General features: G+C 36.7%; 4 protein-coding genes and 2 long non-coding RNA genes across 43 annotated transcripts in view; 3 read left to right on the forward strand and 3 right to left on the reverse strand.

Annotated features, from left to right (window-relative positions):
• Positions 1–12,588: 12,588 nt before the first annotated feature.
• Positions 12,589–14,726, reverse strand: LOC125788899 (uncharacterized). The gene is made up of 3 exons (XR_007429871.1): positions 14,667–14,726; positions 13,765–13,805; positions 12,589–13,723 (listed from the first exon to the last, which is right to left on the reverse strand). It is a non-coding gene; the product is annotated as an uncharacterized LOC125788899 (long non-coding RNA).
• A 10,062-nt stretch (positions 14,727–24,788) lies between these two features.
• On the reverse strand, positions 24,789–33,961 carry LOC125788853 (H-2 class I histocompatibility antigen, alpha chain-like). The gene is made up of 7 exons (XM_049472730.1): positions 33,943–33,961; positions 32,774–33,010; positions 30,556–30,831; positions 28,517–28,801; positions 27,540–27,659; positions 25,100–25,156; positions 24,789–24,853 (listed from the first exon to the last, which is right to left on the reverse strand). The coding sequence occupies exons 1-7, from the start codon at positions 33,959–33,961 to the stop codon at positions 24,789–24,791; spliced, it is 1,059 nt and encodes a 352-aa protein (XP_049328687.1).
• Positions 33,962–45,595: 11,634 nt separating this feature from the next.
• Positions 45,596–47,871, forward strand: LOC125788878 (uncharacterized). 37 transcript variants are annotated; one of them, XR_007429821.1, is made up of 8 exons: positions 45,928–45,965; positions 46,009–46,096; positions 46,183–46,253; positions 46,415–46,923; positions 47,023–47,207; positions 47,251–47,422; positions 47,496–47,626; positions 47,670–47,871. It is a non-coding gene; the product is annotated as an uncharacterized LOC125788878 (long non-coding RNA). The 37 variants fall into 37 exon arrangements; XR_007429802.1 differs by having other exon boundaries at positions 46,226–46,923; positions 47,496–47,553; positions 47,597–47,626; XR_007429805.1 differs by having other exon boundaries at positions 46,226–46,923; positions 47,496–47,510; positions 47,597–47,626.
• Positions 47,872–49,061: 1,190 nt separating this feature from the next.
• LOC111190848 (zinc-alpha-2-glycoprotein) lies at positions 49,062–56,281 on the forward strand. The gene is made up of 7 exons (XM_049472731.1): positions 49,062–49,095; positions 51,120–51,446; positions 51,535–51,822; positions 52,455–52,739; positions 53,152–53,265; positions 55,399–55,455; positions 56,271–56,281. The coding sequence occupies exons 1-7, from the start codon at positions 49,062–49,064 to the stop codon at positions 56,279–56,281; spliced, it is 1,116 nt and encodes a 371-aa protein (XP_049328688.1).
• A 7,431-nt stretch (positions 56,282–63,712) lies between these two features.
• LOC125788872 (uncharacterized) overlaps positions 63,713–72,089 on the reverse strand; it is a 144,069-nt gene continuing 135,692 nt past the window's right edge. For both annotated transcript variants that reach the window (XM_049472820.1, XM_049472819.1), the window contains exon 2: positions 63,713–65,086. In XM_049472820.1, coding sequence (XP_049328777.1) covers positions 63,773–64,792 — 1,020 coding nt within the window. In that variant the 5' untranslated portion in view covers positions 64,793–65,086 and the 3' untranslated portion in view covers positions 63,713–63,772. The remainder of the gene's footprint in view (positions 65,087–72,089) is intronic.
• Positions 69,848–72,089, forward strand: part of LOC111190568 (uncharacterized) — a 285,381-nt gene continuing 283,139 nt past the window's right edge. The window contains exon 1 of the mRNA XM_049472742.1: positions 69,848–69,972. Within this exon, the coding sequence (XP_049328699.1) occupies positions 69,909–69,972 (64 nt within the window). The 5' untranslated portion in view covers positions 69,848–69,908. The remainder of the gene's footprint in view (positions 69,973–72,089) is intronic.

Here is a 72,089-nt window from a genome sequence, read left to right on the forward strand (position 1 = left end):
AAGCACAAAATAAAAGAAATCTTATGCTTCTTTTTGACGGAATACATAGAAAAATAGAAAAAAAAAATAGAAATCTTGCTCATTAGCCCCCAGCTTATATTAATCCAGTGTAAAAAGTTAGTAAAAGTTTTGTCTTTGGAGACGTTGTAGGAAACGAATTGTCCATTATATAAATGTTGCTGATTAAAGTAATGCAATTATTAAGAAATGAGTTTATCCCCATCTGCTGGTTATCTCAAGCATTACAATCAATCTCAGCAGCTATCCTGCCTGTGCTTTTCTGATTTTCTACATGTAGAGTTTAGGCCTAGAGTCTCTTTATTTAGGTTAAACTACAGTATATTTCATTTTATGTGTCTTTAATACGCAAACATATGTAAACTCTGGTACATTAACCGCTGGTGGTACAAAGTATTTCAGGGAGGTGCACCAGATGACCTCAGAAAATTAATGCAAGCCTAAACATTTAAGGTCAACTAAACTCCCAGATTTTTTCCTTGACTCCAGCCTCAGCTCAGGTTAAAAACAATGCTAAAAAGAGGGAGGGGTAGTTTGGGAGGGGCACTGATGTATGGGTTTAGGGGCAGGGGGTGATTGGCTGATTCAACAATTATTCTCATGTGCAGTTGCAGGTGCACCTAATAGTGGCCAGTGGGTGTATTTATTGTACTTTATTTTTTTAACATAATTGTTTTCCTTGATTTCCACAGAGAAACACACTCTTTATTTCCTCCACACGTCCCAGTTTAAACACACTGATTCTATCTATGAGTTCACTGCTCTGATGCTGCTGGACGATGTACAGATCGACTTCTACAACAGTACAGACGGAGTCAGAACTGCTAAACAGAACTGGCTGAAGGAGATAAATGGGAAAGACTGGGAAAGAGGCTCTGCTGAGCTGAGAAACAACCAGCAATATCTCACCAACCTCCTCAACATGCAGATGAAGGCATTCAGACACTCTGAGACCAGTGAGGAAAATACATGTTTATTATTATCTTTATCTTATCAATTACCATGTCTATTGTACATAAATCTACATATTTAACACATGATAGTACATTGTACAATGCCAATGCACACATTAAATATGTAGTGTTTTTCGCCAAGCAGTGCGAATGCCCAACCTGCCCTTCTTGATCCTGCCAATGCACAAGACAAATAACACTTATTATGCTAGCGGCGGACCTAAACCAAAGGCTATGCTTTCCAGTGGAGATTGCCAGTACGTGTCTCAGACCAGACCTCGTGCTCTGGTCCACATCACTGCGTAAGGTTTACATTATTGAGCTTACTGTGCCCTGGGAGGATTCTGTTGAGGAGGCCTACGAAAGAAAGAGCCTTAAGTACGCTGAACTGGCAGCTGATTCTGAGCAACGTGGCTGGAAAGCCAAGGTTTGTCCAGTGGAAGTTGGCTGCAGAGGCTTCGTTGGAAAAACGACTACCAGGCTTCTTGGGGAACTGGGAATTCGAGGCCATACTCAGCGCCAAACCATCAGAGCCCTCTCGAGCACAGCGGAGCAGGCAAGCGGGTGGCTCTGGCTAAAGAGGAAAGATGCCACCTGGGCCCCAAAATAGCACCTGTGATGCAGGAGGGCTAAGAGCTGAGGGGGGCACATCTGGGACGCCAGGTGTTGCCGATGAGCTCTCTGGAGGTGTAGTGGGCTTGTCATCGAAACACCAGTGAAGGAGGGTGCCCACCTGATGACTCCAATGAAGCTCCAAACCCTATTGTTACACAGACAGCACCTTATTTCTTATCCTCCTACAGGTTACTGCATCAAACCACCTCAAATCTCAGGGGTGCAATCAATAAGGGATTGTGCAATCTAGTCCTATGTTAGAACTATCACATAGTTCCAACCCTGCAATGTGATTGGCTGAGAGGTGTTCTAGGAGTGCCATTATCAGCCAGTAATGCACTGTAACTGAAGCTCTCCATGTATTACTCCAGCGTTTCTCAACCTTTTTTCTATCACGTCACCCTTTAAATATATGCGAGCTGTCAAGGCACCCCAGTTTACTGCTGTACTTCAGGTGAGAACGGGGGGGGGGATGGGGTTCTGGCGCAGTACTTCAGGGGAGAACGGGGGGGGGGGGGTGCAGGCGCAGTACTTCAGGTGAGAACGAGGGGTGTTGCTGGCGGAATATGAAATAAAATAGCCGCGGCACCCTGGTTGAGAAACGCTGTATTACTCCACCACATACAGGTAACCTAGCAACCATTGTAGTGTTTTGAGCCGTGCATGGTGTACTTTTCCCGTCGTTACGATAGCAAAGACACACTGACATGCCCTAAATCATGCTGCATGGTTGACAACTGGCCTACAGATGCTAAAATAGAAGAAATCGGTTCCTCTACCATGGCTGCCGATCAGAGAATAATATATACAGCAAATATTCTAGTGCTAAATTAACACTGCTAGTTCTAAAGTGTATAGAGTTATCTGAAGGTCTTTTGGTTTCTGTTGCCTTTAGATGGATATGATTAAAAATCTAACTTGGTAAACCTCTCTGACGTTTCTTTCCTCTGATTGTATTTCAGGAGATCATATCCTTCACTGGAAGTATGGATGTGAAGCTGTAGAGCATCAGAACGGCTCCATGACAGTTTTTTCCTTCACTAATGAATACAGCTATGATGGAGAGAATTTCATCTCCTATGACTGGAATTTACAGCTGTGGTCTGCTTCAGTAAAACAGGCGTATGAAACAGAGAAGAAGTGGAATACTGAACACCATCAAAACAGGGTCCTTCAGACCTGTGTGGACTGGCTGAAGATTTATTTAAAGAAAAGCCCTGAGATCCAAAAAAAGTGAGTAAATTTAAATAGATACACTGTTTTATCATCAACCATTCTATTACCGTAATGTAGATTATATAGACAAATGTGATTAAATTCATATCATACAATTATTTCTGTAATTACTTCCTTATAAAAGACAAATAAAATCAGTGGCCGGTGCCTAACATTAGCGTAGTTGAAAATCGGTTGCTTCTGTCTTTTGTCAGCAGTTGACCAATCCTGCTTTAGGGCGAGGATAGGACCGCCTACCTAATTACCATACAAATGCATAAATATAGAAATAAATAAATAAAGAAATGTGGAAATAAATACATGAAAAAATGTGGAAATTAATAAATAAAGAAAGAAATGTAGAAATAATAAAATGAATAAAAAATAAATGTTGAAATAAATAAATATATGAATGAATAATTTAATGAATTAACACAGAAATAAATAAAGAAAGAAATATGGAAACGAATAAATTATTACATGAAAAAATTAATTAATGTGAAAATGTATTATTTAATTCCTAATATAATTTTTGTATTACGTATGAATTTTTGATACATATTTATTCATTAATTTATTTATTCATCTATACAATTATGTGTGCATGTCTTATTTATATGTGCATTTATTTATCTATACTTATGCTATTTTTCATCCTCTATGCATCCTCACAGGTTTTCTCTCTGCCTCTGGGTTCGATTCATGTTTTATTTTGTGACACTGTGACAAATTCTACATCTTAAGAGAAAAGTAAATTATAATATTCAGATTTTAGGGCTACAGTGGCACCGTGGACAGTAGAGAAGTAATGGGTGCGAATGCAGCCAATAGACAAGATTTATATTGAATTGAATTTATATTGTAAATAACTTTTTTTCAACCGTTTTAAGCCTTTTCCAACAAAAAATACATGATACTGTAAAAGCTGCTGGATTGATTTTATTTGAATTGAGCTTTATATGTTTTTTCTCTGTTTTTTCCTGAAGGTTTGCACTGGATTGTTTGGTTGCTGCTCGGTGTAGGTTTGCTGTTGGGGATCGTTTTCTTCTTGTTTTTACGTGCTGGAAACATCGAAGGCGCCGCTGCTATCTGTCGGATTTTTACATGATTTTTTTTGTTCCTCTTCAAATGTTCTGTGATCACTATGATTGTTGTGTTAATAGTGCTGCAGATTAGTGAAACAATTGTTCACTTTGTGATACAAGCATCATATCTGGCACAAGTCCTCTTCAACACCTACTTATTCCAAAAAGCCTGTTAGCCATGCAAAGAAAAAAACAATATGGCCGCCAATTTCCATGTTTTTGTTTTCGCTGAGTGTGATTGGATGATCATTTTTTTATGATCTTGGTGTCTAAATATAAGTTTGTGAGTATGCAAAATTCAGTTCTGCATTTGAAGTACTAAATTGTAGAATGTTATGAAGATATAAGCCATTAATTGTATAAATACTGTTGTTTTGGCATTAAATTTGTTTTTAAAGTAATTTTATAACTTTTATTGAGAAAGATCATTGGAGAGACAATCGTTAGTGGAAGAGAGAGAGAGAGATTGGAAAATTACCACAGGCCTGAATTGAGTCCGGGGTCACCATGTTTGGAGTGGTTACTAGAGGTTTTTTGAAGGTGTTGCTATGGTATCTTTAGCATGGGTAAAAATGAATGGGAGTCAATAGGAGGAAGGAAGGATGGAAATTAAACGGCAAATAAATGAGTATCGATCAAAAGAACAGTGAATTTGTGCTCAGGGGCCTGAACTAAGATCTGAACATCTGAAACGATGTGATTGGGTAAAGCAGAAGTGCAGTAGAGGGGTGTGAACTTTTGCTCCCCATTCATTCTTAAAGGACATAAAATAACATTGTTTTTGATAATGTAGATTCAGGTCATTATTTATGCCAAATTCACAAAGTGTACTAATCTTCTGGAATATAATCTTAATCTGCAGCTCTATAAAAACTAAAAGTTTTCTGTTATTTACTTTGATCCCATTTTACTGTTTTCAATGTCCTGAAGTGTTTTGTGTTATTCATTGTAATTTAGTTTTTGTTTTGTTCTGTCTTCGTATAAATACTTTGACATAATGTTTTTATCTGATATTATTTGGTTTTAATCTAATCAGTAAATTGTTTTCTGATTGCAATTTGATTTGCTGTGTTTTTTTGCTCATTAACGCATAATTTTATATTTTTATGTAATCCAGTAGAAATAGCTATAGAAATAGTTTTTAAAGTAATTTTATAACTTTTATTGAGAAAGAACATTGGAGAGAGACAATCGTAAGTGGAAGAGAGAAAGGGATTGGAAAATTACCAAAGGCCTGAATTGAGTCTGAGGTCACCATGTATGGAGTGGTTGCTAGGTGGTTGCGAAGGTGTTGCTATGATATCTGTAGTGCTCGCTATGGTGTTGCCAAGTAGTTGCTATGTTATCAGTGTTGATTCCTATGTTGTCAAGTGGTTGCAAAAGTGTTGCTATGTGATTTGTGATGGTTGTTATGTTGTTGTCAAATGGTTGCTAGGTGGTTGCTAAGGTGTTGCTAAAAAAAGAAAACGCCATTGTTTCAGATATTTTAGATTCAGGTCATTATTTATGCCAAATTCACAAAGTGAACAAATCTTCTGGAATATGATCTTAATCTGCAGCTCTATAAAAACTAAAAGTTTTCTGTTATTTACTTTTATCCCATTTTACTGTTTTCAATGTCCTGTGTATTGTTTTAATAAGTGTATTATTTTAGTATTATTCATTTAAATTCAGTTTTTGTTTTTGTTTTGTTCTGTCTTTGTCATACCTGACTGTTATCAGGCAGAGACAGAGAGAAAAGGGAGACACTGCTGGGATGGAATACGAAGCAGTTGTGTTTATTAAGAAACACGGGAATAATATAAAACTCAAAATGGAAAACAAATGAAAACACAATGAACATGCAACAATAACTAACCGGGGAAAACTAGAAACAAGCTTAGAAACTGACAAATAAAATGGGACTGGGCAAAGTAAAGAAAAAGCTGAGAAACTGAAAAACGGGGAAAACGGGACAACTATGACAATGTTGGTGAGTGGACATCCAAACCTCTTCGCTGCGTCGCATCCAGTCGTCAATGGCGGGTACCGGGGTCTCCACTGCAGTCCAGGGGGCCAGCGGAGGCTGGTAGCCCAGATAGACCTGAAATGGGGTCAGACCAGTTGTGGCACACCTGAGGGAGTTCTGGGCCATTTCTGCCCAGACCAGGAACTTGGGCCAGTCCTCTGGATTTTGATGACAGTACACACAAAGGAACTTCCCTAGTTCCTGGTTAGCACGCTCACACTGGCCATTGCTCTGGGGGTGATACCCTGACGTCAAGCTGACATTCACCCCCAAATGCTGACAAAAGGCACGCCAGACTCTCGATATAAACTGGGGGCCACGGTCGGAGACAATGTCCTCTGGGATACCAAAATTGCGGAATACATGGTCCACCAAGGCTTGGGCAGTCTGGAGGGTGGATGGCAAAGCAGAAAAGGGGATAAAACGCACCCCCCTTTAGAAACGGTCGATGATGGTCAGGACTGTGTTGAAACCCTGTGAGCTGGGCAGATCAGTTACATAATCTGGGACAGGGAGAGGAATGAGCTTGCCTGTGGGGAGAGTCTTAGGGGTTTTACATTTGGCACAGGTACTACAGGATGCTACAATCAGGATGTCTGATCTCATGCCCTCCCACCAGTACTTTGGAGAGAGAAGGTGGAAGGTCCTCCTCCCTCCTGGGTGACCTGATGAGGGTAACGTGTGAGCCCAAGAGACGAGGCGGACCCGAAAGGGAGCAGGCCTGGGGTATGGAAACATTTACTAAGGCCTGGGATAATTCGTTGTCTAGATCCCACTGAATGGCCTGGATCTTGGCTTCATCAGTGCCGGCTGGTTGGTTTTTAAAATAAACCGTGCACTGAAGCAGAAACCCCTCACAGAGCTCTGGGTCGCCATAATACGTCTCTGGTTTACTCACAGGATACGTATGAGACGTGACTTGGACAGGGCTAGGGACGCTAGGCAGGTTTAGCGAAGATCTGATCAGTTCCGCTATGTCTTTAACCTCACTGGCTAGTCCAGCAACCTGCTGTTGTTGGCCTTCTTGGTGTTGCGCCACAGTGCCAACAACTTGTGAAACGCGGGACAGCGTTTCTTGCTGTTGACCCAGGAATCGTCCCTGGGTCTGAACAGCTGTACTCAAGGCCTCCATCCCAATGGTCTCGGGTTGGGCCGAGTAATCTGTCATACCTGACTGGGATCAGGCAGAGAGAGAGAGAAAAGGGAGACACTGCTGGGATGCAATACGAAGCAGTTGTGTTTATTAAGAAACACGGGAATAATATAAAACTCAAAATGGAAAACAAATGAAAACACAATTAACATGCAACAATAACTAACCGGGGGAAACTAGAAACAAGCTTAGAAATTGACAAATAAAATGGGACTGGGCAAAGTAAAGAAAAAGCTGAGAAACTGAAAACGGCCAAAACAATAAAACCAGGAAGTGGCCAAAACAATAAGACCAGCGCGTAGCGCGGTACAACGGGGAAAACGGGACAACTAGGCTAAAAACTAGAACGAAAAACTACTAAGCAGAGCTTAGGGAAAACGGCTAGACTAAAAAACTCAAACTGGGCAAGGAAACAAAATAAGAAAATATAACAGAAAATACTTAGGCAAAGGGGACTCCGGGAAAACGGGAAGACAGGACCGTCTGGGAGAACGCTTTGTACAGACAGCTAACAGGCTGGAACCGCAGGGAAACACAGACCATGATAGTGACCATTACTCGGCGAAGAGTGGAGGAGAGCAGCGTGCTTTTAAGCTGCTCTCCGCAGCTGAAGCCAGTCTGTGATCAGGGCTGAGCAGCCGTGTGTGTTTGTGCTCAGAAGGAGCGGATGTCCTTATATGTGCATTGTGCTCTCTCAGAGAGTGCCGGAGGGGGGGGCGCGGTTGCTCAGGCCTGACAGTCTTCATATAAATATTTAGACAAAATGTTTTTATCTGATATTATTTTGTTTTGATCTAATCATTAAATTTCTTTCTAACTGCATTTTGATTTGCTGTGTTTTATTGCTCATTACAGGATACATTTATATATTTATATCATCCAATAGAAATAGCAATTGCTACTTTTGAAAGTTTAAACTTGACATTAATTACTTAAAGGAGAACTCTGGAGTGAAATGGACTTTGGGTGTATTTATTAAAACATGATAAAAAGTTCTTATCTTTGTTGAGTAGCTCTCCTCCGCTCTCCTGCAGCTTTCTGACATCCAGTCATTTCTGCACTTTGCCCAAACTGCTTTAGAATGAGTGATATGGGGCATATTTTACCCTGCAGATAAAACACTTTTTCCACTCGTATCCAGCTTAAAGAAGTTCCACACCTCCTTGCATTATTAACTTAAAAAGTGCAGAAGTAGCTTATTAAAAAAACACTGTTTACATTACATACCGTAAGTAAATCTCCAGCACCGTTATCTTAAAACTAAGTCACAATAAGTCAACCGTCGAGCAGAATGAACTATTAAGAGTTATGACTTAAAGCTATCAACAAAACAAACTGCCGCAATGTTACTCCTTATCATTTTCATCAAATATCTAATGAATTGTGATTAAAATGTAAGGAATATAATTACAGTTTGTTTTGTCAGAAATGTAATCATGTATTTATTTATTTTTTTATTTTAACCACTTTTCTCCTAACTTCCTCTTCTTACTAAAGATATGGTTGTTACTTAAGCTGATAGAGAGCCAATAAACATGTTTTTTTTTTTTTGACTAACAAATACAGTCAAATCCTGACAGGAAACACTTTGGGTTTGTAGCTTACTGACCACAGCTGGCATCTCTGTGGTGCTGCTCATAAGAGACATGGACCTGGTTTTCTCTCTCTCTCTCTCTCTCTCTCTCTCTCTCTATATATATATATATATATATATATATATATATATATATATATATAATTGAATTGAACTGGAAGTTTCTGGATATATTGCACATTCAGACTTCCTATTGGTTACAAGAGAAATAAGCTCTGAAAAAAAAATAATATACCACTTCAAAAGTATTTGTTTCTCTGATTTTGCTATTTATAGGTTTATGTTTGAGTAAAATGAACATTGATGTTTTATTCTATAAACTACAGACAACATTTCTCCCAAATTCCAAATAAAAATATTCTCATTTAGAGCATTTATTTACAGAAAATGAGAAATGACTGAAATAACAAAAAAGATGCAGAGCTTTCAGACCTCAAATAATGCAAAGAAAACAAGTTCATATTAATTTAGAAACAACAAGACTGTCTGTTCTGTTTAATTGTACACAGTCGGGTGTTTTAACTTGAGAAGCACTGTGAAATAGTATGAAAGGTCCATGCTTACTATTTTTTCTTACGTGAGAGAAAGTTGCATTTAAATAAGTTATTATATGTAATAAAAATGTATATACAAATAAAAATGTGTGTATATATATGTATATATATATATATATATATATATATATATATATATATATATATATATATATATATATATATATATACATATATACATACATATACACACATTTTTATTTTTTAGTATTTTTTTTTAGTTATGTGCTAAAGAGGCAGAATAGAGATGTTTAATTTTTTTGTTTTGTTTAGACTGCCTCCATGCATTGGTGTCCCACATTATCCCACACAAACATAGTCTTTGTCCCACATCTGTTGAATTAGAATCTGGTCACCCTAGGCACGAATGCAGAGCTGTAATGTAGTAATGGAGTACAAATACTTCATTACACTACTTATGTATAAATATAGGTTATCTCTACTTTACTCAAAGTAATTATTTTACATTTTCACACAATTATCTGAACTTTCTCCTCCTTACATTTTAATAAAAACAGCCTCGTTACTCCTGTTTCATTTCAGCTGTTTTTTATTCCGGCTTCTCATCCTTCAATAAACCCCCTATCCAGATAAATCTCTCCATCCAGATAGAGTGAATCTGATTGTGATTGGATGAGGAGAAGTATAAACATATACCATTCTGACTCCCTATTGGTTTATACTGTGATCCATCACAGATGTGGGCATGGCCTAAGCTTTTGGCTTTTGTTCTTGATGACTTTATTTTTCTCCTTACATTACTTTTACTTTTATACTTTAAGTAGTTTTAAAAACAGTACTTTTACACTTTTACTTAAAGAGTAAAAAGCTTGAGTTGATTATTTTTCAACTTCTACAGAAGTATTTAATTAAACACTAGTATCTATACTCAATTCTACCTACAGAGTAATGGATGGAGATACTTTTCACACCTTTGTAGATTCACAAACTTTTGAAATTCGTCGCCCACTTGACCTGCCACAAAACTATAGGTCTTTATGTGACTCTGCTATGTCAAATCAACCAATGAGCTGAGCCTAAATATGTTTTATTTTTTGCAAATAATTTACACAATATTTATCACACCCTAAATAAGCAACTAAACTAAACGTCTTCTTGTATTATCCCTGCAGATTACTAGGGGATCACAGCCCACATACTAAAAAAACACTGGTATGTTCTATAAATTGATCTTTATTTTTACAGCACAAAAAGGCATAGAAGATACATGTTCAGACACAGCATCAAAGAAAGAGATATATACAAACGCAGAATAACTTGTACAGAACTCTGTGTACGTTTTTATCATCCAGTCTCAGTATGTTACAGTGGTAGAAGAATCCAGTGTTAATAGTATCTGTCCTGCTTTAAGGACTTTGATTGGTATATTGTTGGTGTACAGGTTGTTAGCGTACCATTGATGCTAACACCACCACAATATCCATTTTTAATTCCTGAGCTGGGCAGAAAAAACACATTAAACCAAACAAAAAAATCTAATCCACCAGAGTAACCTTATAAAATAATCAGCTTTTTTACTGATTATCTGCTAATTATTTCATTAGAAGTTGCATTTCAACATATAATATAACAATTCATACATCAAACAACTCAAGGACAACTCAACACAAACCATCCTTTGAACGGACATCCAAGAAACAGTAATAAAAATCTCAATATAAAAGTATAAAAATATAAAGATACTTTTTACATGCATGTCTTCAAAACATAGCTCCTTTTATAAAATGTGTATGTTGGGCATTATTCAGTATTGTAACGTTCTTGCTGTGCACTGTTCAACATAATGCTCATTACAATCCCTATCCCTGCTGTTCAACAGCTCTATCTCTTATCTAACTGCAGATTCAACTGCAAACATTTATAAACCATACAGTAATGATGAACAACAAAAAAATAAAATAAAAATTAAGAGAATGCTCGTAATCTGACTGAAGCTGGAGTAGATCACTTGTTTTAGAAACATTTCTCTGTTATATTTCCTGGAATATCCTAATAGCAGTCAGTAAATCTAATCATCTAACAAATGAAAATATCTGAATTGTTATCTGTTTTAGTTTCATCTTGTTTGTTGTTTTTGGGTTTAAAGACGTTATTTTTCCGAATCATTTCGCTAGCATAGCTAAATAGCAACGCTACTTATGTGATTTAGTTTAGTTATGAACTTATTGTGAACTAATGCCTAGTTCACACTGCACAATTCACATCTCAATTTTTCTGTTGCTGACTGATTTTCATCTACAGCCACAACCTGACAACTCAGTCATGTAGAGTCAACCAGGCATAAAGCTCTTTCCAACACTTACACTTACTGATTTCTATACACTGACCCACTCCAGCTTTAAATTAAATGTTAATGCATTTTAGAAAACAAGCAGTGTAACAAAAAAGGCAAAAGTTTACACGTTTTAAAGACAACAAACATGTTAAACTGATTTAAAGTAGGAAGATTAAAAAAAAAAAAAAAGTCATAAAAAGCATATTATTATATTCACCTCATCCAGACAGGATCTGAACAAATATTCCCTTTCTATTAATCAAATAAATTTTTCAATTCGAATATTTTTTTAAACATGTAACAGAAGAAAACTGAACAGTGCAATAAAAAATTGGAATTAAAATTCATGTGTCTAATAAATAAAGTGCTCAATTTCAGAAGTGTTGGGACCCTTACAATGTTTTTGAAATCACACACACCTTACTTTCCCACTTTCCACCAATCAAACGAATCACACTCCTTCAGCCGCTTTCCCTGAAACACACATTAAATCTGGTATTAATTTAATTTATTTATTAGAAGCAGCTACATTGTGCTTCCACTCACTGGCCACTTTATTAGAAACATCAGTGTACTGGTAATGGTATAATGTTGCTCAGAGACCCAGTAGAATAATTACCCTCAGATTTCTTCGGGATGTTCTAATCGCTGCAACTGATTGAATTACTTCCTCTTCCTGAAAAAATAAATCAGTAATCAGTAAATCAACATTAAAGTTAGAGTCCAAATATAAAATCCAGTTGTTTTAAATGTGAAATTTTATTACCTGAGTCAGAGTCAGAACCCCCGGTCTCAGGCCCTGGATCAGAATTTAGTACAAAGTTAAATACATTATAAAAAGAGTAAAAAGAGCTGTAATAAAAATGAAAATATATAAAGAACTGTTATGACTTATATAAAAGGGAACTCTAGAGCTACTACTACTACAGTGCTGAATCTGTACCTTAACTCTACTGTAGAGTTAGAAGAAGACAATAACTCACCTTCACCATTGGGCTCAATAGAAATATTCACACCTGAACAGAGAATTCTCTCTGTCCTACACAAACCCTCACTTCCTCTCTATCTGCCTGTCGAACAACTTTGCATGTCGTGTTGGCTCCCACTCCCTACCTATTCCACAATAGTCCTCTACCTGGCTATCTACTTCCACCTCGGCTCCTCCCAGCTTCCTTCCCAGGTTACAGTCCACTTTGTCCCAACTTTGTCCTTCTCCTTGTCTCAGATCACTTTATTGCAAACATCTACCTCATATTCAACTCTCACATCACTTTATTACACACATCTACCTCATATTCAACTCTCAGATCACTTTATTACAAACATCTACCTCATATTCAACTCTCACATCACTTTATTACAAACATCTACCTCATATTCAACTCTCACATCACTTTATTACACACATCTACCTCATATTCAACTCTCACATCACTTTATTACACACATCTACCTCATATTCAACTCTCACATCACTTTATTACAAACATCTACCTCATATTCAACTCTCAGATCACTTTATTACAAACATCTACCTCATATTCAACTCTCAGATCACTTTATTACAAACATCTACCTCATATTCAACTCTCACATCACTTTATTACAAACATCTACCTCATATTCAACTCTCACATCACTTTATTACAAACATCTACCTCATATTCAACTCTCAGATCACTTTATTACTAACATCTACCTCATATTCAACTATCACATCACTTTATTACAAACATCTACCTCATATTCAACTCTCACATCACTTTATTACAAACATCTACCTCATATTCAACTATCACATCACTTTATTACAAACATCTACCTCATATTCAACTCTCAGATCACTTTATTACAAACATCTACCTCATATTCAACTCTCACATCACTTTATTACACACATCTACCTCATATTCAACTCTCAGATCACTTTATTACACACATCTACCTCATATTCAACTCTCAGATCACTTTATTACAAACATCTACCTCATATTCAACTCTCACATCACTTTATTACAAACATCTACCTCATATTCAACTCTCACATCACTTTATTACACACATCTACCTCATATTCAACTCTCAGATCACTTTATTACACACATCTACCTCATATTCAACTCTCACATCACTTTATTACAAACATCTACCTCATATTCAACTCTCAGATCACTTTATTACAAACATCTACCTCACATTCAACTCTCACATCACTTTATTACAAACATCTACCTCATATTCAACTCTCACATCACTTTATTAGAAACATCTACCTCATATTCAACTCTCACATCACTTTATTACAATCATCTACCTCATATTCAACTCTCAGATCACTTTATTACACACATCTACCTCATATTCAACTCTCACATCACTTTATTACAAACATCTACCTCATATTCAACTCTCAGATCACTTTATTACAAACATCTACCTCATATTCAACTCTCACATCACTTTATTACAAACATCTACCTCATATTCAACTCTCAGATCACTTTATTACAAACATCTACCTCATATTCAACTCTCAGATCACTTTATTACACACATCTACCTCATATTCAACTCTCAGATCACTTTATTACAAACATCTACCTCATATTCAACTCTCAGATCACTTTATTACAAACATCTACCTCATATTCAACTCTCAGATCACTTTATTACAAACATCTACCTCATATTCAACTCTCACATCACTTTATTACACACATCTACCTCATATTCAACTCTCACATCACTTTATTACAAACATCTACCTCATATTCAACTCTCAGATCACTTTATTACACACATCTACCTCATATTCAACTCTCACATCACTTTATTACAAACATCTACCTCATATTCAACTCTCAGATCACTTTATTACAAACATCTACCTCATATTCAACTCTCAGATCGCTTTATTACACACATCTACCTCATATTCAACTCTCACATCACTTTATTATAAACATCTACCTCATATTCAACTCTCAGATCACTTTATTACACACATCTACCTCATATTCAACTCTCAGATCACTTTATTACAAACATCTACCTCACATTGAACTCTCAGATCACTTTATTACAATCATCTACCTCATATTCAACTCCCAGATCACTTTATTACACACATCTACCTCATATTCAACTCTCAGATCACTTTATTACAAACATCTACCTCACATTCAACTCTCAGATCACTTTATTACAAACATCTACCTCATATTCAACTCTCAGAATACTTTATTACAAACATCTACCTCACATTGAACTCTCAGATCACTTTATTACAATCATCTACCTCATATTCAACTCCCAGATCACTTTATTACAAACATCTACCTCATATTCAACTCTCAGATCACTTTATTACAAACATCTACCTCATATTCAACTCTCAGATCACTTTATTACACACATCTACCTCATATTCAACTCTCACATCACTTTATTACACACATCTACCTCATATTCAACTCTCAGATCACTTTATTACACACATCTACCTCATATTCAACTCTCACATCACTTTATTACAAACATCTACCTCATATTCAACTCTCAGATCACTTTATTACAAACATCTACCTCATATTCAACTCTCAGATCACTTTATTACAAACATCTACCTCATATGCAACTCTCAGATCACTTTATTACACACATCTACCTCATATTCAACTCTCACATCACTTTATTACAAACATCTACCTCATATTCAACTCTCAGATCACTTTATTACAAACATCTACCTCATATTCAACTCTCACATCACTTTATTACAATCATCTACCTCATATTCAACTCTCAGATCACTTTATTACAAACATCTACCTCACATTCAACTCTCACATCACTTTATTACAAACATCTACCTCATATTCAACTCTCACATCACTTTATTACAATCATCTACCTCATATTCAACTCTCAGATCACTTTATTACACACATCTACCTCATATTCAACTCTCAGATCACTTTATTACAAACATCTACCTCATATTCAACTCTCAGATCACTTTATTACAAACATCTACCTCACATTCAACTCTCACATCACTTTATTACAAACATCTACCTCATATTCAACTCTCAGATCACTTTATTACACAAATCTACCTCATATTCAACTCTCAGATCACTTTATTACAATCATCTACCTCATACTCAACTCTCAGATCACTTTATTACAAACATCTACCTCATATTCAACTCTCAGATCACTTTATTACAAACATCTACCTCACATTCAACTCTCACATCACTTTATTACACACATCTACCTCATATTCAACTCTCAGATCACTTTATTACAAACATCTACCTCATATTCAACTCTCACATCACTTTATTACACACATCTACCTCATATTCAACTCTCAGATCACTTTATTACAAACATCTACCTCATATTCAACTCTCAGATCACTTTATTACACACATCTACCTCATATTCAACTCTCACATCACTTTATTACAAACATCTACCTCATATTCAACTCTCACATCACTTTATTACACACATCTACCTCATATTCAACTCTCAGATCACTTTATTACAAACATCTACCTCATATTCAACTCTCAGATCACTTTATTACAAACATCTACCTCATACTCAACTCTCAGATCATTTTATTACAAACATCTACCTCATATTCAACTCTCAGATCACTTTATTACACACATCTACCTCATATTCAACTCTCAGATCACTTTATTACAAACATCTACCTCATATTCAACTCTCAGATCACTTTATTACAAACATCTACCTCATATTCAACTCTCAGATCACTTTATTACACACATCTACCTCATATTCAACTCTCACATCACTTTATTACAAACATCTACCTCATATTCAACTCTCACATCACTTTATTACAAACATCTACCTCATATTCAACTCTCAGATCACTTTATTACAAACATCTACCTCATATTCAACTCTCAGATCACTTTATTACAAACATCTACCTCATATTCAACTCTCAGATCACTTTATTACAAACATCTACCTCATATTCAACTCTCAGATCACTTTATTACAAACATCTACCTCATATTCAACTCTCACATCACTTTATTACAATCATCTACCTCATATTCAACTCTCAGATCACTTTATTACACACATCTACCTCATATTCAACTCTCAGATCACTTTATCACACACATCTACCTCATATTCAACTCTCAGATCACTTTATTACAATCATCTACCTCATATTCAACTCTCAGATCACTTTATTACAAACATCTACCTCACATTCAACTCTCACATCACTTTATTACAAACATCTACCTCATATTCAACTCTCAGATCACTTTATTACAAACATCTACATCACATTCAACTCTCAGATCACTTTATTACAAACATCTACCTCATATTCAACTCTCAGATCACTTTATTACAAACATCTACCTCATATTCAACTCTCACATCACTTTATTACACACATCTACCTCATATTCAACTCTCAGATCACTTTATTACAAACATCTACCTCATATTCAACTCTCAGATCACTTTATTACAAACATCTACCTCATATTCAACTCTCAGATCACTTTATTACAAACATCTACCTCATATTCAACTCTCAGATCACTTTATTACAAACATCTACCTCATATTCAACTCTCAGATCACTTTATTACAAACATCTACCTCATATTCAACTCTCACATCACTTTATTACAATCATCTACCTCATATTCAACTCTCAGATCACTTTATTACACACATCTACCTCATATTCAACTCTCAGATCACTTTATTACACACATCTACCTCATATTCAACTCTCAGATCACTTTATTACAATCATCTACCTCATATTCAACTCTCACATCACTTTATTACAAACATCTACCTCACATTCAACTCTCACATCACTTTATTACAAACATCTACCTCATATTCAACTCTCAGATCACTTTATTACAAACATCTACATCACATTCAACTCTCAGATCACTTTATTACAAACATCTACCTCATATTCAACTCTCAGATCACTTTATTACAAACATCTACCTCATATTCAACTCTCAGATCACTTTATTACACAAATCTACCTCATATTCAACTCTCACTTCACTTTATTACAATCATCTACCTCACATTCAACTCTCACATCACTTTATTACACACATCTACCTCATATTCAACTCTCAGATCACTTTATTACAAACATCTACCTCACATTCAACTCTCACATCACTTTATTACAAACATCTACCTCATATTCAACTCTCAGATCACTTTATTACACAAATCTACCTCATATTCAACTCTCAGATCACTTTATTACAATCATCTACCTCATATTCAACTCCCACATCACTTTATTACACACATCTACCTCATATTCAACTCTCAGATCACTTTATTACAATCATCTACCTCATACTCAACTCTCAGATCACTTTATTACAAACATCTACCTCATATTCAACTCTCAGATCACTTTATTACAAACATCTACCTCACATTCAACTCCCAGATCACTTTATTACACACATCTACCTCATATTCAACTCTCAGATCACTTTATTACAAACATCTACCTCATATTCAACTCTCACATCACTTTATTACACACATCTACCTCATATTCAACTCTCAGATCACTTTATTACAAACATCTACCTCATATTCAACTCTCAGATCACTTTATTACACACATCTACCTCATATTCAACTCTCACATCACTTTATTACAAACATCTACCTCATATTCAACTCTCACATCACTTTATTACACACATCTACCTCATATTCAACTCTCAGATCACTTTATTACAAACATCTACCTCATATTCAACTCTCAGATCACTTTATTACAAACATCTACCTCATACTCAACTATCAGATCATTTTATTACAAACATCTACCTCATATTCAACTCTCAGATCACTTTATTACACACATCTACCTCATATTCAACTCTCAGATCACTTTATTACAAACATCTACCTCATATTCAACTCTCAGATCACTTTATTACAAACATCTACCTCATATTCAACTCTCAGATCACTTTATTACACACATCTACCTCATATTCAACTCTCACATCACTTTATTACAAACATCTACCTCATATTCAACTCTCACATCACTTTATTACAAACATCTACCTCATATTCAACTCTCAGATCACTTTATTACAAACATCTACCTCATATTCAACTCTCAGATCACTTTATTACAAACATCTACCTCATATTCAACTCTCAGATCACTTTATTACAAACATCTACCTCATATTCAACTCTCAGATCACTTTATTACAAACATCTACCTCATATTCAACTCTCACATCACTTTATTACACACATCTACCTCATATTCAACTCTCAGATCACTTTATTACACACATCTACCTCATATTCAACTCTCAGATCACTTTATTACAATCATCTACCTCATATTCAACTCTCAGATCACTTTATTACAAACATCTACCTCACATTCAACTCTCACATCACTTTATTACAAACATCTACCTCATATTCAACTCTCAGATCACTTTATTACAAACATCTACATCACATTCAACTCTCAGATCACTTTATTACAAACATCTACCTCATATTCAACTCTCAGATCACTTTATTACAAACATCTACCTCATATTCAACTCTCACATCACTTTATTACACACATCTACCTCATATTCAACTCTCAGATCACTTTATTACAAACATCTACCTCATATTCAACTCTCAGATCACTTTATTACAAACATCTACATCACATTCAACTCTCAGATCACTTTATTACAAACATCTACCTCATATTCAACTCTCAGATCACTTTATTACACACATCTACCTCATATTCAACTCTCAGATCACTTTATTACACACATCTACCTCATATTCAACTCTCAGATCACTTTATTACAAACATCTACCTCATATTCAACTCTCAGATCACTTTATTACACAAATCTACCTCATATTCAACTCTCAGATCACTTTATTACAATCATCTACCTCATACTCAACTCTCAGATCACTTTATTACAAACATCTACCTCATATTCAACTCTCAGATCACTTTATTACAAACATCTACCTCACATTCAACTCTCACATCACTTTATTACAAACAGCTACCTCATATTCAACTCTCACATCACTTTATTACACACATCTACCTCATATTCAACTCTCAGATCACTTTATTACAAACATCTACCTCATATTCAACTCTCACATCACTTTATTACACACATCTACCTCATATTCAACTCTCACATCACTTTATTACAAACATCTACCTCATATTCAACTCTCACATCACTTTATTACACACATCTACCTCATACTCAACTCTCAGATCACTTTATTACACACATCTACCTCATATTCAACTCTCAGATCACTTTATTACAAACATCTACCTCATATTCAACTCTCACATCACTTTATTACACACATCTACCTCATATTCAACTCTCAGATCACTTTATTACAAACATCTACCTCATATTCAACTCTCACATCACTTTATTACACACATCTACCTCATATTCAACTCTCAGATCACTTTATTACAAACATCTACCTCATATTCAACTCTCACATCACTTTATTACACACATCTACCTCATATTCAACTCTCAGATCACTTTATTACACACATCTACCTCATATTCAACTCTCACATCACTTTATTACAAACATCTACCTCATATTCAACTCTCACATCACTTTATTACACACATCTACCTCATATTCAACTCTCAGATCACTTTATTACAAACATCTACCTCATATTCAACTCTCAGATCACTTTATTACAAACATCTACCTCATACTCAACTCTCAGATTATTTTATTACAAACATCTACCTCATATTCAACTCTTAGATCACTTTATTACACACATCTACCTCATATTCAACTCTCAGATCACTTTATTACAAACATCTACCTCATATTCAACTCTCAGATCACTTTATTACAAACATCTACCTCATATTCAACTCTCAGATCACTTTATTACACACATCTACCTCATATTCAACTCTCACATCACTTTATTACAAACATCTACCTCATATTCAACTCTCACATCACTTTATTACAAACATCTACCTCATATTCAACTCTCAGATCACTTTATTACAAACATCTACCTCATATTCAACTCTCAGATCACTTTATTACAAACATCTACCTCATATTCAACTCTCAGATCACTTTATTACAAACATCTACCTCATATTCAACTCTCAGATCACTTTATTACAAACATCTACCTCATATTCAACTCTCACATCACTTTATTACAAACATCTACCTCATATTCAACTCTCACATCACTTTATTACAAACAGCTACCTCATATTCAACTCTCACATCACTTTATTACACACATCTACCTCATATTCAACTCTCAGATCACTTTATTACAAACATCTACCTCATATTCAACTCTCACATCACTTTATTACACACATCTACCTCATACTCAACTCTCAGATCACTTTATTACACACATCTACCTCATATTCAACTCTCACATCACTTTATTAATAACATCTACCTCATATTCAACTCTCAGATCACTTTATTACACACATCTACCTCATATTCAACTCTCACATCACTTTATTACACACATCTACCTCATATTCAACTCTCACATCACTTTATTACACACATCTACCTCATATTCAACTCTCACATCACTTTATTACAAACATCTACCTCATATTCAACTCTCACATCACTTTATTACACACATCTACCTCATACTCAACTCTCAGATCACTTTATTACACACATCTACCTCATATTCAACTCTCAGATCACTTTATTACACACATCTACCTCACATTCAACTCTCACATCACTTTATTACAAACATCTACCTCATATTCAACTCTCAGATCACTTTATTACAAACATCTACCTCATATTCAACTCTCACATCACTTTATTACAATCATCTACCTCATATTCAACTCTCAGATCACTTTATTACACACATCTACCTCATATTCAACTCTCAGATCACTTTATTACACACATCTACCTCATATTCAACTCTCAGATCACTTTATTACAAACATCTACCTCATACTCAACTCTCAGATCACTTTATTACAATCATCTACCTCATACTCAACTCTCAGATCACTTTATTACAAACATCTATCTCATATTCAACTCTCACATCACTTTATTACAAACATCTACCTCATATTCAACTCTCACATCACTTTATTACAAACAGCTACCTCATATTCAACTCTCAGATCACTTTATTACAAACAGCTACCTCATATTCAACTCTCAGATCACTTTATTACAAACAGCTACCTCATATTCAACTCTCACATCACTTTATTACAAACAGCTACCTCATATTCAACTCTCAGATCACTTTATTACACACATCTACCTCACATTCAACTCTCACATCACTTTATTACACACATCTACCTCATATTCAACTCTCAGATCACTTTATTACAAACAGCTACCTCATATTCAACTCTCACATCACTTTATTACAAACAGCTACCTCATATTCAACTCTCACATCACTTTATTACAAACAGCTACCTCATATTCAACTCTCAGATCACTTTATTACAAACAGCTACCTCATATTCAACTCTCAGATCACTTTATTACAAACAGCTACCTCATATTCAACTCTCACATCACTTTATTACACACATCTACCTCATATTCAACTCTCACATCACTTTATTACAAACATCTACCTCATATTCAACTCTCACATCACTTTATTACAAACAGCTACCTCATATTCAACTCTCAGATCACTTTATTACAAACAGCTACCTCATATTCAACTCTCAGATCACTTTATTACAAACAGCTACCTCATATTCAACTCTCACATCACTTTATTACACACATCTACCTCATATTCAACTCTCACATCACTTTATTACAAACATCTACCTCATATTCAACTCTCAGATCACTTTATTACAAACAGCTACCTCATATTCAACTCTCACATCACTTTATTACAAACAGCTACCTCATATTCAACTCTCACATCACTTTATTACACACATCTACCTCATATTCAACTCTCAGATCACTTTATTACAAACAGCTACCTCATATTCAACTCTCACATCACTTTATTACACACATCTACCTCATACTCAACTCTCAGATCACTTTATTACACACATCTACCTCATATTCAACTCTCACATCACTTTATTAATAACATCTACCTCATATTCAACTCTCAGATCACTTTATTACACACATCTACCTCATATTCAACTCTCACATCACTTTATTACACACATCTACCTCATATTCAACTCTCACATCACTTTATTACACACATCTACCTCATATTCAACTCTCACATCACTTTATTACAAACATCTACCTCATATTCAACTCTCACATCACTTTATTACACACATCTACCTCATACTCAACTCTCAGATCACTTTATTACACACATCTACCTCATATTCAACTCTCAGATCACTTTATTACAAACATCTACCTCATATTCAACTCTCACATCACTTTATTACAAACATCTACCTCATATTCAACTCTCAGATCACTTTATTACAAACATCTACCTCACATTCAACTCTCAGATCACTTTATTACACACATCTACCTCATATTCAACTCTCACATCACTTTATTAATAACATCTACCTCATATTCAACTCTCAGATCACTTTATTACACACATCTACCTCATATTCAACTCTCACATCACTTTATTACACACATCTACCTCATATTCAACTCTCACATCACTTTATTACACACATCTACCTCATATTCAACTCTCACATCACTTTATTACAAACATCTACCTCATATTCAACTCTCTTATCACTTTATTACACACATCTACCTCATACTCAACTCTCAGATCACTTTATTACACACATCTACCTCATATTCAACTCTCACATCACTTTATTACACACATCTACCTCATATTCAACTCTCACATCACTTTATTACACACATCTACCTCATATTCAACTCTCAGATCACTTTATTACAAACATCTACCTCATATTCAACTCTCACATCACTTTATTACACACATCTACCTCATATTCAACTCTCAGATCACTTTATTATACACATCTACCTCACATTCAACTCTCAGATCACTTTATTATAAACATCTACCTCATATTCAACTCTCAGATCACTTTATTACACACATCTACCTCATATTCAACTCTCAGATCACTTTATTATAAACATCTACCTCATATTCAACTCTCAGATCACTTTATTACAAACATCTACCTCATATTCAACTCTCAGATCACTTTATTACAAACATCTACCTCATATTCAACTCTCACATCACTTTATTACAAACATCTACCTCATATTCAACTCTCACATCACTTTATTACAAACATCTACCTCATATTCAACTCTCAGATCTTTATTGTAAGTGCACTTTATTAGAAACCTTTTATTATTTATACTCACCAGTTTTCTGTCCTTTAGTAGCATCGGGCAGCAGTGGATTCTTGGTATCCTTCATCTCCTCACTAGTGTGTGAGGATCCATCACTGCTGTTATCAGCTGAAGAAAAGAATGAATAAAATACAGAAAAGTTTATTTTTAGAAGCTACAATACAGATTAAGTGTCTGCAAAAGCTTTGCTGTACAACTGTCTGATCTCCCAATGGTGAGAAACTCCACTGCAACTTCTTAAACTGCCACTATTACAGCACCACTAGAGCTCAACACGCTCGGAGGAGAACACTAATAACACTAACACTTTTGGTATAAAAAAAAAACAAATTTTGCTACATTTGCCATGAAGGTAATTACATTTTTGCAGTAGTATTACTTGAAACTTGCATAATAAATACTATTACGAGTGTTCTTCAAGTCTTTAATTGTGTTATTTGATCATTCTTTGATTTTCTAGTTTTATTGGAGTCTAAATTCTGGTCTAAATACAATCAAATAGGGTTTTTTGCTATCCCTTTACTCCAAATTCCTACAGTAATATAATTTGAAATGAAACATGATTAATACTATTTTCTTTTTTAATAATAGTTTAAATTGTGGTCTGTAGATAACAAGGTTTAAAATGTAGTATATTTAACCTAAAACAGATGTATTTTACATTTTTAGGCTCTTCCAATGTTCTACAGATATTTTCTACAGGCATTTTATGTGTTTCTGTTGTAAATGTGCTAATTAGAGCTGGTTAAACAATGTTTATTGAGTGTAAAACTCTTGTGTTTAATTGACATTAATTTGTTTAATTGACTGTCTCTGCAGGAAAGGCGAGTGCAGTTTTCTCCCCCAGCTCCACTGTGCCCGCAGCTACCGTAATACACAGTTTATACGAGCACTCCAACTTTCACACAGATCATCTTTTCTCCAACAAATATCTTACTTTTGTACTGCTTATATATATATATATATATATATATATATATATATATATATATATATATATATATTATGTGTTAAATGTTTTTTATTTTTAATGTCATTATTATGATTACAACTATTATGATAGTTTTTCATGAAAAAACTTGAAATGATAAAAACAACAATGACACTGACGCTGAGCATTAGGATTCTGAGGAACAGCGATGAAGACTGGCGGAGGTCCTGCACCATCTGAAATACAAATTATTATAAAATAAATAAACAACAGAATAAAAATAATAAAATAAATACATTTAAATTTAAATAAATAAATGAATGATATGCATTTAAACTGAATATGACAATGAAATAATAACTTCGAGCTGAATATATTTAGGTTTAAAAAAAGTCCTGCTGATAGAATAGTGTTTAAGGACATGGACGATCAATGTGGTGTAAAAAAAGCAACAAACATGATCATCTTTACTGAGAGGTAAATAAACATCCAATCAGGGGTGGGTTTCCCGAAAACGATCAATCTTAGTGAATAACGAACGAACTAACGAATGACGTGAGTAAAGAAGTGCGAGTGTTCTGCGAGTGTTTCCCAAAGAGCTTCAGAAAGCGAAAATTAAAGGAGGTTAAAGAACGTCTTTGTTGACTCCTCCCCCAAAACAGCGCACTCAATCGATCCACAAATATCGATTCAACACTGCCAATATGCAGTATTTATTCACTATTACACCCTTAAAACGTAGAAATGTGTTGTAATCATCAATATTATACATATTCTGAAATTTAAATTACAAAAAGATGTACTTTGGCATTAATAAAATACTCCTAAAGATACATATGACTAAATAAATAATAAAAAATCTAATCTATTTAAAACATTAAACTTTTTTACTTTTTTAAAACTATTATTGTTAGTATATATATATATATATATATATATATATATATATATATATATATATATATATTAATATATATTATACTAATATTATAAATAGTAATTTGGCGAATAATATCAATTTATTATTATAATTATTAATAATAATATAAAAATATAATATATAAAAATATATAAAAATAATATAATAATACATATACGTATGTTATATATATTAAACCAACATGAGTATGCTCATCCAAATCACCATCTCAGTTGGGTTTAGGTCAGGGGATTGTTAAGGCCATGCACCTTTTTGTTTACTAGATAATTCCATATGCGTCAATTAATAGTTTTCATGGTTTTAATATTAATCCACAATGTAAAAAAAATAAATAAAAACATTAAATGAGACGTGTCCAACTTTTGACTGGTATTTATATATTGGCGAGTTGACACACCCCAGAGTTTGCCCAGATGAACGGCCACAATGTTGGTTAGAATCACCTGATTAAGGAATAATATTAAATATTACCTGCACTTTCACCGATACCCTTTACAATACGTGTAGGTGTGATTAAAGACACCGCAGGCGTCCCCTGCACCGGACCTACAGTACCAGGAATTTTACCAATATCATGGAAATATATAGTGTTGTGCTGTAATTCCCGGGCTGGTGGGAATTGTGTATATAAGTGTGTGTATTCCACAGTAACAGCCTGAATACAGAATCCACGGACTTGTTGACTTTGCAGCTTTGCTTAGACCGTGAGCATCATCTGCAGGAATCTGGATTTTAATAATGGGTTTGCCCAGTTAGACTACAAGCCACAGACAAATTGGCATTATATATGGCATTATATGGCAATATAATATAATATAATATAATATAATATAACTCATTCACTCACTTACTCACTCATCGTCAACCGCTTTATCCGTTAAGGGTCGCGGGGGGGCTGGAGTCTATACCAGCCGGCTATACACCCTGGAAAAGCCGCCAATCCGTCGCAGGGCAGACAGAAACAGACAGACACACAGACACATCCACTCACACACTCACACCTAAGGGGCAATTTTTCATTTTTATCCTACATCCAATTAGGTCTTTGGACTGTGGGAGGAAACCGGAGCACCCGCAGACACAGGGAATAATATAATATAATATAATATAATATAATAGTAACAATAATAATAATAATAATAATAATAATAATAATAATAATAATAATAATAATAATAATATAATTGATTATAATTAATAGTAACATAATATAATTGCTTCAACCACGGAAATGAACATTTTTCTCCCTCAAAATTGGCGGTCCCTGGTGTTTAAGGTGCTGAACTGCAAGTAGAGATCCTCTAAAGAAGCTCGTTAAAAATAACGACTGGGTGAGGGCACTCGTTAATCTGCGAGCGAGTTTACGTAGTACTTTAGTTACGCACGGGTTTGGGAAACACTCTTTAATTAACGATCAATCTTAAGTACGAGTTAACGAAGTTCTTAGCGTTACGAAGCTTTCGGGAAACCCACTCCTGATCCTTTAACTAGAAGGGAGTGGGATTTCAACAAATGTCCCTTGGTCTGTTTAACATAAACAAAGAAATATATTTACTGCCTTTCTGTATTATAGTTTGTGTTTGAAGAGACTGAGGCTGTAGTGAGTGGTGATCAGTTTTAAATATTAACTCTTATATTTCTTCTTTAAACAGAATCTGTACTGAAACACTTATACTCACCAAGCATCCTCTTCCTTCTAAGAACAAAGAAGACCACGCCCAGCACAATCAGCAAGATCACAATCAACCCTCCAACTGCTCCTCCAATCAGTACCAGTCCAGCACCGTTATTGGTGTTTACTGTAAAGAGAACAGATTCTAACATCAATCACAGAGTTATATTTCTGCAGAAACACACAGTAGAACAGAGTTACTGATTTACTGATCCTGATTCATCTGCTGATGTACATAAACAAGCATAACACAACACATGCATACATCTTTTTATAAACTCAAAAACATACCAATAATAAATAATCAATGGAGGAAATTAATCACTAATTAACTGACTTATTATGGGCATTTTGAAAATGATTACCTAATAAAAAGTGAAATAAAATATTTTAGAATTGTTATAGGAACAGAGGTGTGAAGTAATGAAGTACAAATACTTGGTTACCTTACTTAAGTAGAAATGTTGTTCATCTATACTTTACTGCAGTAATTATTTTACATTTTCACACAATTATCTGAACTTTCTCCTCCTTACATGCTAATAAAAATATCCTCATTACTCCTGTTTCATTTCAGCTGGTTTTCATTCTGGCTTCTCATCGGTTAATAAAACCCCTATCCAGATAAATCTCTCCATCCAGATAGAGTGAATCTGATTCTGATTGGATGTAGAGAAGTATAAACATATACCATTCTGACTCCCTATTGGTTTGTACTGTGATCCATCACACCTGTGGGCGTGGCCTACCACCCCCACACCCTGAAACAGGGAGGAGCCTAGTGCAAAATCCCAAATTATATTACCAACATTAACATTTTAATATTGTAACATTATAGTCATTATGGCTTTTAGAAAAATGTGTTTTGGGGAGGGAGGGGTGGTGTTCCTCTTACATTTCTGAAAAACTACTACTACAAATCTAATGCAGTGGAATTCGTGGTTAAAATCTGCAATAAGTGTCACCAATCACAGTTATATTTACCCCATTTCTTTATCACTGGTTCTGTGAGGGAGCTGTGAGACACGTAACAGTCGTATTGGGCTTTATCATCTTCCTGTATCTCCACACTCTTCCTCAGCTGGTAGGTTCCATCATTATTGGGTCTGACTCCAGAAGATGTGATCAGATGATCAGGAATTGAAGTGCCGAACTTCCTCAGACTCATCTTCACGTGTTTGGGGTAGAATCCCGTGGCCATGCAGGTCAGGATCAGCTTTCTCGAGTCTCTTACTGATTTCTTTGCAAATATATGAACAGCAGGTGTAGCTGAAGAGAGAAAAACACATAATTTAGCCTTAAATCATAACAGACAGCTCATGACCTGTTCCATTACATTAATGTGTACACCTTACATACATTCCAGTAAACTCAACGTCGTTATTTAAACATTTTAAAGTAATAGTAAACCAACCAAGCATAACATTATGACCACTTCCTCAGCTTCACTATATTTACTATAATTGTAGTTGCATACTTTATTATTATCCTTCTTTCACCCTGTTCACCCTGTTCTACAGAACCTACAGGATAGAAAACCACCACAGAGCAGCTATTATTATTACTATTATTATTATTATTATTATTATTATTATTGTAAGTGGATCATATACAGCAGTGAATAAATGAAAAGCACGTTTTGAGTAAATTCTGTTTTGCTATAATAATGATAATAAATATGGAAATGGAAATACACAGGTTAAAGCACATTGAACAGAATAAGAATCAGTTCTAAAAAAAACTGGTTGACTAGTGGCAGAATTTTTTTAGATTTGCACTAAATTTGACATGCCGTTTATCAATCTCACATTTTGATAAGACCAAGAAATCCTAAATTTAGTCCATTTAGGTTTGTCAAACACCTAAAAACACACAAAAAAGCAGTGCTTTGAGCTTAGCAGAGGATCCCAACGACTGATACGGCTCAATATTAAGCATTCAGAGGATATAATTACTGAATTAAAACTGATTCATTCACATATGTGACCCATAATGTTTACAAATGTCAACATTTTAGATCATTATTTTCCTACAATCTCACCTGTGTGCAAAAAGAGACTAGTTAATAGAACAAAACTTCAAACAGTTAATAACTAGTGTTCACCAATGAATATATAAAATTTTACTGAATATGACAACACCAAAGATACGCCATTAAATCACACTCTGAATGAGATATTCATGAATAGCGTCCCCTACAGCCCAAATTGTTAGAAACATAATACATAACAGTGGCATTACAAAGTCCCCACCCTAAACATGCAATTCAAGTTTCATCATGATTGGACAAATTATCAAACGATTAACAATGATGAATAAACAATGCAAATTCTTAATAAACTTGTAACAATGTATTGAATAAGACTGCTCAATTATTATGTCAAAATATCACTCTTTGAATAAGATATACGTGATTAACTATTTCAGAATCATATACTGAACCAGTAGTCATGTTTTGTTAAAATCTGCATCAGCGATCAAAAGTTATAGCTGTTTAAGTATATTTGGCTCTGATCCAGAAGGATTCCAGCTCAGAAACGTAACTTTCTTTGGGTAATTATTGAGGGTCACACTTTGCTGAGTATTTTGATACGAAATTTCTGACTGGTCAGACGGACAAGGACTTGTTCGCAAAAGTAGGTTATGCATATTATGCATATTAGCAGTTATATTAAAGTGGGTGGAGTTTAACAGTCAAAACTGCTGTTTGTTTGAGTGTAGGTCTTACGAAGGTCTTACTACACAAACTACAACTACAGACCAAGTTTGAAAAAAAAAAAACAATAGTTAAAAACTAAAGAAGAATTCTGAGATCTGACGATTGATTTAAAGCAACAAAGTAAGTAGGTATTATTATACTCAGACCCACATTTTCACAGTGCAGTGCAGACCCAAAGCCTCATAACAGTTCTGTGAATATTTATTGTGTTTTTTTTTTATTTCTGTCACATTTATATATTTTAGATCATCTTAATAATTTTAATATTTGAAAAATATTTAATGGAAATTATCCAGATACTTACCCTGATTAGATTCAGTAGTTCTGTACTGTAAATACGTCTTCAGTATTTCCACACACTGCTCACATTTCCTAACAGTATTTTGCACAAAGTTCCACTCCTCCTCCCTCTCTCTGTTCTTCTTCTCCTCCGGAGTTATCCAGGTTTTAGAGCTAAAGTTAAACTGAATCAGATCTTCTCCATCATAACCGAATTCATTAATACTGTTTAATACAGTCAGAGATCCATCAGAACTCTGTTCACCCTCACAGCCGTGCCTCCACTGAAGAACATGACCGTCTGAAACAGAAGAACACATTCAGTCAGAACTCAACACAGATCTTCAGCCTTCAAATAACTTCCATTCACTCACATACAGTTCTCTTTCTCACCAAAAGACTGCAACGTGCCAACACAGATAGTAATGATGGCTAAATAATCCAGATACGTGCAGACGTAAAATACATCATAAGATTTATTTTAAAAAAGAGAAGTGCCAGGTCAGTTCAGAAACTAAAGAGCAAAATGCTTATAAAACTATAAAATGCTTTTATATATTTTTGTGGGTGTAAACATTTGATGTGTCTCCATAAAGCTTCAGTTTTGTCTTATCAGTCTAAAGGACATTCTCCCAGAAGCTTAAGGGCTTTTCAAGATGCATTTTGACAAATTCCAGTGTCCCTTTTTTAAGATTTGCTTTTAAACGTGATTTCCTCCTTGGTCTTCCATTAAGTTCACCTTGGCTAAAACAATCTGATACTGATGTAATTTGTCCCATTGGAAGTTGTTCTGGGCCCTATCTGTATAAATATCTATCTTAATGTTTTGCATCAGTTTTCCTCTTCAGACACGTCCAGCATATTTCTAACAACTTCTGACTCCTGATTCCTGAAAGCCGAATTTCTAACAGGGGTTAGCAGTCCTACAGTCCTATAGATTTTTAATTTCTGAATAATAAGGGCAGCTGTAGTTAAAGGAACATCAAGCTGTTTGGTGATGGTCTTCTAGACTTTATCTTTAACATGTTTGTCTATAATTTTCTTTCTAATCTCTTGAAAAACTCTTTTCTTAGGTTTCTATGCTCCATGTTCAGTGTGGTTCAGCTCACCCTTTCAATAGTCTGACTGAATACAAGTTTGAAGACACCTGTGATGCTAATTACGGGACAATCCTTAGTTTAACCTATGATTCTCCTATGGTCAAATTATGTTCTATTTTTTCAAGGGGAACTACACATATTCATATGACAAAATATGTGTCCAAAAATATATTTAACAAATGCATTTTGGCCATACATTGCAAAAACATGCGTTGTAAAACATCTAACCTAAAAAGCTGTAAATTATTACTTTTTCATCATGTTTAATTAGTAAAAAGTCAGCAAGAGAACATCACGGAAAATGTGGTACCAATTTCTTTTAGTTCCGTTTCATAAATATATTGTATTTCCTGTTTTATCTTTTTTATCTGATAACAGTTAGTAGTCTGGTTAAGTACTACAGCTGAGTACTAGTCAAAACCAGGAAATCTGATCCAGAGTAAGGTGTTCAGTCAGGTACCATTTTGTGTGACATGAGGAAAATTTGCATTAACATGAAAATGGCTCCTGCACACTAGATCACAGTGGAGGTGTAGGACACTTCTGCAGTGTTTTCGTTTGGATTCAGTGTTTAGTTTAGTGTTGGAAATAAAAAGTAAAAAAACATTAATCAGGTAAATAGTTTTAGCAATAAACAAAAACAATCCATCTTGCTTGTGTTTATAGTCGTTTAATCTGTCGTTAATATGTTAAATTTTAAAAGGTGCCTTGATTGATTTTCCAGACTTCCAGTCTTCCTAATCGGTCTCAGCAACATTCAGTACACTAGCACTAGATAACTTTTCACTTGTCCATCAATATTTTGACAATAAAAATGTTTGAATAAAAATGATTGTTTGTTTTGTCACAGAGGAGTAAAGTGTTTTGTCTCATTTCATTATTTCAGGGTTGAAAAAAATCAGTGTCACTGAAAAAAACAATAGGAAGTCAGTTGTGAAGCCGAGTGTTAAAGTGTAATGAAATTCAGCTTGATGGTCAGTTTTAAACCCTAGATATACTGTTCACTACAGCAGAAGTAAAGGCACCGAAAGAGAGGAGCAACAACGTGAGCAGGGTGTAAAAAAAAAAGATCTAAATCACCACTTCCTCTGCATGAAGATCCGGATATGTAACACAATATGAAATAAAAACAGCATTTCTCACCTGCAGGGTTGGAGAACTCGTTCATCATTATATTGAAGAAGTTTTCTATCCGTTGTCCGTCTTCCTTCAGCATATCAGTGCTGTTTTTCCAGGTAGAGTCTGGAATGTTCTTTAGCCACTCTGGTTTAAGAGTTTGGGATTTTTCTGAGCAGTCTATGTGTCTGTCATCCAGCAGTATTACAGCACTGTGGTTAGTACCGTTCTGGATAGTGTAGATATAATACAGTGAATGTACATCTGTGGACCAACAGAAATACAACAATGAGCGGGTTTCACATTGGTGGAGACACATATGCTACCATGAAACAAAAGCCAACGCTATCCTCTATAATATTAGCTATAAGCTGATTCAACTGTAGTAAAGGCAGTAAATCACTGTATGTATAGTGACTTACAACAAAACATTTATGGAATTACAGTAAACCACAAATAATAAAATAAATAATAAACAAAATACAAGATAAGTCCACAAAGATCTATTTACAAAGTAAATATGTTACATTGTATTACATGGTACTGATTTCTGTCCTTTTTTTTTCCTGACATGAAATAATCAGTGCAGTGGCTGTTTTTATTCATTTATAACATAAAAGCAAATTTTGTATGCTCTCTCCAGGAGCTGAGATTAAGGTAATGTATATAAGAGAGCACTTTGGTTCCTGAATCACTTTCTCTGATTTTGCTATTTATAGGTATACCTTAACGTTGTTGTTGTTTTATTCTATAAACTACAGACAACATTTCTCCCAAATTCCAAATAAAAATATTCTCATTTAGAGCATTTATTTACAGAAAATGAGAAATGGCTGAAATGACAAAAAACTGAGCTTTCAAATAATGCAAAGAAATCAAGTTCATATTCAGAAATCAATATGGAATAATTCTGGTCAGAGTTTTTATGCATCTTGGCATCATGTTCTCCTCCACCAGTCTTACACACTGCTTTTGGATAACTTTATGCTGCTCTACTCCTGGTGCAAAAATTCAAGCAGTTCAGTTTGGTGGTTTGATGGTTTGTGATCATCCATCTTCCTCTTGATTATATTCCAGAGGGTTTCAATTTAGTAAAATCAAAGAAACTCATCATTTTATTTGGTCTCTTATTTCTTTTTCTTTTTCTCTTATTTTCTTTTTCTCTTATTCTAGCTGATTCTGATATCGGGTGGTACCTTTCTCCCCATCCCCCATCCCCGATTCATATGCAAATAAGTATCTCTACTTCCTTTCACTTATTTGATGCCTCACAACGTTTTCACTTTCTTCAGTTTTTACATTTGTTCATGTTTGGCTTAATCATTAAAATATGATCCTCCGTTATAGTTGTTCTGCTTCAAAGTATTACCAATCATAAACCCAAAACATAAAAACACCAAAAAAACCAACCAACTTACTAATGGGACTTTTAAAAGTGAAAGTAACTTCTCAAACAATACCCTATCGGGTTATCAAAAAACTCACCTCCAAACACAGCCCGAAGAAAATCAAACAGAATAAATAAAACTAATCCTTTAACAGGAGTCATCATCTCCTCCCCGAACTGATATAATCACATTAAATTACACAGTTCTGCACCGAGACTCAGAGCAAGAGAGACGCGACGAGAAACGACCCACTCAGGAAGTGCACTGAAGCGTTTACCTGAACGAGTTGAATCTTTAATCCGACTCCTCTCAGTGAACAAGAGCCGAATCAAATAGACATCGATAGATAATTGCTGTTTACTGTAATGAATGTACTGTGTTTTCTAATTTAAGTGAAAGTTCATAAACAAAAGTACAATGAATATTATTTGATCAATTAAATATTTGATTATTTTGGCTGATTCTCAAAAATAAGTGGAGCTACTGACTGAAGATCGCCTCCAGATAAACTGAGCCAACTGATCTGACTCTCTGAATCACTGTAGTTTACCCCTACTGTTATGTTACGGGTCAAATCTGTTATATTTAAGGAGAACTCTGGTGTAACAAACAGCAGAGATGTAGTAATGATTCAGGACGCTGTTACACATTACAAATACCTGCTTTCATATCGAAATACTTTAAATGATGCTGTTTAACATAGACAGACATATGGTATAGCATATTAATGCATAAGTGAAAAAACAGCGTCCTGAATCATTACTACACAGTAAAATGAGCAGTGCTGGATCAACACCTAAAGAGTTTAACACTACTTTGGAGCATATATGGTCACACTCTACAGAGAGTCAAAATTACACTGATAGCAGTGATTAATGTTTAGTGTTAATATGACACTGTGCAGTGTACCATTTACTCATGCTAGTGTTGTTCATTAGTGTTATAGCAACACCTAAAGAGTTAATCTTGCACTGTTTGGAGTATATATATATGGTCCCACAATACAAAAAGTAAATATTACAGAATTAAAGTGTTAAAATTAGTGGTAATGATATTGAATAATGAAAATTAAATAAAAAAACAAAACAAAAAAGTATAATTTTTTATTGTTCAGGTTCTTGGTATTTTTTTATTTAAAATGCATCACATTTAAACACATTCATAAATATGAATTAAGTTGCAGTAGGGTATAACAGGAGTAATTTCAAACAGTGCAAAACTTACCTATTGCATAGTTTAAGGTGGACCAGTAAAAAATCCACCTTAAATGGTAGCTACAGAAGTTGTCTAGCTCGCCTACATGGTGGGACTTCAAACGGCAGAATTTAACGACCGTGTAAATTAGCTGGATATCTAGCGTTGGTTTCCTGAAAGAACTTTTAAATTTCACCTCAGCTAGCAAACTAGCTAGCTAGCTATTTAACTTTAGGTTGTTTCTTGTGATAAGTTGCCCGTTTCACGTAAGCTAAGGCTAGCTAGGTTGGCTAACCTAGCCTTTTCTGGCAAGATGTTCCCTATTCAACCCAAGTTAAAGCTAGCTAACCAGCTATGTTAGCTGTTTCTTTTAAGAAGTCCCTATTTAGTTTAGGAGAACGTAGGTTAATTCTTCTCCTCAGCTAGCTTAACTAACTAGCTAAAGGGCATTCTGAGACTTTGTATTACAAATGGCACCAAAATTAGTCTCTGTTGCAGGCTAGCTTGCGAGCAAAAACACAATAGGGCTATGACAAAAATAAGTAGCCCAAAAAGGATTCCACAGGATTAACAAAAATGCATGTAAACAATATTTAGAAAAAAACACATTTAATACAATAAAAAACAATTAAAAAATATTTAATGTTACTACTGTGGTGTATTAAAATGGTAAAAATGTATTCATATGAAATTGTATAAGGAGTCTGTCTGTCCTTTTGTACTAATTATTCTTTTTTCTGTAATAAATTTTCTTATATACAAAGAACAGTATCAGCGAAGACTTATTTCATGCATCTACATGGCATCACAGCTCAAGATACTACACTACTTATCAAATTGGAGAGTTTCAGGGAAAAAAGACACACCTGATGCTATCACTGAATCACAAAGAAAATGGCAGCTGATAAAATTAGGAGGCGGAGCTTGTGAGACAGAATAAAACTGGGAGGAGTTGAAATTTGATAACTCTGGAAAGTTGTTAGGATAACACCCAGGGAGTCAAAAAATGTTTTACACTATGATTTTAATACTATAGAGTTTACTGTGTACATCTTTGCCCTATCAGAAAACCGTGTGTAAATCAGGTATACACTGGTAGAGTTGTGATTATTATAGGTGTATTAAACACCTTCCTCAGTGTAAAGGTCAACCTCACCTAATATGACGATGTGACTCTTAGAGCTTGTTTGATTACACTGTTCTAATCTTAAAACAGACACCATAGGTTTCTGTCTTGTTAGATAAAATAGTCAGCCCTCATGAAGCTCAGAAATAACTCAGGTAGTTCCACAAAATACTGATTAAATATACAGTTTTTTAGTCGATCTCAGTCAGAGTAAACACATGAATTTTTACCTATGGCTACATATGAATCACTCAAAAGAATTAATCAGAGATCATAAAATAAAACAGAATATTTGTTGAGATAAAATAAAAATTATTTATTTAAACAACAACAACAACAAAAAACACAATATACTACAGGACAAAACTCCCCCGTTTTTTTTTAGAACGTTTTAGCAATCCCAGTCACAATTTCTGCATAGAAGCAGAATAGATATGCAAATAATTCTATGAATAAACTACATTAATTTTGACCATCTAGGTGGTGATGTTACAACCTGGTCTAGGTCAGCTCATAACATAAATACAGTGCAGCTTTTCAACCTTTTGCCACATTTCAGGCTTCAAACATAAAGATATGAAATTGTGGAAACAAGAACAAAATTTATTGGACATTTTAAACTTTTTTTGGAACACAAAAATTTGCCCATTCTTCTTTATAAAACAGCTGGAGCTCAGTGAGGTTGGATGAAGAGAGTCGGTTTGTGATGAACAGCAGTTTTCAGCTCTTTCCACAGATTCTCCATTAGATTCAGGTCTGGACTTAGACTTTCTGCCATTCGAACACCTGGATACATTTATTTGTTTATTCCATTGTAGAGTTTGCTTTATGTTTTGGATCATTGTCTTGTTGGAAGATAAATCTCCGTCTCAGTCTCAGGTCTTTTACAGACTCCAAAAGGTTTTCTTCTTCCTGAATGATCCTGTATTTATTTATCTCCATCCATCTTCCCATCAATTTTAACCATCTGAAGAAAAGCAGGCCTAAACCATGATGCTGCCACCACCATGTTTCACAGTGGGGATGATGTGTGTTCAGGGTGATGTTCAGCTGTGTGGCTTTTATGCCAAACATAACGTTTTGCATTGTGGCCAAAAAGTTCGATTTTGGTTTCATCTGACCACAGAACCTTCTTCCATGTGTTTGGTGTGTCTCCCTGGTGGCTTGTGGCTTTAACTTTAAACAAGACTTTTTGATTGGATTTCTTCTTGCCACTCATCCATTAAGGCCAGATTTGTGGAGTGTACAACTTACAGTTGTCCTGTTGACAGATTCATCCACCTCAGCTGTAGATCTCTGCAGTTCATCCAGAGTGATCATGGGAGGATTGTGCTCGTCTTGACCCTCCTGATGGGGGGATATACTCAATGGGTGGGACACTTGGCCAAGACAATTTGGGAGAAAATAAAAAATGAAATTATATATGTAAAGAAAAAAAAATAATAATGTGTTACTGATTCCATATTAATCGCATGCATTAATGTTTTAACATTGACAGTGCTGTATTTCCAAATGCTGGGAGTAAATAGAGATGGGCTATTGCTACAACCCAAGTCCATTTCACACCAGATTTCACCTTTTACAGCTTAAACTAATGCCAGAAACAAGAAGATACACAATTTTACACAGTCCAGCTCAGTTAGTTCTCTCTGCTGGTGTTTTTCTGACATATAGGATACACTTTTATTCAACTTTCAGGTCTGCATACTTACCAAATACGCTCTAAAACAATCAATATTAGTGATTAAAAGAAGGTGAGTTTGATGCCTCCTGTAATGTTTTACATAATATATAATAATGGTGCATTAAAATGACCTGCAGAAAGAGATACACTTGTTCCTGTCAGATGTGATATGATAATGTTTTTACTAAATTAACAAGCACTATGTAAAAATATCTGTAATTCAGTTTGTGTTGAATATTTCCATCATCTGTTTACACTGTGTGTATTCCTTATTTTTTGTATTTACTTGCTTGTTTATTGTAAAGATAGCTTTGTTTATTTTCTTGTTTTTTGTCTCCTTTCTACATCTTTACTGATATTAATCAGTGTTTTTTATTAAAATAATAGTCATTTTTTCTTTTTCTCCAGTGACAGTCTAGTAAAAATTTTGTGAAGATTTTGTGAAATTGTGGCATTGTGTTACTACCTAAAAACAGTTAACATAAAAATACATCACATAATTCTCATACAAATCTGTGGCAGGTTTGACACAGATATTTTTGAGTCATTACTGCTGGAACTGAGAGATGAGTCCAGACCAGCGAAAAGAAAAAGAATAAATAATTAAATTAAATTAAATTACATTTACATATATAACCTGTGGTTCCAGCAGAAAGTAGCAAAGACTCAACAATATCACCCCCAAACCACAAACTACTTAACCAGTTAAATCACATAAAACCAGAGATACCTAGCACATATGTTCTGCCAGACAAAATTATAAATAAATGTATGATATAAAATGAGCCGGTATGGTATGCATAGGCGTAGGAACCGGGGGGGATGGGTGGAACATGTCCCACCCAATATTAGAAACAGGTGGATTTGTCCCCCCCAAAAATGATATCAGTTCGCTCAGGTCAGCTGTACTATTAATGAGGAGACAGACCGGACCAATCACGGAGCCGGTTCAGGTATTAAGTCACGCCTCTCAGTAGAAACAGCCAATCAGCTTGCTGGTTTTGCGGCGCGCGGAGCAGAGGCAGTTTGCTGTTGGGGAAGCCCCGCCCCCTCGCTGTGAGATTTAGCAGCGGGATCGGGACGCAGCAGCTTCATCTGATTTTAAAACAGATCTGGATATACGGAGATTTTACTAAAAGAAAGGTAACGATAGGCTAACCACTTCAACTGTGATGATATGTTTCTGATAGCTGGTTAAAAATACACGTCTCTGAATCAGCACACAGTTTAAACCCACTGTGATTAATGAACTGCAGCTGTGTTAGTGAGTTAGCTTAACTTTGGAATTAGATAGATTGGGAGTCAGGGTTAAAGGAAAAAAATAAAATATAGATGTAATGTTTCCCTGTACCTGATCAGCTAATCACTTTAATTTTAGAAGCTGGATGTAGATGATTGCCAGAATTTCGTACAGTACTTTAAGTTGGTAGTTTAAAGCAGTTACTTAACCCCGATCACTGCCCTAAACTAGTGTTTTCCACCTGATCAGCTAATAAACAGTCATTTACTGAGTTTACCTGTTAAAATCCTTTAGCCCCCTATGGAGCCTAAATTAATCATGTATATCCACCAGAGGAAGCTCTAGAATATGCAGAACAGTTTTAATATGCAGTAGAATATGTAAGAACTGGGTTCAGAAACACTGCTGTAACGTGACTTCTGTTCATTTGTATTTCACAGTAAGACCACATATCCTGACGTTTATAAAAGTCTCTATGAAACGTAAAGTTACATTCTTTTACATAAAAGGACACCATCTTAAGAAGAGCTCTCAGTAGAAAAAATAAAAGTGCAGGAGAAAATGTAAATATACAACAGAATTGACATGCCAATACATAATAATAATAATAATAATAATAATAATAATAATAATAACAATAATAATAATAATCTGTTATATTATTTTAAATATTAGGTGATAACTGAAAAATTTTGTCATATGTACATAATTCAGACATTGCTTGCATAATTTTTCTAACAACAGTAGCTGTAATGTGGAGTAACATGTTTAGGTTGTAAAATCACCTTATAATAATAATTTACTTTTAATTAAAAGTAATTTCCACAAATGTTGTTCTAGGAAACTATTGGGTGGGCTTGGGTTCATATTGGCAAATGTGTCCCCCCCAATATCAAGCCCGCTCCTACGCCCTTGATGGTATGTACTGCAAAAAAATATAATACATTAGTATATTATATATTAGCAGTGGCGTTCATCTCTGTAACAAAGGAATAAATAAAAATGAATAATGTATAATGTTAATAATGTATATAGTAAACCTGAATCAGATTTATACAATTTAATGAGATAAAACATTTTAAAACATCCAAAATGTTTATTCAGATGTTAAAAGTTGGTGCAAATTGCTTTTTACAATAAAATCTGTGCATTTCCTGAAACATTCGTAAATCACGTAGTTCTTACGATTGTTCTTAACTAAGTGAATTCTGATCAAACTCGTAGTTAAGTACTCATTTTTGGGTGCAATTCCACTTAAAAACAACAGGTGTCGCTAAACTTCCTTTATAAAACGGCGCAGAATTGCATAGTATGCACTGGGGTGTGTTTGTTTATATTTATTTATACAGCATATAGGAGTGCTTTAGGATTAGTGCTGGAAATAAAACTTCACTAGCTCATTTTTAAAGATTTTAGCTTCTACAGTTCTGTTTAACTATTTAACAATTCAAACATTTTAACCAGTTGATGTGCAACATGAGTCAAAAATGACCAGTCTGAATTTTAATGTTCTGTATCTTTTAAATTGTAAATCAGTCATTCAGTACTTAAGGTATTCCTCAATTAACTTGTTTTTGATCATCATACATCCTCATTTTATTTTTTTCTTTCTTCACTTTTGAACAAAACACTTTTTTCATCACTACCCCTTTAATACACAACATGGGGCAAAAATTACCCACTTTCATTTTCATTTGTTTGGCTTTTTGGTTGAGTGTTTTGGTTAAGTGTTTCTTTAACACAAATCTTTATTTTAATTTTCTTTTTTTACTTTATGAAGACACACAGCTCTTGTAATGACCAAGATTCTGACTTTCATACACAGATTGTGTATATAATAATAATAATAATAATAATAATAATAATAATAATATAGTTAGCTACAGTAATTCTAGTAGATTTAGCTAAATTAATGTAGGTCATTTTTTATTTGTGTAAATTCGATGTAGTGATTAAAAAAACATTTTTTATTTTAAGTAATGATCAGTGGTGATCAAAAACAAGATATGTAAAGAATATTCAATCATTAAAAAAAATGATTTCAAAAGATAGAACTGAGAAAATGATTAAATAACCTGTGGAAAATAATGCGGGTCCTCTTGACCCATGTTATGCATTAGAGGGGGCGTGCCTATGTTGTGCATCAAAGGGTTAATTAAAGGTTCTATCTTCCATACATTTTGTTCTGACACCATTTCTAGAACAAAATGGTAAAATATATGTTATAAATCTTAATTTGTGTAGTTTGTGTTACATCAGGATTGTAATGCTAAAATATTCAGACCACTCTTATTTTAAAAAGGTGGGAGAACCCCCTAAAAGAACGTGAAGCCTTTCCCCTTCAGAGATCCCGACTGTAATAAAAAATCTATGAGGCACAGGTACTTTTAAACAATGTTTAATGCTATCTCTTGCTTTTCACTCTACATTACATTTTTACATTTACAGCATTTATCTGATGCTCTTTTTCCAGACTTAAAAGGTTATTTCTATTACAGAGTCAATGTAGTGTTAGGAGTCTTGCCCAAGGACTCTTATTGGTCTAGACCAGCATTCAGTCACCCAGACTGGGACTTGAACCCCAGCCTCTGTCCCACATAATGTGGTAGCTCACTGGCAGGCAGTGGTGTTATCCACTGTGCCACACCAACCACTATAGACTAGCATACCACATAAAGGAGTTCGGAACAACTTGGACAAACTTTTTTCAGAACTCTTTAATGATGGCTTAAATCAGCTAAACTTCAGTACATCACAGCACAGCTTTTCACATATTACATATTCCCATTTTTTATATAAAGAACATCTTTAAAAAAACATTTAACCGGCAATAAACAGAAAATAAAAGACACATCTAGGTTGACACTGTTATCTCAAACTATTCTTACTCTGCATCTACTTTTCTATAACCATTCCTATATAACAGTAACATTCTCCATACTGAGATCAGCTCCCTATGTGTCAGTCCATGCATGTTCTGGGTCAATTTGTCCACTCATGTTTCTTTGATCTGGTGTTGTCTGATCCTGTCTAGGTGCTGTTCTCAGGTGTCTCCTGTTTCTTCTGGTTCCACTGTCCAGTTTTACAGCATAGGATACTGTACAACAACCATGTTGCTTATCCACTCAGTACTTTTCTCCACTGGAGTTATAATTCTCCTCTCTTGTAGGTTTCTTAGCTCTTCTTTTAAGGGTGTGATGAGGGTCACTGGGACTCGACGCTTTGGCAGTTGTACTGGTTGAATGCTGGGGTCTACTTCTATGTGATATGTCCCTTTCAGACAGCCATCGCCCTCAAACTCATCAGCATATTCACGCTGTACCTAACTCATGTCCCAGGGCTCTTTGTTATTACAGGCTTTTGTGACGAGAATGTTCTCTCTCTGTATTTTAACCAAGATAGATAGATAGATAGATACTTTATTAATCCCAGAGGAGAAATTCTAGACATCCAGCAGCAGGTGTGTATAGTACACAAAGTTACAAAAGGATAAAATATGACGATACATATAAATACAATCAAATATAAAATAGAATGTACAATGTAAAAGTACAGTCTATGCAGGGATGGGCAACTGGCGGCCCGGGGGCCGCACACGGCCCTCGTCATCACTCAGTGCGGCCCGCGAATAGATCAAAAATAATTTCATAATTTCATAATAAAAAAAAATAAAATAAAAAAAACGTAATTCTACTTTTGACCGCTAGAGGGCGCTGCCAAACAACCACGAAAATTGACATTGACATCCAGTCCATTGTGAGCCAGCAGGCCAAACCACAGCTCTCTCATTAGCTTCAATAAATGTTGGGCCTCTGTGGTCTAGTTTTCTGCTATTATTGAATGAGCTATTTGCAATCAGTTTTTAAATCTTTTTTGTTCTTTGTTATAAATGAGTTCAAATGCCTTTTGCACTTTTATAAGCAAAGATTTTGTCCTTGTTGCGTATGAAGGACTTGTTATAATGAACTTATTTTACACAGAGGAACTACTGTATTTGCAATCAGTTTTTTAAGCAAACTTTTTGTTCTTTAATATGAAGGACTTCCTTTTTGCACTTTTTTTAAGCAAACGGTTTGTCTTTTGCCGTATTAAAATGCATTAATATGCAGAAAATAGTTGTTGATAAATGTTGGTGCTGTAAACATACAGATATGAATTCATATAAAATTTGTTCTTATTGAAAATCATTTGTAGCGTTTTTCATATTCAATTATTTGAAGTGCGAGGTCATGTGGCCCTCCAATGGTCATGCTGAAAAAAATGTGGCCCTCTCCATCATGGAAGTTGCCCATCCCTGGTCTATAGTGTGTGTGTGTGTGTGTGTGTGTGTGTGTAATGGAGAATGGAGGTAGTGCAGTTGAACAATAGACAGTGAACACCAGTTGATAAAGTGCATAAAGTAAGAATAACTGATGTCAGCCATACAGAAAGTGCAAATACACAGTTATATAATAATTTAAATGTAGCAGTGCAAAAGATACGTAAACAGTAGATGAATGAACTAGTGAATGAACTACTAGTGCAAAATAGGGTAGAACTATAAAGATAGTGTTATAGGCTTTAGCAAGTCTGAGAGTGTCTCCAAAGCTGAGGGTGTGTTCATGGTGTGGCCAGAGTTACCAGAATGAAAAAGTGTCACAGAGTCTTCAGTTTGCTGTGCTGAGAGGAGTTGAAAAGTCTTATGGCCTGAGGGACTACTTCTGAAAGGAATTAATAATGCTTAATACTTAACAACCCTATGGTCTGTACAACAATCACAAACATCTCCACAACATTAGAAGCCATGTTCCTTTTAGCTTTCCTTGGATTTCTTCAGAACAACTTCATTTTCAACATCAAATGCAGCAAAACAGACTAGTTTGAAAAAACTACTTCAGTATACATGTTGACACTACATTCACCCCTCCACATCTCCCTAGATACTGATGATGAAGAGGCACTTCATTTTCTTATTGGTGTAGTAATAGCAGGGGAGGAGCTTCCTTGTTCCGCTATTCTCTACACTTCTCTACTCTTCACTGAGCTAGACATTATTACTCCAACAAATAACTGAGGAGGATCGGCTGCTAGATGAAGATGGAGAAACTTCATATTTTTTTATTGTTTAGTTTGATCCTGTGGAGCATCGCAGGTAAGATTTCTCTTACTACACCTGTTTTTCAAAGTGAAAATAAATATGCATTATGAAATAGAGATAAGGAACAATAGACAACAAGTCAAATTATAACTATCCTTCACACACCGTGTAACAGAATTCTTAATGTTGTAATATGCTTCCCTTTTTTCAAATTAGATGTACATTTTAGCAAGTGTTTAAGAAATCATTATTCACTCAAATTTGAGAGGGGCTGAACAGTTAAAATATAAAATAATACATTATATATGATACATTTCACAATTATGAGAATAAATAAATAAATGTAAAACAAATATTGAGGGGCTTTGTAAGTTCTTGCTTAAATACATATTTTGTGCATATGTCAGTAATTAATATAGCACAAAACGTTATTTTATTGCCATGAATCTGCACAAATGCAGCACAAATGACAAATGAGATGTAAGAGGTAAGAAAATAAAATGTTTTATTTCTCAAGAATGGTATCGGGAAATATACAATTACTGCTGCACAAACGCACGTGATGTTCCTCTTTCGGTCATTCATAAACAGCCATTTCCTCTTTTTCTTGTAAAGTTAACCGCTAGCAATCTGATGAATCTGTGATTGACAGATTCTTTGACCCTCCTCTCTAACAACATACAAGGATGATTGGTTGGTGTCAATCACATGATGTTACCAGTTTCCAGAGCAAGACATGGCACAAATGTATGGTATGAATGGGCTGAATTTGACAGGGTTGAATGTGATAGGCTAAATGTGACAAGTTTGATTGTGACAGGGCTGAATTCAGAGTTGAATGTGATGGGGTTAAGTGGGACAGGGTTGAAAGTGATGAGGCTGAATGAGACAGTGTTAACTGTGATGAGGTTGAATGTGATGAGGTTGAATGAAATAAGGTTGAATGTGATGAGGCTGAATGTGAGAGTTGAATGTGATGAGGTTGAATGTGATGAGGTTGAATGAAATAAGGTTGAATGTGATGAGGCTGAATGTAAGAGCTGAATGTGATGAGGCTGAATGTGATGAGGCTGAATGTAAGAGCTGAATGTGATGAGGCTGAATGTGATGAGGCTGAATGTAAGAGCTGAATGTGATGAGGCTGAATGTGATGAGGCTGAATGTAAGAGCTGAATGTGATGAGGTTGAATGTGATGAGGCTGAATGTAAGAGCTGAATGTGATGAGGTTGAATGTAAGAGCTGAATGTGATGAGGTTGAATGTAAGAGCTGAATGTGATGAGGTTGAATGTGATGAGGCTGAATGTAAGAGCTGAATGTGATGAGGCTGAATGTGATGAGGTTGAATGTAAGAGCTGAATGTGATGAGGTTGAATGTAAGAGCTGAATGTGATGAGGCTGAATGTGATGAGGTTGAATGTAAGAGCTGAATGTGATGAGGCTGAATGTGATGAGGTTGAATGTAAGAGCTGAATGTGATGAGGTTGAATGTAAGAGCTGAATGTGATGAGGTTGAATGTGATGAGGCTGAATGTAAGAGCTGAATGTGATTAGGCTGAATGTGATGAGGCTGAATGTGATGAGGTTGAATGTAAGAGCTGAATGTGATGAGGTTGAATGGGATGAGGCTGAATGTGATGAGGTTGAATGTAAGAGCTGAATGTGATGAGGCTGAATGTGATGAGGCTGAATGTAAGAGCTGAATGTGATGAGGCTGAAAGTGATGAGGTTGAATGTAAGAGCTGAATATGATGAGGCTGAATGTGATGAGGTTGAATGTAAGAGCTGTATGTGATTAGGTTGAATGTGAGAGTTGAATGAAATAAGGTTGAATGTGATGAGGTTGAATGTGATGAGGCTGAATGTGACAGTGTTAACTGTGATGAGGCTGAATGAGACAGGATTGAATGTGATGAGGCTGAATGTAAGAGTTGAATGTGATGAGGTTGAATGTGATGAGGCTGAATGTAAGAGCTGAATGTGATGAGGTTGAATGTGAGAGTTGACTGGGAGAGTTGAATGGGAGAGTTGAATGTGATGAGGCTGAATGTAAGAGTTGAATGTGAGAGTTGAATGTGATGAGGTTGAATGTGAGAGTTGAATGTGATGACGTTGAATGTGAGAGTTGAATGTGAGAGTTGAATGTGATGACGTTGAATGTGAGAGTTGAATGTGATGAGGCTGAATGTAAGAGTTGAATGTGAGAGTTGAATGTGATGAGGCTGAATGTAAGAGTTGAATGTGAGAGTTGAATGTGATGAGGTTGAATGTGAGAGTTGAATGTGATGACGTTGAATGTGAGAGTTGAATGTGATGAGGCTGAATGTAAGAGCTGAATGTGATGAGGTTGAATGTGAGAGTTGAATGGGAGAGTTGAATGGGAGAGTTGAATGTGATGAGGTTGAATGTGAGAGTTGAATGTGATGACGTTGAATGTGAGAGTTGAATGTGATGAGGTTGAATGTGAGAGTTGAATGTGATGAGGTTGAATGTGAGAGTTGAATGTGATGAGGTTGAATGTGAGAGTTGAATGTGATGAGGTTGAATGTGAGAGTTGAACGAAATAAGGTTGAATGTGATGAGGTTGAATGTGAGAGTTGAATGAAATAAGGTTGAATGTGATGAGGTTGAATGTGAGAGTTGAATGGGATGAGGCTGAATGAGACAGGGTTAACTGTGATGAGGTTTAATGTGATGAGGCTGAATGTAAGAGTTGAATGTGAGAGTTGAATGTGATGAGGTTGAATGTGAGAGTTGAATGTGATGAGGTTGAATGTGAGAGTTGAATGTGATGAGGTTGAATGTGATGAGGCTGAATGAGACAGGGTTAAATGTGATGAGGTTTAATGTGATGAGGCTGAATGTAAGAGTTGAATGTGAGAGTTGAATGTGATGAGGTTGAATGTGAGAGTTGAATGTGATGAGGTTGATTGTGAGAGTTGAATGAAATAAGGTTGAATGTGATGAGGTTGAATGTGATGAGGTTGAATGTGAGAGTTGAATGGGATGAGGCTGAATGTGATGAGGTTGAATGGGATGAGGCTGAATGTGATGAGGTTGAATGTGAGAGTTGAATGTGATGAGGTTGAATGTGATGAGGTTGAATGTGAGAGTTGAATGAAATAAGGTTGAATGGGATGAGGCTGAATGAGACAGGGTTAACTGTGATGAGGTTTAATGTGATGAGGCTGAATGTAAGAGTTGAATGTGATGAGGTTTAATGTGATGAGGCTGAATGTAAGAGTTGAATGTGAGAGTTGAATGTGATGAGGTTGAATGTGAGAGTTGAATGTGATGAGGTTGAATGTGAGAGTTGAATGTGATGAGGCTGAATGTAAGAGTTGAATGTGAGAGTTGAATGTGATGAGGTTGAATGTGAGAGTTGAATGTGATGAGGTTGAATGTGAGAGTTGAATGTGAGAGTTGAATGTGATGAGGTTGAATGTGAGAGTTGAATGTGATGAGGTTGAATGTGAGAGTTGAATGTGATGAGGCTGAATGTAAGAGTTGAATGTGAGAGTTGAATGTGATGAGGTTGAATGTGAGAGTTGAATGTGATGAGGTTGAATGTGAGAGTTGAATGTGAGAGTTGAATGTGATGAGGTTGAATGTGAGAGTTGAATGTGATGAGGTTGAATGTGAGAGTTGAATGAAATAAGGTTGAATGTGATGAGGTTGAATGTGATTAGGTAGAATGTGATGGGGCTAAATCTGATGAGGTTGATTGTGAGAGTTGAATGTGAGAGTTGAATGTAATAAGGTTGAATGTGATTAGGTAGAATGTGATGGGGCTAAATCTGATGAGGTTGAATGTTAGAGTTGAATGTAATAAGGTTGAATGTGATTAGGTTGAATGTGATTAGGTAGAATGTCATGGGGCTAAATCTGATAAGGTTGAATGTGAGAGTTGAATGTGATGAGGTTGAATGTGAGAGTTGAATGTGAGAGTTGAATGTAATAAGGTTGAATGTGATTAGGTAGAATGTGATGGGGCTAAATCTGATGAGGTTGAATGTTAGAGTTGAATGTAATAAGGTTGAATGTGATTAGGTTGAATGTGATTAGGTAGAATGTCATGGGGCTAAATCTGATAAGGTTGAATGTGATGAGGTTGAATGTGACAGTTGAATGTGATGAGGTTGAATGTAATGAGATTGAATGTAATGAGGTTGAATATGATTAGGTAGAATGTGATGGGGCTAAATGTGATGAGGCTGAATGTGATGAGGTTGAATGTTACAGGGATAAATTCAGAGTTGAATGTGATGAACCTGAATGGTATTATGTTGAATGTGATGAGGATGAATGTGACAGGATTTAATGTAAGGGTGTTGAATGTGATGAGGCTTATTGTGATAAGGCTGAATTTGACAGGGTTGACTGTGATATGGCTAAATGTGACAGGTTTGATTGTGACGGAGTAGCGGCGAATGAGTCATTTTGAATCAGAGAAAAGATACTATATAAAAAAGCGAGTGATTTTAAAGCATGCAGTTCCCTGAATTAAGCCTGAGAATGAGTCGGTTTGATTCAGTAAAGAAACACAAAAGGTTAGTGCCCAAATCTCAAGTTTAGCTGAGAAAACGTGACCCCCCCCCCCCGGAAGTATGTCACGACCCCCTGGGGGGTCCCGACTCCCAGGTTAAGAACCCCTGACATAGACTTTCCAACCAGGGGAAACAACACATTGGACCAGGTCTTTACTACACACAGAGGGGCATACAGAGCCTCCCCCCTCCCCCACCTTGGAGCCTCCGATCACCTCACCATTATGCTAATGCCAGCTTACAGACCACTGGTTAAAGTCACCAAACCAGTTCTTAAGCAGGTACGAGTGTGGCCAGAGGGTTCCTCAGAGGCACTTCAGGACTGTTTCAGCACAACAGACTGGAACATGTTCAGAGAGGCTGCCACCCACAACAACTCCACAGACATTCAGGAGTACACAGAAACTGTCTCTGCCTACATCACCAAGTGCACTGATGATGTAACCGACCTCAAGACCATCACTATTCGAGCGAATCAGAAACCATGGCTGACAGGAGAGGTCCACAAGCTCCTGAAGGCTAGAAATGCAGCCTTCAGAACAGGTGACCAGGCAGGCCTGAGGTCAGCCAGGGCCAACCTGTCCCGCGGGATCAGGAAAGCTAAGAGGCTGTACTCAAAGAAGATATTCCAAAGCTTCAGTGACAGCAGAGACACACGGAACCTGTGGCAGGGTATCCAGTCTATCACAGGCTATAAACCACATCCACAGACCTGTGACAGCGACACATCCTTGCTGATCGACCTGAATGGGTTCTTCGCAAGGTTCGAGCCACTCAACAACACACCCACCCAGAAATCCATCCTTCCTCCTGGTGACCAGGTGCTGACGCTGTCCCCAGACAGTGTGAGGAGAGCGTTCAGCAGGATCATTGCTCGGAAAGCTCCTGGGCCTGACAACATTCCTGGTCGTGTGCTGAGAGACTGTGCCTGGGAACTCGCAGAGGTTTATACTGACATCTATAACACCTCTCTGAGTCAGGCGGTGGTTCCCACATGCTTCAAAGCCACCACCATCATCCCTGTCCCAAAGAAGGCATCGCCATCCTGTTTCAATGACTATCGTCCAGTTGCACTCACCCCCATCCTCATGAAGTGCATCGAACGACTAGTCATGCATCACATCAAGTCTTCATTTACAAACTGGACAGTCTGGGGCTGAAACGGACCTGCACTACACATCCCATACCTGCACTACTGCTATACTTGCACTGCATTACTCACTTTAACTCCCCATAAACTGTAAACTTTAAGAACTCTATGCATTCATTCACTTTTCCAGCCTTTTATAAGCTATTATACTATATTTGCACTACTGTTAATCACCCCCCATCACTATTGCACTATTGTATTCTGTCTATGTATGTCTACTGTGTTCTTGTTGTATTGTACATATAGTGTCTCCCATTCTTTTGTATTATATATCTATTTTCTGTACTTGCTGTTATATTTGGGAAGGAGAGTAATGTAATTTAAATTCTCTGTATGTCCTGTACATATGCAGTATTGACAATAAAACTACTTGACTTGACTTGAAACAATTGTGTTTCTCACATTCCCAGTTCTTTGTCATGAGGTGCAATGTTGATTATCCAGTGGTCACCAAATTTTACAGTCCAATTTGAACATGTTCACTGTAAGGTGTTTAGTGGTGTAAGAGCAGAGTGTGAAGGTTCAATTAGCAGGGTAAGAGCACAGTTCTGCTCTAAATATTGCAATGCACACAACATTATGGGAGACATACCAGAGTTCAGAAGAGGACAAATTGTTGGTGCACGTCTTGCTGGAGCATCTGTGACCAAGACAGCAAGTCTTTGTGATGCATCAAGAGCCACGGTATCCAGGGTAATGTCAGCATACCACCAAGAAGGACCAACCACATCCAACAGGATTAACTGTGGACGCTGTAAGAGGAAGCTGTCTGAAAGGGATGTTCGGGTGCTAACCCGGATTGTATCCAAAAAACATAAAACCACGGCTGATCAAATCACGCAGAATTCAATGTGCACCTCAACTCTCCTGTTTCCACCAGAACTGTCCGTCACCACAATAAATAATTATGCTCTAAAACCAGGTTATCTCATCCAGCAGTGGTAATAAAGTTTTTAAATGATTATAAGGGTTTCACAGAGGGTTAGATAATTTTATTATTGGGCTTTGTGTGTTTGCTTCAGAGAAACACTCCCTGTACTACATTTACACCGGCCTCTCCAAAGACCTGGATCTACCAGGAATCTACGAGTTCACAGCTCTGGGGCTGCTGGATGACCGAGAGATCGACTACTACAACAGTAAGGAGCAGAAGAAGATTCCTAAACAGAGCTGGATGATGGAGAAGATGCAGGAAGATTACTGGGAAAAAGGAACCCAGTCTCGCAAGAGTAAAGAACAGTGGTTCAAGGTCAACGTGGAGATTCTGATGCAGAGGATGAACCACAGTGATCAGGGTCAGTGATTCATCAGATCTTCATTGTTTCTATCCACCGTATGTAAGTTCTGTACTGTAATTGTGAGTTTTTTCTGATTAAATTTCAGATCTTCATGTTCTTCAGTGGAGACACGGCTGTGAGGTCGAGGAGTCTAATGGAGAGGTGAAGTTTCTGAGAGGGATTAGTGAGTACGGTTATGATGGATCAGATTTTCTCTCCTTTGATAATTCGGACAGGGTCTGGGTCGCTCCGGTTCAAGCTGCAGAAGAAACCAAGAGGAAATGGGATGGTGTTTCCATCCTGAACCAGTACACCCAGGGCTACCTGGAGAAAGAGTGTGTGGACTGGCTCACCAAATTCATGGAGTACAGAAAAGAATCACTGAGAAATTACTGTGAGTTTATTTTTTTTATTTTATCCAGCTTCATTAAATTTCTCTCATTTAGAATTCAATGCAACAACACATCAAACCCAGATACAGTATGGGATTTAGCATTGTCTTGCTGAAATTTGCCTTTCCTGAAAGAGGCATTATCTCAATGGGAGCAGATGTTGTCCTAAAACCTCTGGGTCCCCCCCACCCCACCCCTCCTCTTGAGCCATTGACATATGGCTTCTTTTCCGTATGATCCAGCTTTAATCTGTTTTTAGGCACTGCATGGTGAACTGTATTTATGCAGTACCACCTGAGGGCAAGAAGATCATCAGCATCTGGTACTGACCATTAGCCTGTACATTACAACCAGGGACTTTGAAAATTGCAGCTGTAATATTGTTCAGACACTGTCTGAACTTTTTTTAGATGCGTCGTTCAGGAACAGAGTTCATGTTTTTCGTGAGATGATGTGTATATTTGCTGTAAAAAAATGTGGGTCTTTAAAATTTGTAGATCACTGTGTTCTGCTTTTATTTACATTTCTTTACATTTTACTCAGCGTCCCAACCTTTTCCAGAATGGGAATTTGTTTGCAGAAATGGTGGAATAATCTGAAAGCACAGTAATGAATGAATGTGTTCTCTTTTCAGCTCCTCCTGATGTTCATGCGTTGGCAACTAAATCTGTTCGTGACCCAAAAAAGCTGATTCTGACCTGCCTGGCCACGGGATTCTACCCTAAAGACATAGAGATGGGTCTGACATGGTTCCGCACTTCAATTGCTGATCATCTGATCACATCTTCTGGAGTCAGACCCAATGATGATGGAACCTACCAGCTGAGGAAGAGTGTGGAGATACTGGAAGATGAGAAAGCAGATTATTACTGTTACGTGACTCACAGCTCCCTCACAGAACCAGTGTTAATAAAATGGGGTAATTATATCTGTGATTGGTGACACTTATTGCAGACTGTAACCATTAATCCAATTTTATTATGGAATTAAAATGGAATTTACTGTGGCAGTAGTTTCTCAGAAGAATTGGAAAAAAAATCACTCCTTTAGGAAAATTGTATAATATTTTATATTATTTATAATTAGGTCATCGTTTCTAAAATACCCAAGATAATCTGTGAAGTAGTGAATATGTTTTTTACATTGATTATTTATTATTGGTACCTTTCTGAGGTTATGAAAAGATATTGTTATAAGATATGTGTTGGGTTATGCTTGTTTATGTACATCAGCAGATGAATCAGGATCAGTAAATCAGTAACTCTGTGTTACTGTGTGTTTCTGCAGAAATATAACTCTGTGATTGATGTTCAAATCTGTTCTCTTTACAGTAAATATCGGCCCTGGATCAGGACTGATTGGAGGAGTAGTTGTGATTGTGATCTTGCTGATTTTGCTGGCTGTGCTCATCTTTGTTCTTCGATGTAGGAAGAGGAGGATGGATGGTGAGTATAAATGTTTCTGTACAGATTCTGTTTAAAGAGAAATATAAGAGTTAATATTAAAAACTGATCACCACTGATCACCACTCACACCATTAACTCCCTTAGTCTCTACAAACATAAACTCTTATACAGAAAGGCAGTAAATATATGATGGAACCAAGGTTAAAGCTTTCTGGTGTCTCCACCATAGTATAAAAACGATTAATGAACATTAACATGAAAAATCTGAAAAGTATTATGTGCAAAAGTATTCATCCCCCTATATCAACACTTAGTAGAGCCACCTTTCACTAGAATTACAGCTGCACAGAGGTCCAACAATAGGGAGAAGGCAAAAATCAGAATCGAGGAATAACAGTCCAGAGAGTCAAAACCAGGAAATCAAAATAGGAATATCAAGAATACGCTTTGTAATGAGGGCTAACCAATCAATTACTCGGCACAGGGTGTAGGTGAAGGGGGTTTTTATAGTGTGGGTAATCAATATTCAGGGATTCCGGGTGGTGGCAGGTGATCAGGTGAGTGCGTGATGTCAGAGTGTGGTGTGTTCTGGGAAGTGTAGTTGGGAGACTGGAGATCGTCTGCAGCGCTGAATGTGGGAGAGACAGGAGCGCTTTCAGCACCAGACCTGACAGCCTTTAGGCTGCAAACCACACTTCTTTGATTAAAAATATGAATAACATTTTCGCTCCACTTCACAGTTATGTGCTACTTTGTGTTGGTTTATCACTTAAAATTTAAATTACATAGTGGAATGCATAATGTAAATCCAAATTATTATCCCATGGAGGTCTGGATTTGGAATCAAACTCAAAATCAAAGTGGAAAAAACACATTACAGGCTGATCCAACTTTGATGTAATGTCCTCAAGACAAGTTAAAATGAGGTTCAGTAGTGTGTGTGGCTCCATGTACCTGTATGACCTCTCTACAACACCTGGGCTGCTCCTGATGAGGTGGAGGATGTTCTCATGAGGAATCTCCACCCAGACCTGGATTAAAGCATCAGTAACTCCTGCACAGTCTGTGGTGCAGTGTGGTGTTGGTGGATGGAACGAGACATGATGTTCCAGATGTGCTGGATTGGATTCAGTTCTGGGGAACGGGTGGGGTCAGTCCAGAGCATCAATGCCTTCATCATGCAGGAACTGCTGACACACTTCAGCTACATGAGGTCCTGCATTGTCCTGCATCAGGAGGAATCCAGGACCCACTGCACCAGCATATGATCTTACAGTGGGTCTGAGGATCTCATCCTGGTACCTAACTGCAGTCAGGGTACCTCTGGAGAGCACATGAAGGTCTGTGCAGCCCCCCAAAGAAATGCCTCCCCAGACCATTACTGACCCACTGCCAAACTGGTGATGCTGGAGGATGTTGCAGCAGCAGAACATCGTTCTCCACGGCGTCTCCAGACCCTGTCACGTCTGTTACATGTGCTCACACGGTGTTGGGCTGTAACCACAAGCCCCACTTGTGGACGTCAGGCCCTCATACCACCCTCATGAAGTCTGTTTCTGACAGTTTGAGCAGAAACATGGATATTATGTGTCCTGCTGGAGGTGATTTTGCTGGACTCTTGCACTGCTCCTCCTGTTCCTCCCTGCACAAAGGAGGAGGTAGTGGTCCTGCTGCTGGGTTGTTGCCCTCCTACAGCCTCCTCCACGTCTCCTGGTGTACTGGCTAGGAGACAGGTATCTGTTCCATGCACTGGACACTATGCTGTCCTGGATGAGCTGCACTACCTGAGCAGCTTCTGTGGGTTGTAGACTCCACCTCATACTTCCTCTGTGGTGATAGAACTGACAAAATGCAAAAGTGACCAAAATATCAGGCAGAAAGGATGAGAACAGAGGAAAGGTCTGTGGTCTCCACCTGCAGAACCACTCCTTTATAGGGGTTGTTTTCGCTAATTGCCTCTTATTTCTACCTGTTGTCTGTTCCATTTACACTACAGCAAGTGAAACTGATTCATAATCAGTGTTGCTTCCTAACTGGACAGGTTCATTTCACAGAAGTGTGGTTGACTCTGAGCTACATTATGTTGTTTAAGTGTATTTCATTAACAGATTCAGTTTACATGTGTATTATTGATTGATTAATTTAAATGTATTAATTTTATTTGTATTTCAGGTGTTGCAGGATGTGGGCAGGTCATCTATGCTGGTACTCAGTACCTCAGTGCACGGGGTCAGTGTCACTGTGATTTCATTACTCTAAAATGTTGTGCTATAATATAGACAGTGTGGTTTACGTTTACATTATTATACTGTACCCAGTTTTACACTGATTATGTTAAATTGTAGTGCAGTTCTTTAGTGTTCTTTATCTGTAACTAATTGTAAAAAGAAATCAGTGTTCATATTCGTAGTGTTCATATTGTTCATAGTGTTCATATTGTTCATATTGTTCATATTGTTCATAGTGTTCAGTGTTCATATATTCAGTTGTCAAAGAGGCCAGTATTAGAAAATTACAATGTGTCACATTGTCCTGTGTATCACTAGTATCCTGTGTATCACTAGTATTCTGTGAATCACTAGTATCCTGTGTATCACTAGTATCCTGTGTATCACTAGTATCCTGTGTATCACTAGTATTCTGTGTATTACTAGTATTCTGTGAATCACTAGTACACCGCCAAATAAGCATAATGATCTCAGGGTGCGGGGCACTGTGGGAATGGGGAAGAAATATAAAACTTATAAGATTCTAAACTGAGATTTAAAAATATATACATAAATATACAAAATATGGGTACTGGAACCAGGCATGATGTCTTCCACAGTGTGGGGACCTTATATAAATAATTAATAATAAAAATACTGTGATATACTGTTGAAACCGTCAGAATCTTTAAAAATACTGTGATATGCATTTTTGGTCATACCGCCCAGCACTAGTTTATTGTCTATTATTATCTCCACCATTTAGTTCGATTGATTTTTCATCCTTTTATTGAATTATCTCTAATATGTATTTTCTGAATATTTCTGATATAACAGCTCAGTTCTAATCCTTCAGGTTAAAGGTGCTTCCTCCTTTAAACAGCCATAACATGTATTTGTATCAGACTACAAACAGGGCTGCTTTATAAATTCATGCAACGCAACTATGTCTAACTCTGTTTCACTCTTATTCAGTGTGGGTATAACTTTTGCTAATATTACTTTTATTACTTTTTTGATTTTACTTTTTATTTAAATAATACTTTTATACTTTTTTACACTTACTTTAGTCATGCTTAAATTGCAAAGCTTTCACTTATAAAATCTGTTATTTCACTTGTTTTAGTGCTATTTAAAACATGTTGAACCACACCATAGGGGCTACAAATTCAAACTACTATGCAACCTTTCAAAACAGCTTTAACCCAAATATCTAAAATGCTATGATGTAGCCTAAAATGGACACTTGCTGCTCATCTAACATGTAATGGGTGGGGAGCAGCAGCTCTCCAGACAAGAAGGTTGTTGGACCTATATATATAGGAAGGGGGGGGAACCGCGGGGAGCCAAACAGTGCGCTGCCCCTGCTACACACACACACACACACACACACAAAGACTCGAGGGAGGGGTGGCATTTAATTTTTTTTTTAGTAGTTTAGTTTACCCACTATAGTTAGCAACTTAGCTCGCACAAGGAGATCGCTCAGCATGTGGCTGGAGGAAGACTTCAAGTATAGCTCAGAGAGAGCTAGGGGCCGCGCGCCTGGCGGGGGCGTGAGGATTGATCTGCCTGCCCCGTTCACCGGAGATGGCAGCCAAAGTTTTCTCAGCTGGGCACGGCAGCTTGAAGTGGCAGTCAAGGCTCTCACTGGAGGCGGAAGCGAGGATGAAGGTGAACTGGTGAGAATTCTGCCTACTCGCTTAAGCAAAGCTGCGTTTCTCTTGTGGGACAGCCTTCCAGCAGCGGTGCAGTCAGATTATGCCGCTGTTAGAGAACGGATTAATGACGCGTTTGGACAGAAACAGTTTATGGACAGGTTTAAAGCCAACCTTGCTGCCCGTCTGCGTGCGCCCCAAGAAAGTCTGGAAGTGTATGCTGCGGACATTAGCAGGCTGGTTCAAGAGGCATTCCCGGAGTATGGGAAAGTGGCACAAAGGGAGGAAAAGTTTCGTCGCTTTCTGGCAGGACTAGACCCATGTTTAAAAGCAAAATGCTATGAAACTCTCAAAGCAGACAGTGTGAGTACGCACCCCAACAGTTTTTTTTTTTGGACAGAAGGCAGCTGTACAGTCAGTGTCAGAGGGCATGGGTCTAAGGAAAGCTGTTGACATACTTACTGAGGAAATGTATGCGATGAGAATGCAAATGAAAGAGATGCATGAGGAGAATAGGAGGCTACTGGCTGCAGCATGGGGAAAAGAAAAAATGGGGCGTGGTTTTTACTCGCCTTCTAGTACCCGCTGCGGCTGTACATGTGGTGAACTTGGATGCCAGTCTAATGGACATAAGGAAGCTCAGTGAGGTCGTTCTCCTGATCGTACACCCTCACATAGAAACAGCTACAGGCGGTATGAACAAAATGATCCAGGCCACCCCCCATTCTATAAAACAGCAGGACCACGAAGCCCCAGCCCAGGATGGCGTCCACGCCGTGAGGAGGAATAGCGAAGGCACAGTGTGCGTTTTCTTTCACCACAGCCTGGACACAGCACCACTCAGCAGGGAAACGGGCTGTAGCTGATGTTGAGGCCTGGACAGGGGCTATCTCACCCAAGAAGTTCCATTATATAAAGCTAAAATAGACAGCTGTGAGGTGAGCAATGAGAATCCTACTTCATATGTCAGAGGTGTGATGGAAGGCACTGAAGTGTCAATGCTTGTAGATTCAGGTGCTACTGTTTCACTTATTAGTGCAGATTTTCGTATGTCAGTTCCAGCCCTGCGCAGTCGGCCTTTAACCAAAACCTATATAAACTCACATGCTGTAAATGGACAAATGCGGGACACACTTGGCACTATGACAGTGACTATTAGGTTGGGGTCAGTTACGTGGCAGCATGAGTTTCATGTTCTCAGGAAGTCCACTCAGGCAGTCCTCCTTGGTTTGGACTTCCTATTGAGAAACCATGCCCGGCTGGATCTGGACGCAGGTATGCTAGAGTTAAAGGACACCTCCGTGCCCCTTCTGTGGAGTGCTGATTTGGTCCCAGAGTGCTGTAATGTTTGCCTGGCCAATACTTTGACCATTCCCCCCCTTTGTGAAACCCTGGTGCCAGTGAATGTGTGCCCTCCCAACACAGCCGACCTCACCTCATTAAATTTTGAGGGATATTTGGAGCCAAATGCGTCCATTATGAGTCCATTAGTGTAGTAATTGCACATGCAGTGACAAGTGTCAGGAATGGTGTCACAGTGGCTCGTGTGTTAAACCCTACTAGGAAGGACATTATGCTTAAAGAGGGTGTGCATTTAGGTGAGCTGTATCGCGTTGGAAAAACTGACCTTGCACCACTTCCTAAACCAGCCAAGGCTGCCATGGTGGCTTCAACACCTCATGTCCTTCCTGTCTCTCTGGATAAGTCTCCAATCACAGCACAGCAGAGAGAGCAGCTGACTGCACTCACACAGAAATTTGCAGGGGTTTTTGATGTTTCTAACAGAAATACAGGAAGATGCAGCCTGATTAAGCACCACATCAGAACAGGAGATCAACCACCCATCAAACAGCGTGCATATCGCACCTCTCCGGAGAAGCAAGTGGAAATCGAGCGTCAGTTGGCTGACCTGTTGGCGGATGGTGTCATTGAAGAGAGCTGCAGCCCCTGGGCATCCCCAGTGGTCCTAGTTAAAAAGAAAGGTGGACAGTGGAGATTCTGTGTGGATTATAGAAGACTGAATGCAGTCACAATTAAAGATTCTCATCCTCTGGCCAGGGTGGATGACAGCCTAGATGCTCTTGCTGGCTCCTCCTGGTTTAGCACACTTGACTTTTCCAATGGCTACTGGCAAGTGGAAGTTGCCGAGGAGGACAGGGAAAAAACAGCCTTCACCACAGGAAGAGGATTATATCACTGGAAGACGATGCCGATGGGCCTCACGAACTCACCCGCTACGTTCCAACGTATGATGGAACTCATTCTTAGGGGTCTGCCGTGGCATATTTGCATTCTTTATCTTGATGATATTTTGGTGTTCAGTCGGGATTTTGAGGCTCATCTTGTCCATCTGGAGGAAGTTTTCTCAAGAATACAGTCAGCTGGACTGAAACTCAGTGCCAAGAAATGTCACCTGGCCAGGGATCATGTAGTATTTCTGGGTCATGTTGTTTCCAGAGAGGGTCTCCAACCTGACCCAAAGAACACAGAGAAGGTGAAGTCATGGCCTACTCCTTGCTGTCCATCGGAAGTTAGAGCTTTTGTGGGCTTGTGTTCATACTACAGGCGCTTTGTGAGGAATTTTGCAAAACATGCTGCACCTTTACATCATCTAGCTGGAAAAAATGTTCAATTTGAATGGACTGATGAGTGTGCAAGTGCTTTTGAGTATCTCAAGGAGGTGTTCACTTCTGCCCCTGTCATGACACTGCCTAGTTTTACTGTCCCATTCAAGATTCACACAGACGCCTCAAAAGAGTCAGTGGGGGCGGTGTTAGCGCTGGACATGGATGGACGGGAACATGTGGTGTCCTATGCCAGCCAGGCTCTGACCCAAACTCAAAAGTGGTGGTCGACATTTGACAGAGAACTCTGGGCCCTTGTATGGGCTGTGAGAGAGTTTAAACACTATGTTGGACTGTCTACATTCACAATTATTACTGATCATTGCCCTCTGCTGGGCCTTAGACACATGAACATTGATAATGACCCGACTGGGCGTCGAGGGTGCTGGGTGTTGGAGCTGGACCCATTTAATTGGGTTATCACCCACAAGGATGGTTCTCGTCACCTAAACGCAGATGCACTGTCTCGCCGTCCACTGACTCCTGAGCCACTGGAAGTAAAAGACCAGATTGCTGGAGTGCACAGTGTCGAAGGGGAACCACTGGGTGCATCTACTGCTTCTGACCCAGTTGCAGATAAGAAACAAAGCCTGGATAATTTGCTCTCATCTGATGGTTCTGAAATACGATCACTCCAGAGGGAGGATGTTGATATTGCCTGCGTGTTGGCCTGGGTGGAGAAGGACTGTGAGCGGCCACCACGCCTTTATTTGCGAGGGTCCTCTCTTGGCCTCCGTAAGCTGTGGGCAGAGTTCAGTCGCTTGTCTGTAATAGATGGTCTCTTGTGCCGGACTGTGCTTAAGTCTCCTGCAGGACAAAGACAAGTGCAGGTAGTAATCCCCCAAGTCCTTGTGCCACAATTGCTGCATCATCTTCATGGTGGGTCTGCTTCTGCCCACTTTTCAGCTGAGCGTGTCTGGGAAAAGGCAAGGCAGACATACTACTGGCCTTCCATGCTAAAAGACATAAGACGGTGGTGTGAACAGTGTGAGGCCTGTCAAACACGCAGGTCCCCAGTGCCGAAACGTAAAGCTCCTATGGGAGGACTGACTGTTGACCGGCCTTTACAGACGGTGGCTGCGGACATCCTAGAGCTACCATTGACCTCAAAGGGCAATAGATTGTGGTAGAAGACTACTTTACAAAATTTGTCAATTTGTATGCGCTCCCTAACCAGACGGCTCAGTCAGTGACCCAATGCCTGTTCGATGATTATGTACTGTTGCATGGAATCCCTGAAACATTACATAGCGACCAAGGCTGTCAGTTTGAGGCAGAGGTGATTAAAAGTCTCTGCCAGCTCCTTGGTATAAAAAAAACTCATACTTCAGCATATAATCCAAAATCTGATGGCATGGTAGAGCGTCATAACAGAACCTTGATTGACCAGCTGGCCAAAATGCTGCTCTCCTATGGGGGTGAATGGGACATGTTTCTGAAACCAGTTGCATTTGCATATAACACCTCCAGACACTCCAGCACTCGCTTCAGCCCATTCTTTCTCATGCATGGTCGTGAAGCACGAGTTCCAGCAGATGTGCTGGTGCCCTCCCAGTCTCGTGGGTTCGGATCTCACACAGAGTTTGTTTCTTTTTTGGTGGAGCGACTGGGGACAGCCTTCGGAGCTGCCAGACTGAACTCAGCAGAGGCTCATGAAAAACAAAAACTGTACCATAATGAGGGCATTCAGCACAAGAGATACACAACAGGTGCTTTGGTTTGGCTGAATAATCCTACATAGTCGCACCAAGTTGGCACCACATTGGAAGGGCCCGTATCAGGTGGTGCAAGGACTGGACTCTGGGGGTGAGAGGGGTCTGACTTACTGCATCATCAACCCCCTGGACCCGGGAGAACGGTCTCAGGTAGTTCACCATGACAGGTTGAAACCATATACTCTACCACTTCCATGCCAGTCTTCTATTCCCACTCATTCCACGACACCCCCTGTTTCTCCTATGTCCATAGCTGACCAACTTCCAAGGACTGTGGGGGGTTCAAACTTAGAAAATGGGAATACTGACTTAGGGACTGTTGTGTCTCGGGCTGGTCGGGTGCTACGTACACCATCACACTTGCAGGACTTTGTTCGTTACTAAATGCTACTTATATGGGGTTACCATTTGTTTTGTACTATTTCACCTGTGTACAGTTCCAGTATTCAGTGTGTACATCTGGTAATTGTTTATCTTACAAGAGGTGGTTGGGTGGAATAATAATTTGTTATGGGCTTCTGTAGTTAGAGGGGTACTACTATTTGGTGTTCTAATAATATTGTTGGCTATATTTGTTGTGTTTATTTTGAGGTCATAGCTGTCACAGTTGGAGTTAATAAACGGGGACGTTTAAAAAAAATGGGGGGTCATATGTAACCGACTTTAAGGAATATTGAGTTATGGAATGTGTATGTACACTGAATGTCCTGCTGGGGTAGCCGTAGGGCAGAGAGAGAGAAAAAAAGGAGAGAAGAAGAGAAAAATAAAGTGTGACGGCTATTTTCCCTCATTGGGTCTAAGTGCGTTTTATTTTATTAATTATAAAGTATTAGGCGAACCCTAATAAGCTCGGTTACACTATTTTATCAGAATAAGGGGACGTGGCTGCCAGATTTTGGGAAGTATGCAAATATCTCCATGAAAAAACTCCATCACCTCAAAGTCCCTGTGTTATACTAACGCTACCTGTTTACCTGCTACACTCAGTCGCTCAGTCTGTCCCTCGGTTTATCCGTCACAAGCCTGCATCTCTGTCTGCTGCTGCAGAGGATGCGGTCTGTGATTTTTACACATTTTGTAGCAGCTACAGTGAGAGTCTTCAGTTTCTTCACGTGTAAATTCTCCGTACCCCTTTCTGCTGCCTTTCCTTTAACATACGCGCTTAACACTGAACGTAGCTGGAGTAGAGCGGACCAAGCATGCAGAGAGAGGATGGGGCCGCTTTCGTCCTATATCCTTAATGGTTCAGTCCACTGTCTATATCAAAGATGGACTGAACCAGATTACCACCAGATTACCAGTCCAACCTTGCCCAGTGCCAATATAGAAACATGCCAGAAATTTACCTCACTTCCACACCACCACACCCATCGGTGTTAACATATTCCTAAACTCTGACACTATTTTAACGATACGTGTGCAAAGCGTAAAAATAGACAGTTAAATAATGTTGACGGGGTGTAAGATAGCAACGAGCATCTCAATGCGCTTTTTACAGGGTGTATGATGGGGCAGATGAAGTTTTAATGGGGTTTTAGTCCGTCAGACTTGCATTTGTTTTGTGTTGGGCAGAATGTTATACTGCCAACTAATCTAATGCTAATCTAACTTTTGGCCTCAAAACATTCACACTCAGTGTGTTGTGTTCACTGGAGGAATAGGTTAAAGGTGAGGCCATATTCCATCAGTTTCTCTAACAAATATTCACAAATACTGAATATGGTTGTGTAAAATTGTATTGGGTTTTGAGATTATAAGGAAGTGTACATACAGGAACATCTTCTTAAGCCACTCTCTGTATACCACTGTAATATTTAAAAATGGTACCACATTATAAAATACATCTGTAACAACCTTTCTTATATTTTCTCCTCAGTTTTGAAAATTTTTCCTGATGCTGAACAGTGTGATGATTTTGGTGAGTTATTTTTGAGTTTTCTTCATCTAATTCTACAGTAGAGTTAAAGTACAGCTCCAGCACTGCAGCAGTATTTGCTCTGGAGTTCACTATAATATAAGTCTGAACTGCAGACTAGTGCTGTTTACTAATTTACTGTAACAGATAATTTTTTTTTTCATTTTTATTACTGAATTAAAGTTTCACTAATCTGCAATATTTATTTTTACGATGTAATTAACATTGTGATAAATTTTCCTCTAGAACGTCACAGCCGTGACTCTGGTAACAAAACTTCTTACTTAAAACATTGTTCTGGAATTGATCATTTCTGTCTGCTGTAACTCCAAAGTCTTACTGATATTTTGTTCAGCGTCAATCAATTTACCACAATTCCCTCTGTCCATGAACCCCTGGATCTGCAGCCTTATCTAAAGGGAAAACATTAATTACCAAAAGCTAAACTAAACAAGTAAGTTTTCAGTCTAGACTTAAAGATTGAGACTGTGTCTGAGTCCCGAACATATTCGGGGAGATTATTCCAGAGTTGAGGCGCTTTATAAGAGAAAGCTCTTCCTCCTGCAGAGCTCCTCTGAATTTTAGGAACTGCTAATAAACCAGCACCCTGAGATCTGAGTAATCGCGGTGGTTCATAACAGGAGATGAGGTCTCGTAAATACTCAGGAGCGAGTCCGTATAGGGCTTTATCCGTTAACAGGAGAATTTTATAGTCTATGCGGAATTTGACTGGAAGCCAGTACAGTGCTGATAGGACTGGACTAATATGGTCAAATTTTCTAGTTTTAGTAAATGTTCTAGTTTTAGTAAATGTTCTAGTTTTAGTAAATGTTCTAGTTTTAGTAAATGTTCTAGTTTTAGTAAAGTTTCTAGTTTTAGTAAATGTTCTAGTTTTAGTAAATGTTCTAGTTTTAGTACATTTTCTAGTTTTAGTAAATGTTCTAGTTTTAGTAAATGTTCTAGTTTTAGTAAATGTTCTAGTTTTAGTACATTTTCTAGTTTTAGTAAATGTTCTAGTTTTAGTAAATGTTCTAGTTTTAGTAAATGTTCTAGTTTTAGTAAATGTTCTAGTTTTAGTACATTTTCTAGTTTTAGTTAATTTTCTTGTTTTAGTAAATGTTCTAGTTTTAGTGAATGTTCTAGTTTTAGTAAGGACCCTGGCTGCAGCATTTTGAACTAGCTGAAGTTTATTTAAGTTACTGCAGGAACATCCAGACAGTAGCGCATTACAATAATCTAGCCTTGAGGTAATAAAGGCATGTACTAATTTTTCTGCGTCATGCAGTGATAGGGCATTTCTTAGCTTGGCAATATTACGGAGGTGTAGAAAAGCTGTTCTAGTAACATTAGATATGTGTTTATCGAATGCTAGATCTGAATCTATAATAACTCCAAGGTTTTTAGCTGCTGAACCAGGGGTGGCTGAGAAGTCGGCCAGATTTAGCATTAAGTCTGATCATTTATTTCTAGCAGCTTTGGGGCCTAATAGGAGAACTTCTGTTTTATCACTATTTAATAGGAGGAAGTTGTGCGACATCCATGATTTTACATCTTCTACACCATCCTCGATTTTCTTTAATCTCACTCTGTCATCAGGTTTGGCTGATATGAAGAGCTGCGTGTCATCCGCATAACAATGAAAATCTACATCATGTTTTCTAATAACTTTGCCCAGTGGGAGCATATATAATGTAAATAGTAACGGTCCTAATATAGAGCCTTGTGGAATTCCATGTCTTACCTTGGTATAACTGGAAGACATACCATTTATCCTCACAAACTGACAGCGATGGGTTAAGTACGATTTAAACCATGCTAAGGCAGTTCCGGTTACACCGACCATGTTCTCTAATCTTTCTAAAAGTTCATCGCTCTTTAAAAGTAGAGTGTAAATTCATTATGTTATTCTATTTTCATTGTATCAGTGGCAATATACAGTATTTAAATTACAGTAAAGTTAAATAATTAAATTTAAAGTTGGAAATAATGGAGTAATTCTGACATGCCTAGAAATAAATAATTGCAATATTTAATTGGATCCTGTTTTCTTATTCTTTATTACCTGATGTTTAATGATGGTAAAAAGAAGACTGTCTGTTTAATACATGCTTTTTATTACAGGTAGATCAACTAATTCAATGTTTGATCCTCCTACATTTGGTAATGTTTAATTTTACCTGCTATTCAGCTACAGTCACATAACATTACATTACATATTACAATATATTCACATTATATATCACAAAAAACAATATTGTCATTTCTGCCAGAATGAAATAAAGAAATACATTATTTATCTATTTTTTTTCTTTATCAGCTGGTGATGATGAAGAAGCTCAGAACAGACTGACTTTAGATCTGAGCTCAGCGAAAGGTAAGTTCATCACCTGATCTTAAAGAGAACATTTACTAAACACGGAGTAAAAGACAATCAACTAATCAATACTGTTTCCTGATCAGGAGAAATAATATTCCTGACTTTTATAGGAAATAGTCTCATATAGTGAATAAAATACATATTCAAATAAAAATACAAAGTCCATCCCCAAAATTGTCCTCAGATTGTCCTTTAAATTGTCATAATATTGTCCTAAAAATATTGTAATTCAGATTGTCCTAGAGTTGTGCTAAAATTGTCGTCCAGATTGTCCTTAAAGTGTCCACAGATTGTCCTAATATTGTCCACAGATTGTCTTAAAATTGTCCTCAGATTGTCCTCAGACTGACCTAATAGTATCCTCTCATAATCCTAAAATTGACCTCAGATTGTCCTAATATTGTCCACCAATTGCCTTAAAATTGTCCTAATATTGTTCTAAAATTGTTCTCAGATATTTAAATATAAGCAACAACTCAGTAAAATGTTATATATTAATCTTCATTTTTCCTCCTGTTGTTTAATAAATGTTTATTTATTCATTACAGGAAGATTCAGTAAATCAATGGATATTTTTCCTCCAGATCTGGGTAATACTAATTATTATATTATTAGCTGCTGTTCAGTGAATTTTTTACTGAGATTAATAATGCTCTTAAAAATCACTAATGTAGAAAATGAGTATTATTATGTTTTATTTAGCTGGTGATGATGATGATGATGATGATGATGATGATGGTGATAAAGGTCAGAACACACTGACTCCAGCTGCACGTGAGTTCATCACCTTATTATAAACATGCAATAAACACTGAATACAGACCAGTATTTAAGCTTACTCACAAGATAACACCTCACAGCGTATGCAGGTGTGGGCGTTCCCAAGCTGTTCCCTGAGGCATCACTGCAGAAACAGCCTGTTTAGAAAGTTAAGAGTTTTAAGGAGCTCAATAAACAAAGTGCTATCAGTGAACTTCAGGAGTAAAAAGAAAATACAGTGTAGAATTTGCATTTAGAATTACTTCTATATTTAAAAGTGATGTGTTTTTTTTTAATACAGAGTTAGGGAATTATACCTATATTATTAAATATGTAATATTAATATGTAACTTTTTAATGTTTTATAGAAAACTGGAATTCCAGGAATGTCTCCACTCCCAATCTGGGTAATTCTTCTTCTCTTTTTCTATAAAAACACAGTTTAGGGGATAAATATATTTTTAATATTTAATCTCATATTGTGCACTGTTGGTAAGTAAAAGTAAGTAAAATACGCTGTTAAAGACAAAGTGCTTTAGAAAATATTACCATACGCATAAATGAAAAGTTATGTTTTTAGGTGTTTTTACGTCTACTTGAATGTTAAGGTTCAGTTATTGTCTTTTTTTCTGGCTTTTTATTTTGTCCAGTGAAAAATGTGTACCCAGCTCTGTGTATTAATTAAGTACAATTAAATTAAATGTACTCTGTTTATTCTAGTAATTAATTAGACTTTGTGTGTTGTTATTGTTGCAGCTTTGATGAGCTTTGATGAGTAAAGAAGTGAAAATTCAGCGAAAGATCCGTTACTCACCTGCAGTGCCTCGCACCAATACCAGCATCACCACCAACACCATGAATCACCATTATCTCTTAAACCCTGCCCACATCCATGAACTGAACACACTGACACACTCTGTACTGGTCCATCTAACTTTTTAAAAACAGGTAAAATATTTCCCTTTAAAATTCAGATATGAGTCATTATGATCCGTTAACGTTTTCAGAAATACGTCATAGTTACATTTATTCCAGTTAGGAATGGATGCAGTCAACTTTTTTATCTTATTTTATAACTGTGTATTTTGTGTTAAATGTTATATAGTTTTTATTTTATGCTGTATGTTATCTAGTTTGTATTACTGTATATATTTGTGCATTGTAATAATAATTTTTGAAATACACACTTTGACTGTATGGAATCTGCATTTTTACCTGCAAACGTTTTTAGCTGTGGGGTAAAAATGAACACACTGCATTCAAAAGAAGTAATAAAGAACAAATGCTAAACATGTGATTTGTGCCCTTTATTTAATTTAAAATAAAAATAAGGATTTTTACAACAATTTTACACAAAATTTACAGTTTAACACATTTTCATTATTGAATTGTTGAATCAGAGTCAGACTCTCCATCATACATCCAGTATGAATTCCTCACTGTATTAAAGGAGGCTCTCCATCATACATCCAGTATAAATTCCTAAAGGTATAAGAGGGGGCTCTCCATCATAGGTCCAGTATGAATTCCTTACTGTATTAAAGGAGGCTCTCCATCATACATCCAGTATAAATTCCTAAAGGTATAAGAGGGGGCTCTCCATCATAGGTCCAGTATGAATTCCTTACTGTATTAAAGGAGGCTCTCCTTCATACATTCAGTATGATTTCTTTACTGTATCAGAGGGGGCTCTACATCATACATCCAGTATGATTTTTTTTACTGTATCAGAGTACGCTCGAGGGAAAAGTCAGATGATGTGTCCAAAATCTTAAGCTTAATTTTCACCCAACTGAAAGAATTCTGCATGGAGGAGTGGGAAACACCTCCAATAGATAGCAGTACAATTATTTTTTATGTGCTTAGTTTTGTTTATTTGTGTGTAGTTGCATTCTTATCATTGTTGTTACCTTTGATTTTTTTCACATATGGCTTTAGGATTACAAATAATTTCCTATTTTTATCTTATTTGTTTTATAGCTTGTTTTAAAATAGCTTATTTATCTTACTAAAATTCTGTTTTTAATTTATTTATACTTGTTCCTTGGAAATTTCTTCCTTATGTATTGGCTCTGCTACACTGTGAATGAGGGCGTACTCCGAATTTAAATAAAGGTTAATTGATTGATTGGTTGATTGATTGATTGATATCTACAGTCCAGTGCCGTTTAAAACTGTGAAAAAGTTCATTTAGTAGTGAATTTCTCTGCTTTTAAAGGGACTTTTAGGAAATTTTAAGAATGATCTAATCTCTCATTGTGTACCTGAAGCTCACATCCTGTATAAAGTTAATTTAACCTGACAGATAAAAGTGATCTTCTTTTCACCTTTATCTCTTTAAAGACAAAAAAGACTTCCTGTCTAATGTTACAGAGGAAACATTAACAACGCAATCAATCAACCTTTATTTCCACTCAGTTGAGGGTAACCCTTATTTTCAGTGTATCATTTTAAATGATAAAAACAAGCAAACAATGTAAGAATTCATTAAGAAAAAATTAAATAAAATTTAAAATAAAAGGAAATGCAGACAGGCTAAAATGTAGAGCAATAACAACAAAAAGATAAATACATAGAATAATAAAATATAAACACAGTTACAAAAATAAAGGACTAAAATAACCACAATTATAAAAAATAAATGATGGAACTAAAATAAATAAAATATAAAAGGAAAAAATAAATGAAACAGAAAGGTAAAAGGCCAAAAGTAAAAGAAGTAATAAAACAAATAAATGAATAAACGAATGAATAAAATAAATAAAATAAAAGGGCAAAAATGTAAATAAAATAAATTAAAAAAAATATTTTATTAAAATAAAATAAAAAAATAAAAATAATGATTATAATAAAGCTTGGTTTAATTAATAGAAAATTAAGATCAAAAGAAAATAATATTAATACAACATAAAAACACTTAATACAATAAAAAAACGAATTAAAAATTCTTAAATTAATAAATAACAATGTAAAAGAAAAAAGGAAAAGACAGAAAAGACAGGCTGTCTGAAGGTGGTTAGAAATTAAAAGTTTACAATTATTTAGTGACACCAGCGAGCTGAGTTTTAGAGTTTTAGGGTTTCCTGTAGTGAATTCCAGTTTTAAAAATGTTTTATTTTATTTAAAGCATGTTAGATGTGATTATTGTGTGAAATGTGATTGATATATATTGATATTGATATTAATCAGGATGCAGGTACAGTATGTGCTGACAGGTGACATCAGACCAATAGGAATGTCCCTCTTTAGACCTGCTGAGACTGTATTCACTGGCCCCGCCCCTCACAGACGTCTCACCTGTCAGTCAGACTGCAGGTAAAGTGAAGGTGAAAGTGTGAGAGAGAGGATCTGATCTGATCTGCTGGAGTTTATTTACTGAAATCTGATTTTAATGAATTTAAACTGAATTAAAGATCAGAAGGAGGAGATGGGGGTCTCTACAGCAGTGTGTGTTCTTCTACTGAACGCAGTATTCATCTCTACACTCACAGGTAAGAGTTTATATTTACTCTATTTTATGTTTATGGGTCGTATGTTGTAACTATTCCAAATTAAACTTATTTTTTTTTTATCTATTTTTTAACACAGAATCTAATAACACATATACAGCTCTATAAAAACAATAAGAGAGCACTTCAGTTTCTGAATCAGTTTCTCTGATTTTGCTATTTATAGGTTTATGTTTGAGTAAAATGAACATTGTTTTTTTATTCTATAAACTACAGACAACATTTCTCCCAAATTACAAATAAAAATATTCTCATTTAATTTGGTAAAATTAAAGAAAATCTTAAACTTTTTAAGTGCTCTCTTTTTTTCCCAAGAGCTGTATTTAACTATTCAAAACATGTACTGATCAAACTCAGTAAAAATACTTCATTTTTACAAAGTTTCTAATCTGAATATGGTTACAAAACTCATGTGAAGTTTAAAAAGCATGTTTAAAAGCAAGTCCACTAATTTCTTAGATTTTCTCCCCAGAAAGTTTTTATTTTAAAGAAATAATTGACTGCATTTTCAAATAATTGATATTTATGACAAAAATCACTCCTGTTACTGGAACTCAGTCCTGTTACTAGAACTCACTGCTGTTACGTTTTATGTTTTATGTAACAGGAATGAGTTTTTAGCATAGAATTAGAAAAAAAAAACATGTACAAATGCAAGTGGCGGCTATGCTAACAGCATGAGGACACTGAGCATATTTTAGTGATTTTCCCAAAATTTGTATTTAAAAAATAAACCAATAAGATGTCAGAATTAATTTAGGTAACAGGACTGAGTGTTGAGATTGAGCTCCTCAGTCATCGTTACAATAAGATCAAATACACAGAAAAACTAATGAGCAGATTTATGCAGCATTGACACGCCCACAATTTGAAAACTAGCTCAAATCTAAGTGGGTGGGGCTAACTCATAACAAAAGCGGAAAGTACTGGAATAATGCAGTGGAATAAAAATTAAGAAAATAAAATATACTGTATTAAATACAATAAACTTCATGACTGTCCACCATTGATGTTCAGGTCATTTCGATCCTGTTTTATCGATCTTTAAGCGAGTTGTCAACTGTGAGCGGTCAACCGCGCAGCTTGATTTAGGGCGTGTCAGTGTGTCTTTGCTATCATAACGACGGAAAAAGTATACCATGCACAGCTCAAAACGCTGTGCAAAAGTCATGTACAAATTCTCTTAATTAATCATGGGTGTGGTTAATTTTAGGAATTTTGTGCGTAACTTGAAATAAACCAATCAGAGTGTCTCTTGCTCATCATTCTCTTTAAGAGTAGATCAGGTGAGCTCTGTCTTTGGTGGATTGCTATTGTAACGGTGCAGCTACCTGGACGTGTTCAACAAACTCTTCTCAGCAGAGGAAACTGAGCTGCTGGTTGACGCTGTGAAGGAGCTCCAGCAGCTCATTTACGGGAACAGCAATGTTATTTTATTTACTATTCTGTTTATTGTTGATGTGAAAGTTGGGTTTATGTTTCCAAGATAGTGATGAACGTCTGACTGTTGGCGTCTGTCTAGGTTGTATTCAGTCAGTGGAGCTCCTGTGTTTTCTGTTACCAAGATAAACAAGCAAAACTCCAGAAATGTACCTGAACACACCTCATTTCCAGAACACCACGCCCATCAGTGTAGATATATTCAGAAGCTCTGCTGCTGTTTAAACCGGACAGGAGGAAGGAGTGATAATAGACTGTTGGTGGCAGGGTGTAAAGATAGCAATAAGCATCAACTTTCAACTTTGATCAGTAATTGGGCTTTTTGTGTGTTATCTCCAGAGAGACACTCCCTGTTCTACATATATACCGCTCTCAACAAAGATGTGGATCTACCAGGAATCTACGAGTTCACAGCTCTGGGGCTGCTGGATGACCGAGAGATTGACTACTACAACAGTAAGGAGCAGAAGAAGATTCCTAAACAGAGCTGGATGATGGAGAAGTTGCAGGAAGATTACTGGGAAAAAGGAACCCAGTCTCGCAAGAGTAAAGAACAGTGGTTCAAGGTCAACGTGGAGATTCTGATGAAGAGGATGAACCACAGTAATCAGGGTTAGTGATTCATCAGATCTTCTTCTTTTTCTTCTTTTATTTTTCTG

This window comes from Astyanax mexicanus, unplaced genomic scaffold, assembly GCF_023375975.1.
Source record: "Astyanax mexicanus isolate ESR-SI-001 unplaced genomic scaffold, AstMex3_surface scaffold_31, whole genome shotgun sequence".
NCBI lineage: Eukaryota > Metazoa > Chordata > Actinopteri > Characiformes > Acestrorhamphidae > Astyanax > Astyanax mexicanus.

What these genes read in the sequence shown, in the direction of transcription:
- LOC125788853 (XM_049472730.1), bottom strand. An exon ending in AACTACTGAATCTAATCAGG is followed by an intron (nt 28,802 to 30,555) that starts GTAAGTATCTGG and finishes TTCTCTCTTCAG; the next exon opens with CTACACCTGCTGTTCATATA. An exon ending in TCAGAATCCTAATGCTCAGC is followed by an intron (nt 24,854 to 25,099) that starts GTCAGTGTCATT and finishes GTATTACGGTAG; the next exon opens with CTGCGGGCACAGTGGAGCTG.
- LOC111190848 (XM_049472731.1), top strand. Translation starts at nt 49,062, where the DNA reads ATGTCACGACCCCCTGGGGGGTCCCGACTCCCAG. An exon ending in AGAATCACTGAGAAATTACT is followed by an intron (nt 51,823 to 52,454) that starts GTGAGTTTATTT and finishes TTCTCTTTTCAG; the next exon opens with CTCCTCCTGATGTTCATGCG. An exon ending in ACCAGTGTTAATAAAATGGG is followed by an intron (nt 52,740 to 53,151) that starts GTAATTATATCT and finishes TTCTCTTTACAG; the next exon opens with TAAATATCGGCCCTGGATCA.